The 72,089-nt window shown below is 35.0% G+C and overlaps 3 protein-coding genes and 1 non-coding gene across 4 annotated transcripts in view; 3 read left to right on the forward strand and 1 right to left on the reverse strand.

The window, feature by feature from the left end:
- Positions 1 to 18,163: 18,163 nt before the first annotated feature.
- Positions 18,164 to 30,825, forward strand: LOC145604896 (DNA repair protein recA homolog 1, chloroplastic-like). The gene is made up of 13 exons (XM_081660884.1): positions 18,164 to 18,414; positions 21,007 to 21,098; positions 21,372 to 21,447; positions 23,787 to 23,849; positions 23,993 to 24,122; positions 25,509 to 25,594; positions 25,695 to 25,820; positions 26,357 to 26,461; positions 26,558 to 26,614; positions 28,225 to 28,287; positions 28,376 to 28,452; positions 28,903 to 28,975; positions 30,273 to 30,825. Exons 1-13 carry the CDS (start codon positions 18,217 to 18,219, stop codon positions 30,378 to 30,380), a joined length of 1,254 nt encoding a protein of 417 aa, XP_081517010.1. The 5' UTR covers positions 18,164 to 18,216; the 3' UTR covers positions 30,381 to 30,825.
- Positions 30,826 to 31,879: 1,054 nt separating this feature from the next.
- On the forward strand, positions 31,880 to 35,036 carry LOC145604131 (protein FAR1-RELATED SEQUENCE 5-like). Its single transcript, XM_081660082.1, has 4 exons — positions 31,880 to 32,012; positions 32,518 to 33,369; positions 33,705 to 34,171; positions 34,290 to 35,036. Exons 1-4 carry the CDS (start codon positions 31,880 to 31,882, stop codon positions 35,034 to 35,036), a joined length of 2,199 nt encoding a protein of 732 aa, XP_081516208.1.
- Positions 35,037 to 47,012: 11,976 nt separating this feature from the next.
- On the forward strand, positions 47,013 to 47,119 carry LOC145606370 (small nucleolar RNA R71). The gene has a single exon (XR_014105267.1). It is a non-coding gene; the product is annotated as a small nucleolar RNA R71 (small nucleolar RNA).
- Positions 47,120 to 65,938: 18,819 nt separating this feature from the next.
- Positions 65,939 to 72,089, reverse strand: part of LOC145604886 (uncharacterized) — an 11,507-nt gene continuing 5,356 nt past the window's right edge. Inside the window, exons 4-9 of the mRNA XM_081660867.1 lie at positions 69,965 to 70,037; positions 69,700 to 69,879; positions 67,170 to 67,267; positions 66,925 to 67,013; positions 66,663 to 66,836; positions 65,939 to 66,402 (exon numbers count right to left, since the gene is read on the reverse strand). Of these exons, the coding sequence (XP_081516993.1) occupies positions 66,231 to 66,402; positions 66,663 to 66,836; positions 66,925 to 67,013; positions 67,170 to 67,267; positions 69,700 to 69,879; positions 69,965 to 70,037 (786 nt within the window). The 3' untranslated portion in view covers positions 65,939 to 66,230. The remainder of the gene's footprint in view (positions 66,403 to 66,662; positions 66,837 to 66,924; positions 67,014 to 67,169; positions 67,268 to 69,699; positions 69,880 to 69,964; positions 70,038 to 72,089) is intronic.

Below are 72,089 nucleotides of genomic sequence, written 5' to 3' on the forward strand. Positions count from 1 at the left end.
GGTGGGCCTTCGCGAGGTACTCCCTGGAGGTCACACGTTCTCCTCGAGCAGAGCTATGAGGAGGACCTGCTACCGTTGCTAGCGCCGGCTCCTGTCCCTTCAGAGGAGGCAGCGGTATGCTTTTATTCGTTCAGTTTATCTTTCTTAGGTAGCCCCCAAGTATCTTTCTAACTTTTACCTTTAGCAGGCTGGTCCTAGGGAGTTCATCCCTCCGAGGATGTCTATACGCTACCAGGGTACGTATGGACCGATCGAGGAGCTTATTCCGCCAGCTCCAGAGGGAGAGCAGTTTGTGGAGCGGTCTATTCCTCGTCACCAGACTCGAGTAAGTAGTTTTTCTTGTTATATACCATCCTTATGTTGGGCTTTATAATTGTTATTGACTTTGGCTATTTTGGCAGTTCTCTCGTGAGGTGGTGACGGCTATGGCCAGGTGCATTGACGCCTTTTGCAGCCAGCTTGTGAGGTTGCGGAACCGTGCTACCTGTCGTAGCAACGACGCTGAGGAGGTATTACTTTTACTTTTATTACTTTTGGCTTTATTTTCGTTGCATTTGCTAACTTTGATTTACTTTTGCAGGGGCAGCCTACTCCTTCTCCACGCACTCGATCGAGGCCCGAGCCTAGGAGGGAGACTACTAGGTCCGACTCGAGGCGTCGCCGGACTACTTCTGGGGGTCGAGGTGGTCGTTCTGAGGCCGCCGCTGTAGAGGATTCGGCGTCATCACCTGAGGACATTCCGACCGGACCGACTGTTCGAGGTGGGATGGGTGGTGGGACATACGAGTTCGGCTTGTCGTCGCAGCAGCCTTTGCAGCCCCAGCCTCTTTCCGTCGGGTTTCAGGGTGAGGTTAGATGGCCTGGTCCTGAGCTGCAGTTTGCGCCGCCTAGTGGTTCAGGGGGCGATGATGGACATACTCCACGGAGTAGGACATTTTTCGATACATTCGGCATCCTTCGCGACTTGCGACCTCCAGCGCCATAGTTGTACCTGTGTTTGTTTTATGTTTGACTTTTGTAGGACTTTGTCTATTGTATTTATATGACATGTGTACCAGACACTTGTATATATATATGCATTTTATTATTTATCGACATTCTATTTGCCTGATTTATTATTGTATAACAAATGTGTCGTGCATGTAAGTGTGTGAGAAAGTGTAATTTTTGCGCAAAATTTTTCCGTCATTTTTAATATTAATGGAGGGTACCGACTCTCTCCCCCAAAAAAAGAAAAAAGAAAATGAAGGCAAGTGTAAAAATACATTAGGCTTTAATAATAATAATAATAATAATAATAATAATAATAATAATAATAATAAGAGTAATAATAATAATAATAATAATAATAATAATAATAAGAGTAATAATAATAATAATAATAATATAATAATAATAAGGGTATGAGAAGAGGAATATAACAATAAGCCAAGTCAAAGTCGAAATCAAATACGTAAAAACACGGTTTCCTACGCGCAATAGGTGACGCTGCAAAGAAAACAATTGGCGCCGCGTAATTCATTCTGTCGCCACGCGACAGGATCTGTCGCCACGCGACAGGCTCTGTCGCCTGGCGACAGACGCGCTTTCCTGTTTCCTACAGGAATTGAAGTCTGTCGTGCAGAAAAAGTTATAAATAGCCCCCGAATCATCCGTTTACTGCATAATTTAACCAGCTTATTAAATAGTTAATTAACTAGTAATCATGCCTTTAGCTAAAAGAACCTTTTGTGGGTACATGGATGAATGGTATCGTCACTTGACTGCTAAAGATAAAAAAGCATTAGATCTTTCTCATATGGGGGGTATGTTTGGAGTCAAGGGGATGAGCCTTGATATTGACTTTATTTATTCTGCCATAGACTATTGGAATATTGATACTCATTGTTTTAGATTTTTTCATGATGAAATATGTCCTTTACCGGAAGAATTTGGGGCCATCATAGGTTATTATTCCACAGACCTTGCGGTAATGCCTAGAATCAATGAATATTACTATAAAGATTTCGAACACTTTTTTGATTTGAGGGGGACGGCTTTAAAACACATAGTGCATGGTTACATAGTTGATTTGACAGAATTTGCACATTATTTTTATGATAATCCCAATCCCGATTTCCGTGTCTATAAAAGAAGGGCTTTCCTTTATTGTTTATTTAACCAATTGCTCTTAGTGAGTGGCAAAGATAATGAGGGACAATCGATAATTATATCTGTTATAGAACAAGTTGAATCTGGGAGAAATCCAATGCCATTAATTGTTGGAGAGACTATGCTGTGGTTAGATGCACTAAGAAAGGATTCAAGGGCACCTTTAAGAGGTTCTCCAATTTCATTACAGGTATAAAATAATATTATTATTAATTTATCAAGAACTAAAGAATATTATTTTTACACTGTAATGTTAATTTAAATACATATTTGCAGATATGGCTCATGGAGAGGCTGAAGCTTATTAATCCTCCCGATGATATTCACACATATGTTCCAAATTGCATAGTCCGCCGAAAGAAACGATTTTTGAAAATCGGTCGCCATGAGTGGAGCAAGGTGTTCGCTGCCGGTGACTTTACCATAAACTGGATTGTTCCTTGGTGGAGGATTGAGGCGATGATTGGTTGTAGTAATCAAGCATATTGTCGTCTCCCGAGCTTGTCGAGACTAACCTTTTACTTTCCTTGTAGAGTCATTAGACAATATGGTCTCGCACAAACCATCCCTACAGGAGATCTTCGCCGTCCTTATGAATTTCCTGTGTCACAAGAGATTGAGCGCTTTGATGGATACTGGAGTGGTAGGCCCTTATGGGAGGTGATTACCCATAAGGAACCACCTTGCTTGTCAAATAAAGTGAAGCAATGGCTTGATGGAAGATTCCAAAAACCTCAAGTTACAATTGAAAAGACCAATGTGAAGTATCGTCTAGGCGACAAGAAGGTCCCTGCTAAAGAACGCCTAGGGAAAAGAATTGAGTTCAAGACTCCTATTATGCCTAGAAAGAAGAGTGCCAAGAAGAATCAAGGAAAAAGAAAAGTCGACTCTACTAAGAAGGAAGCTTGGGTAGAGAAGAAACATGGAGTCCTAGCGGAAGGAGAAACTATCTATACTAAAATAGAGTGTAGATCTTCTAACGGTTGTCTCCTAGCGAAGGTTATGGATCAAGAGGAAGAGAATGAGGACACAAATTGGAAAAGAATGAAAAGGAGAAAAAAGATTAGAACATTGCTTTCCTTTTGATTTATTAGACAAAGTTAATTTGTTTTAGTTAATTTTTCAGCTTTTATTTTATCAATAATGTCCTTTCTTTATTAATCAATAAAATTTCAGCTTTTATTTTAATTAACTTTCAATTAGAGCAATGAAAACAATTACAACATTTATTTTTCGGAGAATTAATTCGAGTACGAAAGTCGAATAAATTTCCAGAACATGCGAAACTGGTCTAGACACTCGCAGAAGACTGGCGCTGCTATCTGATGCACTGTCGCTGACGATTAGGCTCTGTCGCCTGGCGACAAAATTGTCGTCTGGCGACAGAGACTATCGTCTGGCGCCAGTTTTGAAATTTTGCAGACATGAGTTTTTTACTTCGGAGATACAGAATCTGAAGAGATTAAAGCGGCCGCACCCTGTCTGGGTTGCCGACGTATCCTTTGCTTAAGGAATCAGGCCAAACGTAGCTCTCTTGAGTATTTTACTCAAGTACTTATGGGTAGTATTTCTTAAGTTGGTCAAGGTTTGTCATGTTTGAAAAATCATTGCCATCCATATCAGTTAATTTAGCCGCGCCTCCTGACAGGATTGTTTTGACAATATATGGTCCGGACCAATTAGGCCGGAATTTGCCTCTTGGATCTAAGACATTTTTCCTTAATGCTTTTAATACCAAGTCCCCAACCTTGATATTTCTGGTCTTGACCTTTTTGTTGAAATGTCTAGCCATGCGGGTTTGATAACATTGAGTATGATGTAGAGCTTCTAGTCATTTTTCATCGAGTAGGATTAGCTCTTCATATCGTGCTCTAGTCCATTCGACTTCATCGAGTTTACTTTCTAACGCAATGCGCAGAGAAGGTATTTCTAACTCTACAGGTTGTACGGCATCCATTCCATATACCAAGTTAAATGGCGTATTTCCTGTTGATGTTCGGATTGACGTGCGATAACCCCACTGTGCGAAGTGAAGTTTGTTAGGCCAATCTTTATAATTTTCTGTCATTTTCTCAATGATCGTTTTCAAATTCTTATTAGCGGCCTCAACTGCTCCATTTGCTTGAGGTCTATACGGGGAAGAATGGTGATGTTGAATACCATACTTTTGTAGCAATTCTTCACATTCTGCTTGAAAATGAGTTCCATTGTCACTTATCATTTCATGTGGGACTCCGTATCGACAAATTATGTTTCTTTCGATAAAGAGTGCTACATGCTTGGCGGTGAGCTTAGCATATGATTGTGCTTCCACCCACTTTGTGAAGTAATCTATTGCGACCAAGATGTATTCATGGCCTCCTGTTCCGGGAGGTGTAATCTTTCCAATTATGTATATTCCCCATGTAGAGAAAGGCCATGGTGAAGTGTAGGTGTAGAGAAGAGATGGTGGGATATGTTGCAAATTTGCATAAATTTGACATTTTGGGCATCTTTTTACATATTGATGACAATCTTTATTCATGGTAGTCCAGTAATATCCTTCTCGCATTATCTTTTGGACTAGCATTTTGCCGTTCACATGTGTTCTGCATATACCCTCATGGATTACTCTCATAGCCCTTTGAGCATCTTTTTTATCTACACATAATAGAGCTCGTCCCTTAGGTACCCTTTTGTGTAGTTCATTTCCTATGAGTACAAACTGGGAAGCTAAGAGTCTTAATGCTCTTTTCGCTCTTTTGTCAGCATGAGGAGGATATTCTCCTTTGGTGACATAATTCAATATATCTACGAACCATGGTTCCTCCTCTGGTTCTTCTTCTTGAATTACTTCGTCGTCTTCTATGGCCTAAATGTATGCTGGTTTATGTCTTTTTTCTATGGTTAAAGGCATTTGCTCAATTTCCTTAGGTATTCTAACCATTGAGGCTAGCCTCGCCAAGGCATCGGCGAATTGGTTTTCCTCTCTAGGTAGGTAAGTGTATTCCACTTTTTCCAATTGATCGGTGAGAGTTTCCAGATATGTTTGGTAGGGAGCTAAACTTTCACTCCTAACCTTCCATCTTTTGGAGATTTGATTAATAATTAGGTATGAATCTCCGAATATCCGGAGTTTCTTTACACCTAGGGCTAAAGCGGTTTCGAGGCCTACCACGCATGCTTCATATTCAGCTGCGTTGTTGGTGACGTCAAAATCTAATTTGATGGATATAGGGACATGTTCTTCCTTAGGTGATACTAATAAGACTCCTACGCCGCACCCCTTTTGGTTTGAGGCTCCATCAAAATATAGAGTCCATGTATCATCCTCTGTCATCATTAAATTTTCGTCCGGGAATTCATTCTCTTCTAAGGGTGTTGAATCTTCTATTGGGAAATCTGCTAGAAAATCCGAGACCACTGATCCTTTAATTGCTTTTTGAGGCATAAACCTTATGTCAAATTGGGCCAAATTCACTATCCATCTTGAGATTCGTCCATTAAGTGTAGATCTTTCGAATAGGTATTTTAGGGGATCCATTCGTGAGACTACGTAAACGGTATGCACGAGCATGTAATGTCTCAATTTAGTTGTGGCCCACACCAACGCGAGGCACAGCTTTTCCAATGGTGTGTAGCGTGTTTCATACTCGAGCATTTTTTTACTTAAGTAGTAAATAGCCTTTTCTTTGCTTTCTACCTCTTGTGCGAGCATAGCTCCCATTGTTTCCTTTGTGACGGTTAAGTATAGTCTTAAGGGTATTCCGGGGAGTGCTGGGGCTAATACGGGAGGATTCGCAAGATAGGCTTTGATCTTCTCAAAGGCCTTTTGACACTCATCGTCCCATATGATTGGTACATTTTTCTTAAGCTTTTTGAATATTGGTTCGCATATCGTGGTTAACTTGGATATGAATCTACTTATGTATTGCAACCGGCCAATAAATCCTCGAATTTGCTTTTCGGTTTTGGGTGGTGGCATGGACATGATTGCTTTAATTTTGGTGGGATCTATCTCTATTCCTCAAGAGCTTATGACATAACCCAAGAGTTTCCCTGAGGTAACTCCAAAAGCACATTTAGAGGGGTTTAACCTCATGTTGTATTTTCTTAATCTTTCAAAGAATTTCTTTAAGGCTGTTGGATGTCCTTGGCGGTCTTTTGATTTTACAATCATGTCATCCACATAGACCTCCACTTCTTTATGCATCATATCATGAAGTAAGGCAGTTGCTGCTCGTTGGTAAGTAGCGCCCGCGTTTTTTAACCCGAATGGCATTACCGTATAGCAATAAGTACCCCAAGGTGTTATAAATGTTGTTTTCTCCATATCTTCTTCGGCCATGAGGATTTGATTGTATCCTGCGTATCCATCCATAAATGAGAGAAGTGCATGGTTTGTTGTGTTATCTACCAAAATATCGATGTGTGGCAAAGGGAAGTCGTCCTTTGGACTTGCCTTATTTGAATCTCGATAGTCGACACACATTCGAACTCTACCATCTTTTTTCGGAACCGGGACAACATTGGCGACCCATTCGGGGTATTTGGATACCCGGATAAAACCTGCAGTTATTTGTTTTTGTACTTCTTCTTTTATTTTAAGGGCCACGTCGGGTTTCATTCGACGTAACTTTTGTTTTACAGGTTTCATTCCTGGAATTAATGGTATAGTGTGTTGAGCTATTTCTCTATTAATGCCTGGCATATCTTCGTATGACAAAGCAAATACATCGATAAATTCTTTAAGTAGATTAATTAAATCGGTTCTTTCTTCTTTGTTTAGTGTCAGTCCGATTTTAACTTCTCTTTTAATGGTTGGATCTTTTGAGATATCAACTGTTTCTGTATCCTCAATTATTGGTGTCTTATTTCAAGTGTTTCCATTGCTTTAATTATTTCTTTGTCATTTTCATCATTAGTTAAGCAATGCTCGTTATCTTTAGATAAAGAAAAACAAGAGGAATAAGGGGAAGAAGACATATTATTGAACTCAGAAATCATTACATCAAATAAAGAGACGTCCGTCCGGACTTGATTGCTAACTATCCTAGGAGTAGAAAAAGAAGGTGAGGGTGCTACAACTAAAGACTTAGAAGACTCGACGAGGGAAGACTCTAACTCAGACTCTGACTCAGACGACTCTTCAAATATTGGTCCTTGCCCTGTAGTTATTGAAATTTTCATTCCATTTACAGTAACTATCTTCACTATCTTGCGCCATCCACGCTCTTGATCTTCTATTGGAGTGATAAGTTCGGAGGGATCGAAATTTTCGTTTTGGAGAACTGCTTGGATGAGTGAAGAATCATCTTCCGCATATCTTGATTCGTTCTTTTCCCTTCCAAAGAGGAGTCCCATGACATTAAAGTCGAAACAAGGGGGTGCCTTTTCCTTATATGTTGGTGCTGGGATCTCGTCTAGGAAACAACAATCCAAAAATATTTCGAATCCAGGCTGCCTTATACCATTTATAACAAAAGGTTCAGGAAATTCGTGGCAAGGGTAATCCTCTCCTTCTCTTATAAATTGCCCGTTTAAAGTGAGAGGATATTGATCCATGGGTATTTCCTTTTTTTGTATACGGGCATTTCTTCGGGCTTTTGATTTTTCCTGGGCTCGTTTAAGGTCTTCGAGGGTTGGTTCAAAACCAAGTCCGAAAGTATCCAATTTAGGGAGGCCAGGTAAGCCCATGTGTTTAGCTACTCCTTTCTTCTTTCCTAGAGTCATTCCAGGAAAGTGTCCTTGTTTTCTTAGGATAGCATTTGTTATCATGTTTGAGTGGAGGTCATAGCATTTGTTAGCATTTGTTTTCTTAGGAAAGTGTCCTTGTTTTCTTAGGAAAGTGTCCTCCTGATTGATGATATGCACAATAATATTTGTCTGTCCTTTTCAGTGATTCAAATGGTCTTGGTTCGAGAGGTTGAACTTTTCCGTTCTCGAAGAGCATTTTGAACATGTTTGTGTATGATGTCCCAATTGGAGTATATTTCCTATTGTTCTTTTTGGGAGTGTCAATTACTTGGAGGGAAAATGGTTTCTTTGGCTTAAGAGGAGGTTTATTTTTAAGCAACTCATTTTTCTCTTTTATGGCCTCGAAGGTTTGTGAGATTAATTCTTTCAATTCCGAAATTATTAATGTCAATGCCAATACTTCTTGCTTAGTTGCGGGTTCCTGACCATGGAATTCGAGAGCATCTTCGAAAATTTCTTCTTCAATGGTCTCGATAGGCTCTATGAGGCTAGATGGATCCTCTTGGTTTTCTTCGTCGGAAATAGCCAAAGAATCCGATAGCGGTGCAGTATTGATACTTGGCTTCTTACTTGCAGGAGGTAATGGGAGCTTGTTGCTATCAATCAAATCTTGAATGGCTTCCTTTAATCTCCAACAGTTCTCTGTAGGATGACCCCTACCTTGGTGATATTTGCAATGTTCATTTGGGTTCCAGCTAGCCGTTCTCCTTTCGACAGGTGGGTCCCCAAATGGTCCAATAGGAGTTATAAGACCTTTTGCATGTAAACGATCAAATGCGGTGTCATAACTCATACCAATAGGAGTATAATTCTTCCTAAATGGTTTCTTTTGTCCTTGATTATTATTCATTGCCAATACTTCATTAAGAGGAAAAGTGCTAACATTATTTGAGTGGGTAGATTTGGATGAAGAAGGATTGTCGTTCTTCTTATTTTTCTAGCCACTACTTGAGTTGTTATTAGCAATTTTCTGTTTAGCAAGGTCATCTTCAATGTTAATTCCAATGTCATATACCGCTTTGAAAGTATTTAAGTTGCTTTGATATTTGAGATGCTTAGAATATTTCTCTTGGAGGTTTTTAATGAACATCCTGACGGATTCCTTTTCACTAGGCACTTCAACCATTTTTGCAGTGGTTTCCCTCCATTTATTAAAGAAAGAAGTAAAACCCTCGTTTTCTTTTTGTTTCAGCATTTCTAATTCTCTATGATCGGTTTCAACTTGTATATTGCATTTATATCTTTCAATGAAAGCGCTCACAATAGATTCCCAACTAGAAGTCTTTTCTTTATCAAGTGAAAAGTACCACTGTTGACATACAGCTTCTAAGGATAGTGAAAATACATAATGAAATGCCTTTCTATCTATCCCCTTAATACTCATTACAGTTTCAAAAGCTCTTAAATGAAAATAGGGGTTATCCATGGCCTTGAACTTAGGGATGTCATTGGGATTGAACTTTTGTGGAAGAAGGTCTTTATCCACCGAGACCCCTTGGGAGCTAATCTCTTGAAATCTAAAGTCGCTGGACAATTTGCCCAAGCTTTCCTGGATTAGGTCCATTTGTTTTTGTTTTTCAGGATTACTTATTTGCAGCGATAGGTTTTGCAGCATTTCAGCCAAGTTGGCTACCTGTCCCTTGACTTCATTAAGTTCTTCTTGACTAGCCATTGCTTTCTTAGCTTTCCTTTTCCTACCGACTGCTTTGTCGAAAAGTAAAACTTGAACAAAAGTGTTGTCTTTGATTAAGCGCCCTTCCTTTCTTGACCACGCGCTGTAATTTAAACCATATTTGTTTTAATATTTGACTCTAATTGACTTGACTTTATGTTTAAAAGATTTAAAAGAAAAAGTGAAAAAAAAAAATGGGGTATATATTTTAAGGGTATTTTAAAAATTGGAGGATTAATATCCGACTTACCCCCCTAAAAAAAACGACGGAAAACACGCATTCAAGACTCTCTAGACATGGTCATGATGTGACAAACATGTTATGTGTGTGCTTTATGTGTATGTGAGTGACATGCTTTGACTACTAGTGTATGACCATGGGACTTTAAGTGTTTAAACTCAATTAAAGACTTAAACATGGTTTGAACCATTAACAAATTGATTAATCCGATTAGTAGACTGTTAATTAAACTCGTCGTGATGACTCGAGCAAAAGAACTGGACTGTCGCTAAAAACAACAGGACTGTCGCTACGGTTTAGAGCCTGTCGCCAGACAACAAAATTGTCGCCAGGCGACAGACACTAGACTGCAGCGCCACAGTCCAAATTCCTGCGCCATTGCTGGAACATTAATCTGGACTGTTTCCAGTAATTTTACTCTTAATGGACATGCCTAAAGTCGTACTAGGTCGAATCGATTAAATTATTAGCTTTTAATTAATTCAGAATTAATTAATTAATTAGACAAAGTCTTTTTAGTCATTAGTCAATTTATTTAGTCTTTAACACAAGTCAAACAAACGGTTAGCACATATAATAAATACAAGCAAGGGTGCACAAGTAGTTCACATAGTCACAAGATGAGTTTGCAACCTAACCATGGCTCTAGTTCTCTAAAGTTCGAGGATATGGGTTAAGTCAAAAAGGTCCATGGTTAAGAATCCATATGCATTGCACACAAGCCTACCAGGAGGGTTGGAGCGAATGGACAGGATTCCGCGAGTGCGAGATGAAATCGGACTCGACTCCATGGTTTGGTGGATTCACAAACATTACACGTACCTAAATCTGAACTTTGCACATGATCGTGGGATATTCCATTGGGCAGGTGAAGCAGGAACCCCCAGAGGGTTATTTCCATATGTAGAACACATATGGGTTCAGAAAAGTGAGAAAATGACTCAATCAATAAGCAAAATCGAGCCAACAACACTAGAAATGGTCAAAGCAAGAAGACAGACCCCTGGCTCGGTATTGGAAGAACTTGGCGCTAGACTACAGGGACTGTCGCCGCAAAAAAGCTTCTGTCGCCAGGCGACAGAAACTTTTTACGGGCGACAAGCCCTGTTTTCTAGACGCTAGTTCCTACATGCCTTGGCAAGTTTCTGTGTCCTTCGAATTTTCCAGATTTCGCATCATCTTTTCGATTCTAGTCATGAAAGATATTTCCCAAATTTCCTACGTGTAAAATTCCTATGGATTGACTCATGGGGTACTCCCATGAGGACCTTTTAATGCATATGACAATAATGTTAATCAAATCACGCACATGAAATACTTAGAATTTTTCAAGTCTCATCCGCTCATTCTAAATAATTGCCAAAATTAAATAAATTTTAGGAATATAAATAGAAATCCTCCCCAGTGGAGTCGCCAAAAACTGTAGGGAATATTTCAAGCATTACGATAACCCCAAACTTGAACCCCACTGTGATCATACACTAAAGTACGGTGGCGTTCCAAAGGAAAAGACAAAGAGCAAAAAGAGTCGCCAACAAGTTTTAGGAACTTGTAAACCCAAAAGACAATCCAAAAGGACCATCAACTACTCCATAAGGTCTTGAACCAAACAAGGTCCGGGGATGAGGGTACGAATCCAATCTACAAAAGAAAGGACCCGCCCTATAAAATAGGCCTCTACTTTGTTCTGCTCGTATTCATGCGCGCTTTTCGAATAACATACAAACATTATATTGAACCTAACCTGTTTAATCTATGTTGGTTGAATATTAATGCACAAATAAGACTATTATTGGCGATCACTTGAGTTAAAATCACATTAGCCTAAACCAAATTATTAATTATCTTATTAAGCGTGATTTCAAGTACGAATTCCCTTTAAACCTGCATAAAAGGCGTGATCAAGCAACAACAATAAATATATCAAGCAACATAATAATAAAGAAATAATGATAATGATAATAGCATGATAAGGCATAATAAAGCTTGAATATAATGATCCTAGGCATGATACTAACAATATTAATAACCAATCCTAGCATGTCACTAAACAATAAAGATCAAAGCTTCAAGCCTAACATGGTACTAACATGATATTAGAAAGAGCAAAGGCACCCTAAACATGATACTATAAAGCATAAAATAACATCCTAACATGATACTAGAAAGCATTAAAAGCATCCTAACATGATACTAGGAAGCATTAAACAATAATAAACATGCTTTCTACATTGAAAGAGAGTAATAAGATTACATACTTTGAAGCCTCGTACCTCTTTCTAATAACAAAATACACAAGTTAGTAAACTTCAATGAAAATAAATAAAGAATAATTAAAGAATTAAAATCAAATTAAATAAAGTTTTGACTAGTTTTGGACCAAACCCTCAGAAATTATCAACCTTGCACGTCTAGGGCGAAGGCAACTTCGAACTTGGCTAAGAGACTCTAAGTCTTGTGAATGCGGAATATTGTGTATTTTGTAAAAAGGTAGTTTAGAAAGAGAGAGAAAGAAAAGAATTAAGTAATTCTTGAGAGGGAATAGAGAGAATTGAGAAAGAGTTGATGATTGTGAATGAAAAATAATTGTGAATGATGTTGGTAGATGAAGATGATGGTGGATGATTTTTGAAAACAGGGATTCGGACGCTATTTATAATGAAAATAATCCGGAAAAACATAGAATTTGATAAGGAATAAAACTCCACGCTGTCGCCAGGAATTGACTCTGTCGCGCCGCGACAGGGTCTGTCGCGCCGCGACAGACTTGTCGTCTGGCGACAGCCTGTATTAGCGCGTTTTTCTTCACGCGGAACCCGATCTTTAATCAACTTGATCTACAGAATCCGTACAGAAGATAAAATATATTTTTAAGATAATAAAACCATATTTTATTCCAAATAAAAATCTTTTAAAAATAATTAATTATTAAATCTAACAATATTAGAATTAAAAGGAACTTTCTAGAAACTTCTAGAAAACTATAATTAATCCTAATAATTTTTGGAATAACAATTAATATTGGGCCCAGTTTAGTATTCTGGCCATAACTTCCTCAATATTCATCGGAATTGGGCTTATAATATATCGTTGGAAAGGTCTCTTCAAACCCCATCCATCTACACCATTATTGGACCCTTATCATGGACCAAAATAAACTGAAATGGACGTTTTCAAATAAACAAGGTCATTTTCAAAAACAGAGAGAGAAGAATTTAATTAAAACTAAACCGCAACACTTGACTTTGAAACCACTTTCACCTAATTCGATAATAACACAACGTGCAAGGAATTCATCACCGGGTTTGGTTTTGGGGAGACACAAATGGGTGTCTACACGGCCTCATTCTCTTCAATGAGCTTGTACTTCTCTTCCACAGCGCGCTCCTCGTATTTGGACCTGAGCTGCTCCTCCTGGTTGGCAAGTTTTCTCTGTAAGCTCTCGACTTGACGACGGAGACTGTCTGTGTCTCTGTCGATGTCCTATAGCTTGCCAAGCTCAGCCTTGGTCGTCTTTAGCTCACCCTTTAGCTCAGCCACCTTTTGCTGGGCCGCCTCCAAATCCTTCTTGACTTGCAAGTTGGCAGCCACCTGCGAAAACAGGATATCTCGAGTTAGCAACTAAGTTTTGTCAACATCATACTACGCTCGGTCAAGATTGGAAGCGGCCCTAAGGTTGGCAACTCTTACCTCCTTGGTCTTCTCGTTGAAGGGCTTTTTAAGCCCGTTCACTCGCAGCATAACCTGCATCCGGACAAGAAATAGAGGCCGTAAGTAAAACAAGCGGTCCAAATGAGATTCACAAGTTAAACTCTAAAGTGCTCACCTCGGCGAGAAGAGCAAGGATGGCATCTATGTTCATGCTACCAACCCGGAGCATTTCCTTGGCAATTTGCCGAAGGTTCGGAACTTGGGGGGCTTCTGCATAACAAAATAAGGTTGGGTGTAAATATATCACATCCGGCATGAAAAATGATAAAAAGTTTGGGTGTTCATATATGCACATCCGACCCAAGAGATAATTAATTTGGGTGTTAGTGGACACACATCCGGCATAAGTAAATTTGGACTTCAATGATTTTACAAGACCGTATGATAAGCTACACTTGGATAAAATAGCAAGATTTAGATTCAAGTACCTGAGATGACAACCAGGTCCTGGACCTGCTTGCCGCGGCGCTTGTTAGGAGAGCCTGCTCCAACAGCCGGCGAATCCTTGGAGGCCTTGGATTCGGACGCTTGCTTTAGAGCAGAGAGAGCAGCCGGCGATTTGCCGCCAGTGGAGGGATGAGACTCTGAGTTGCTGGCGACAGGCTTGTGAGCAACAGTCTTCCGGGACTGCTTGGTAGGAATCGGCCTCGTCTCATTCGCAGTCCGCTTGGGGGTTTATTAAGCCCTGCTGTACAAAAACGCATTGGTTAGTAAATATTGCGGTTATCTTAACAAAGAAAGCCGGATGTATGAGACTTACATGCTCGAGCTGCTCTTTCTTGAAAATCTGGCTCTTTTGTTGATCATTTGGTGGTAGGCAGAGGCGGCACCGCTTGGTTTTTTGCTGGGAGTAAGCTGAGACATTGCTTCTTCTGCAAAAAGGTCAAATGGGTGGTTAGAAAGCAATAATAAAAATCTTTATAAATGAAAACATACAAGATAAACCCTCATCCGGACACCCACCTCTTCCTTTTTCTAAACTGAGGCCACAGGCGACTAGATAGGTTGGATCCATGAGCCACTCATATTGAGGGATGTAACTGGTGAACTTGATTTCCTTCTCAGAACCCCCCCTTTACCGCATGAACCTCAACCTTAAACAAGCCAAGGTCTAGGATCTTGTCCCAACTCTCTTCGGGAACAGGCGGGAGAAAGGCCTTTTGGCCTAAGAGATAGGGGTTTTGATTCCAGAAATTGAACTTAGCGTTCCGACTGGTATCAGGAGAAGAGATTATGTACAATCTATTTCTCCAATCCTTCCACTTGGATTCCTTCCCAAGGGTCATCATGTATCCCTCATTGCTTGTAAGGGTATACCAGCCTGGACCAGCTGTCTTTGGAGCTTTGCTCAAATAGTTCATGGAGGCAAACGCCTCAAAGGTTGGCTCAACATTTTGCATTCTGCAGGCGGCCACATTCCCCAGAATGTTTGCCCGGGGAGTTTGGGATGAGTTGCCACACCCCTAAGCGGTACCCATCTAGGATCGCCTCAACGGCCGGATTCAAGAGAAACCGCAGGCCCGCCTGTATCACTGCAGCATAGCAACCGAAGGCAGAGTTTTTGTAGCTTTGATTAAGGGGCCAGACAACAGCATCCGTTAAAGTTGGAACTTTGACCTCATATCCGGCCCCCATCACGTATGTGTCCCTAAACTCATCCAGACCCTTTTGCATAATTTTCTGGGTGGAAAAGGAGGTGTGTGAAGTAAGGGGTGTATTCGTCTTGGAGGGAGGAGGACGCCTCACCTTGACCCCTTTCAGGGAAAGCGGACTCCTCATCAGATTCATCAGACAACTCTTGTTCAGTTTCAGAGCCGCCTGAGATAGAGTTAGAGTGGGAGGACCTTTGGTCAGATTCATACTCCCCCTCCGCCTGACCAGCCGGCATGCCCAAGATAGAGTCATCCGGAGTGCTTGGGGTACCAGGTTTGTCATAATACACTTCGCTCCTAGGCACCCTGCCTCACCCTCTTCAGATCTAGCCGTTCTTTTGGTTCTAGCCATGGTGTCCTGCACAGACACGGAGACGGACGGATTGGGGGACGGATGAAGAATGGGGCAAACGGCACCCCTAGTCCTAGATTCAGCCGTTCCAGGTGACTGGCTGACAGCTATCCTAGGCCGTGCCGTATGTGTTTGTGAAACCATTTTATGAAAGCAAGGGAATAACAAACACCAGGTGGAAATTTAAAACTTTAAGCAGAAGAGAGTCAGGTGGTTACCTTATGAAAGGTACGGTTGACTTGAGACGAGCCGGTTGATGCAGGCGGACTGTAGCAAATGGCAAAAAGCGCTATTTTCTGTGTAAATTCTCTCAAAGGTTCTCTCGAAATTTTTCGCAAATGCGTGAAAATGAGAGTCAACTTTGTTCTTATAGAGGGGTAATTCCAGGGCACCTCGGTAAACCTCCAGAGGGTGAACAGTAAAAAATTGTTTCACCATATGAGAATGTGACAAGTGTCACAGACGCCACGTGGCACGCCACGTCACATATGTGACAGGGGCAAATGTTTTGGGTAAAATTACCCCGCCACGTGGAACTATGAGAATTGGACACATGTCCAACCATCACTGGTCCGTATCCGGCCGGTAGTATGATGACACGTGGCGCCCCCACTGTCAGAAGAAGAAATTGCGGCCTTCAGGCCCAATTTCCCATAAAATCGTCATAAAGGCAGCCCACCAAATCTAGGTCACCTGGCCTAGATAAGGGCACAATTCCCCATGACCCTATAAATAGGGAGAGATTCCCCCTTTATGGGGACACATTCAATCATTTATTACCTCACACCTACTTTTCTCTTACATTAGAGAAAACACCTGATCTTGGGATCTGTAAAGATCTCATATTTATCTTTTTCCGCACTTCTTACTCACTCCAACACGTTCTAACTTGATCGTCGGAGGCGGAACTCCAACCAGCCGGAGTTTCTGTTGTTTTGTAGGTACAGATCGCGCCGGACCACTCTTCGAGTTGTAACTCTCCCGAGGGACTAAAAACACCCAAAACAATTTTAGTCTGGTAAATATATTTTTAATTCAGTAAAATTAATTTAAGTTCAATAAAAAAATTTGAAGTTAATAATAACATAAACATCTATTTACAAACAAAACTGCAAAGAATTCGAACGTCGCCCGGCCACAAAACTAGTACTGTATATCTATAGAGGCTATATATTAAAGTAGTCTTTTTTGGAGGGAATTTTGCCTCCTAAATTCTACTTTGTCTATTTTTCTTAAATTTTATTATATTATTAATTTTGCAAACTTTATTATTTAATATTTTATTGTTTTGATTAACTTTGAGTTACATTTTTCTAAAAACATTTAAATTTCAATTGCCATATTTTTAAAATGAGCATGGCTTTGGAAGCATCTTGTAAAGAGGGAATCCCCATTAATCTTAGCGAAAAACAAAAAATGTTTATCTCAAAGTTGGTACCTCACATAGTATTGACAGCTGTGCAAAAAGTAAAATTTTTGCAAAAAGCAAGTAGAAAGTAAGAACTGTGGTCCCAACTCTGAATTCAACGTCAGTTACCCTCCGTTTGTTGTTAAAAGTCGACACTCAACCATGGTTAGAATTTATTTTTCAATTTCCCCTCTTTCTATTTAGAGTTCATAGTTTTTGTCGACCAGTGTTTTCTTGGTGTTTCATCTATTCCGACGATTGAACGTGTAGTGGCTTGGTCATGTTGGGCGATTGGGTGATAGGTACGTCGTTCGATCTCGTAACTCTTGTACAATTATACACACCACCAGGTAAGAAACAATGTACACCCATGAGGCCATGAAGCAGTGTGAATATAATCAATCAATCTAACTACAATTCTCCACACCAAGCTATGTTAATCACTGCACCTACACAGCCAAATTCGATTTGAATGAAAAATTATTCAACAACAGCTTCGTACTCATCACCTTTAATTGACCTACAAATTAGGTAAAACCAGCATTGAAGTAATAATCCGGCAACAATATTGTAAATCCAGATTTTCAAATTCAACACTTGTAATTCCAAATCGACAAATATAGATTTAACGACTACTAAAATCAATGATTTTATACCTGTTCGGTAGCGTGTTCTTCGACATTTTTCAGTCGAATAATTTCAACCGTCCATAAAGGCCGATAACTGACACCATCTTAGAGAATAATTCCAACCTTCACACAACCGTCGCAACCAACTATGTAACTCTAGGCAAACTTAAACGCCGATGGGAGCGACAATCTAATGGTAATATGATACACAAGGAATTCAATTTTATTAACCAAGGGTTAACATGTACTCTCCTAACCAAGAGTTAACTCCAAGAGAATCACAAGCTTTATCTTTCCATTTCCAAGTGTACCCCCTCATTTAACTAACAAATTTTCACCGCTGCCCTTGGATAAACGAAACAAGTTTATCTCTGATATAAACTTGAATTTTCCCTCTTGTAAATCTCTTAAAGAGTACGTGGTAAAAAAACAATTACTTTTTGGATGGTTAAAAAAAAAATACGGAAGTAAAAATAAAATCTTATAATTAATGACAAAATTAGCCTTGATTAGAGGTAAAAACTAAAAAAAAAAAAAAAAAAAAAAAAAAAAAAAAATATAATTTTTATTCCTCAAAATCTCACCTTATGCCTCTGTGTAAGCTTGCTTGAAAATTTCCCATTGCTTGCTTCAACTTCCCTCCTCGGCTTACTTCCATCCTTCAATGGATTTGTTGAAGCTTCGACCAAATTTGCAATGTTTTCCTACAATATTAAACCCATCAACTCCTCATAAAACTCAATTCTATACCCAACGTTTTTCTGTACAATCGGCTGTCAAAAATTTCAGGGTTTTTTCTGAACTCAATGGCAAACTAAATGGTGCTCTTTCTGGTGATAATGACCCTCGTTTCATCGACCGTGTATGCGTCTTTTCCCTTCTACTTTTCTGCATTTCATTTGTTTGAATGTTGAATTCCTTGAGAAATTGTGGGAATTTTAATGGAAATTAAAAAAATTTCCATTCTTCATTGAGGGGCTATGTTTTATGCATAGAGTTATCTGTAAAGTTGTAATTTGTTGAATTAAATTGTGGGTTTTATGTCTTCGAGCTTAATAATATGAGTAACTTAATTTACTTGGATTTAAGCTAAAGACCACTTTTGGCTTATGGTGTGTGCTGTGAAATTAAAATGTGTTTTTGTTGTGCAAGTGATATAATTTGTGCCAGAATGAATATGACTATTTGTTATTGTTCTTAATGCATTGAATGTCGTGTGATGTTGGCAATCTTGACATATAGTTCCTAGCAATTATAATTTGTGCTAGAATGAATATCATTTTCCACTTTGATTTTGGTTTAAGGAAATGGAAAGAAAGAGAGGGGAACAAGTCAACAAGTTCCCTTTTTTGCATAAGAGGTCGGGGGAAAGAAGAGGAGGGAGAGGAAGGGAACCATTTCCCTTCCCTCTTCTATAACAAAAGTGAACTTCATCTTCCCCCTCCCCTTGCTTTCCTCCCCTCCTATCTTGCTATACAAACAAAGTGTTCATGTTGGTGGATATCGAGTTGAGGAAGTGTTTGGTATGGCCATTAAGCAACATTCTTTCCGGGATTGGACCTTAATGAATAGCTTTTTTTATTTTTTTATTTTTTATTTTTTTAATTTATTTATGTATTTTTTTAATTCATTCTGGTGATATATTTTCTAGCATTAGTGCATTACACTATGTTTGGATGACAATAGTAAGGGAAAGGGAGGGGAAGGAAAAGGAGGGAAGGGAAAGGGAAAGAGTTACCTTCCATTATCCTTCCAAATCTCTCCAACATTGGAGGGATTTGGTTTATTTAATTGGGAAGGAGAAAGGATCCCTTCCCTTTCCTTGCCTCATGTCTGATTCAAACAAGCTAAGAGACACGCGATGCATGCGTGTGCAATCTAAAAAAAAAAATATATCTATGAAGCTCGGTTTTTTTTTTTTTTTTTTTTCCAGAATGTTATCCACCTTATTTTAATAAAATAAAATAATTGGGTTTAATAATTGCTATATAACTACTATAAAACCATTAAAAAATATGTGTCTATGAGTTCATGAGATTAAATAATAGAGTATGAATTATCTCAAAAAAAAAAAAAAAAAAAAAGGATGGTACGGAGTAGTTTTTTTTGTAAAAAGTGGTAGTGTTTTTTAAATAAGAAAAGAAAAAGAAAATGAGAAGGGTATTTTGGGAAAGTGAAATTTATCGCCCAAAACCCCTTCCCACTTTATATATTTCTATAGATAAGGGAAATTATCTCTCACTTTCCCTTCCCTCCCTTACACTCCAAATATTGCTATCCAAACATAGTGTTAGCTTTTTGGTTGCTTAGTCTGAAGGTGGTCTATGATTGTATATTTGATGCCCCTCTTGTCTAGTGCGCGGTGTCAAGTTGATTATTGACTCAACAATTGTTCCAACCTTTCTGCCTTTTAGTAGGTCCATTGGTTGAATTATTATTGAATTGCATTAGATTACCATGGCCATTCGATTGCGGTGTGTACTTTTGTTAGAAAGCATAACTCCTTTCATCCCATTACTTCAGTTTTATTAGCTCAGACTTTTCATTTCAGTTAATTTTGTGTATAAGACACTTAACATAAGATAATGTAATTAGCAAGGAGATCTCTCTATGCACCTTCATGGTTTGACTTTTTATCAGTCATCTATTGTGTAGCCTTACTTTACAGTTGTTTAGTTTTAATTTGGTCTATGATTGCGTCTTATGTGTCTCTCTTGTCTCGTACACGGTGCCTAGTGAATCATCAAGCTTTTGTCAAAAGTTGTTATGGAAAATCCATGTATAAGTTTGTCCATTGGTTGAGTTTCCATTTAATTGCTGTTGTTTATCATGCTCATTCCTTGGTGTGTACTCTTGTTGAAGAACGCAACTCCTTACATCCCATTACTCAATTTTAAACTCTTACTAACATTTGGATGCTTCAAATTTTGCGTAAAACAGGAAAATTTATACTCTACTTAAACATTTATATCAAAGTATCCCCGCCATATTGTCCAGATTGGAAATTTTCTCTTAAAACTATCTTTTATCTTTTAGTTAAGAAATTCCCTTACTCTTGTATTCATTCTCCAGTTTGATGCTAGTGTCAATATCCAATCATATTACATTATTAGGTATTTTGTATCTATATCAAAAAGCTGTAAACCTCTTGTATATCCCTGAATTGCCCTTGTTTTGATTCCATTAACTACTTGTCAAATTAATTTACTCCATGAATTTTGCTTAGGTAGAGTTGGAAATATTATAGCAGTAATGCTCTCCGCTTATCTATTGGTTGAGGTCTACTAAACATGGTAGATAGGATGTGATGAATCTCTTGTGTAGATCTTGTTTATTATATTATATCATATGCATTTTCATATAACAAAATTATCAGTCATTTTACATAAGTATTACAGAATTATTATTGCTTTTTATACAATCTATAGTTACATAGCGTTGTGTTCTCTTTCAGCAAAAGGCATTAGAAGTGGCAATGAACGACATAAACAGTTCTTTTGGAAAAGGAAGTGTTACAAGATTGGGCAGTGCAGGTGGAGCTTTGGTGTATGTACACATATTTCTCTGTTTTATTTCCTACTTTCTATTACATTGTAAAATCATATTGGTGGCTCCATGGTTGTGTCTTGTCCTTTATTTAAGTGGATTGATGAGAGTAGGGAGTACAATCCATGGGATGTGAATATGGACACCTAAGAAGTCCGACTCAATACTTTCTTTAAGTGAAATTTAATTATGTTTTGTAATGTCCTTCATTATCCCCGATCTAGGTAGGAGATTGATTAATGTCGTTTCTTGTATTTTTTTTATTCTGTGCAGTGAAACCTTTCCAAGTGGGTGCTTGACATTGGACTTTGCTCTTGGTGGAGGCCTTCCAAAAGGGAGAATTGTAGAGGTGTTATATTCTTGCTTACTTATTTGAGCTCCTTAGAATTAATTTTTCAAGAGGAGCATCAGTGTATGAATTTTGTGTTTTCCAAAATTCATGCTATGATAGCTTTGTCCTATTTTTCCTTTCCTTTTTCCTATGTGAATTGGTTGTTAGTCAGTGTCCTTTTGTTTTAAGGCTGTGCCCATTTAAGCTTTTGTACTCTTCCTTAGGTGGAATGCTTAATAGATATACTAGTTTATTGGTACAGTATGGTTTTACTTTTGTTCATTTAGTGGTTATCTTTTGTGGCCTTTTGATTATGTTATGTTATTTATTTTATTTTTTTCTTGCTAGCTTACTGCTTCATGTCTTTTGAATCTCCTTGAGGTAGTGTTGAAATTATACATCAGAATGCAGATTCTTAAGATAAGGCTACTAATAATTATAAAGTATTGATCTTTTAACTTGTGCTTCATCGACAATATTATAAACTTTTCCATTGTTGAGCAACTCATAGAGCAATTTCATGCTAAGCTACACAACATCTATCCTTGCATACATAAATTGACATGACATGGACATATGATGGATATTTATGTCGGATTCTTCATTTTTATCATGGAATAGTTTTCCTGTAAAACATTTATTAGAGACAGGGGAAGGGATGTGGAACCTGCTCTTGAATGACAGTAATGGAAGGTGGAGGGAAGAAAGTAGTTATATAGGTAAGAGAAGGTAGCAAGGCTATCATTCACTGTGACGTTGTTAATGATGTGACTAATGTGAGGGGGAAATTGGTTGGCAACTAACTGTAATGGGTTAAAAACGTGTAGATTTGGTGGACAATGACTCCAATGAGAGACCCGGGGAAGGGATTGGAGAGAGCTACAACTTTTAGATCTAGAACTTGTGTTTCAGGTATAAGAAAATAAAAAATAAAAAGAATTACGTGGGGTGGGGAGTACGTAGTGGGATAATATCATTAGAGTTAGAATATTAAAACTTGGTCACGTTTGTCCTTACAATTAATTGCTTGTTACCTTTGGAGACTGTCGTTGCAATGTTTGAGGAAGATTTATCTGTCGATTATACAACAGTGGTATACACTTTATGGGGAGGGAAAAGAAGATACTTTGGCGAATAATACAAGAGTGTATTCAGTATCTTAAGAATGTAATGCCCAATTGCCCATATTATTCTAGAGTTGCAGTCCAACATGAATTATTATCAGACAAAGTAGTGCTGTTTGCGTCATGATGAACCAAGGCTTTGGCTTTCAATGATTACTCACTTGGAGAACTATAGAGTAATAGGGCTAATTTGAAAAATGTCCTTGTTTTCTTTGTGAGTACATCTTAGTACCTCTTAAATAAAGAATTTCTATATATTGTTAAAAAAAGACTTGGCCATATCCTATCCAATTTACTCATGTATATGCAGACCTGTCAAGAAAACTGTAATATTTCACAATAAAAAATAAAAATGCGAAATACTCCTAGCAATAAACATGTCCAGCTTTTCTTTTTGAGATGTCCAATAAAACTAACTTACTAAAATTAGTTTAAAATGACTAGTTCTATTTCATTAACTTTTGACAATGGCTTTACTTTTCTTTGAAAAATATTTTATTTCATTCATAACCTTAAAAATTTAATATAAAGTTTGATACTTTGGACATGATACATGAAAAGAGACAAGTCCCTTTGAACCTCTTTATAAACTCTTAAAAGTCCCCCTTTTCTTTAGTGGGATGGAGGGTGTAATATTTAATAAATGACTTTTCTTTAAGTTTGAGTCGAAATCTATTTTGTTACTAGATCTTGACGTATCAGACACTCAGGCACGTGCCTGTATCTAATACCTGTACCCAAGTTCAGGTAATTTGGTAACTAATTGGCAAAATTCTTTGTAGTTTTTTCTTCTAACATCGATGTTTGTTATGATGCAACTAATTGGATAAGAAAAGTTGATTGGGTCTTTTTACGTAGAAGGGTGATTTCCATGTAAAAATTTCAGTATCTTCAAACATAGGAAAAATCTTTTGATTTTGATTAAGTTCCTTATTCCTTTAAGATGTGTTTGCAGTCTGCCTCCCTGATTACAGACTGAAACCTTGTAATTGGGAAACTTCTTTGTAACTTATGCGAATCTCAGAAAGAACCTGCTTCTTTATTTCTTTTTCTGCTTTTTTACCATTATCTCTTTTTTTTTCATAGGAAAAATTTAGATTACCAAGAGTACTAAAAATATGTAGTTTTTATAGAGATCATGATTGCGGCAGGAAATGAAAATTGAAGAAACAGAGATAAATTTTGTTTTCATTTTTAAGTGAATACCTTTTAATATTTGTGGTTTGTTCCCAGGTATATGGACCTGAAAGTAGTGGGAAGACGACACTTGCTTTACATGCAATTGCAGAAATTCAGGTGGCTTATGAGTTTCTCATAATTTTCAATTCAAAATTTTAATTAATGGGTTAGAGCACATGTTACAAGCTATTCAGGATGTTGATTTTTTTTTTTAATTTTAATTTTTTTTTTTTTATTTTTTTTATTTTTGTATTATTCAGAAGCTGGGAGGAAATGCAATGCTTGTTGATGCAGAGCATGCATTTGATGCAGCATATTCTAAATCTTTGGGAGTTGATGTTGAAAATCTAATTGTTTGCCAGCCTGATAACGGGGAGATGGCATTAGAGAGTAAGATACTACATCCCAAAATACCATTTGTCACCTCTTACTCATTATTGTGTACCTTAGAGAAGCATTGTGTATGAATTTTGGTTGACAGGTCAAGTCCAGAAGCGCATTCAGCTTCTGCCTAAATCATTCATTAATATCTCTTTCTTAGTAAATTAGGAAGCAATTGCCTTAACTAGACACGACCAAGATTCTGGTAACCCTGATTTGCTACCTCCTCCAGTTCTTTAATTCCGCGTTTTATCTTTCCTAATGCTTATAGTAAAAGTGTAAAACACAAAAGATTGAACCTTGAAATCTTAATAATGGAGTTATAAATTCTAGGATTATAAATTTTAGTAGGTTTGACAAATTAACATGTCAGTGAATTTTCTTGTTATGAATATTAGTGTAGATTTTTAATGCTTCCATCTTCTCATCATACCTGTTATTTATTTTTGGAATGGTTGGTGCTTCTTTGGGATCTTATACTAAGGTTTATATTGTTGGCCTGCTCTACAATATATTAACTCAATATGTACTTATATGCATGTTCCTCAATTGGACATTCTCTCTTTAAAATGCAATTATATGATCTAAACAAATTAAGATGCCAACCCAACTCCATAAATTGTGATTAATGAAATTCTAAGTAGATGTAATAATTTACTTTTGTCATTTTTTGAGGTATCAATCCTAGTTTCTTGTGTATGCTATAGATGATGACTAAGTGGTTCAGTGAATGGCAATTAATTATGCACAATTGCATATCAAGTTTGTCAATTTAGATTAAAGAAGATAATTGAGCTACAAATGAGTGTGGCAGTAAGAAGCGTATGAGATATTAGCCCTTGGTGGTGCTGGTGCAAGGTTGGGGAGAAAATTTAGGACCTTTTGATGCTAGGCCACTCTATGTGTGGCCCAAAGACAAAAGGTGGTTACTTATTGGGCTGCATATTATTCGAAGATCACTTTGTGAGAAAGTACTTGCAACCCTTCCTTTTTGATCTTGTAACTCTATGGCCCGAAGATGTTGAATCCTTAAAGTTTTAATGATAACATATAAGGTAAAATAAAACAAGTTTGATTTATGCTAGTATAACTTTGTGATTACAGTAGTTGTATTTTCCTTTGAAATTATTTTCCATGGAGTCATTTCGCAAAAAATGTTTACCTTCCAACAAATGGAGCCTTAGGTTCTCTCAGATATTCAGGTTCGTGTTCTCTTCTAGGAAAAAATTTTGCTGTTAACTTTATGTTTTGTATGAATTTATCTAACTGTACAATGCTCTGTTTTCCATTGCTTTGAAAATTTAAGTCTTTGATGGTCCCTTAAGTGCTGAATGGAAGTAATTCTGTTTTGATTTTATATCTTTTGTAACATAATTGATCTTCTCTTTGCTGCAGTTGCAGATCGCATGTGCAGATCTGGTGCAATAGACCTGATTTGTATAGATTCTGTTTCAGCCCTTACTCCTCGAGCTGAAATAGAGGTATATTTTATTTCTTGCTCACCATCTTCATGTGGTTTTAAGTTTTTTACTGTAGAGTGCCAAATTTTCTGTATGACTTTTCATCTTTCTTGTTGTTTAGGGAGAGATTGGAATGCAGCAAATGGGTTTGCAGGCACGCCTTATGAGCCAAGCTTTACGTAAAATGTCTGGAAATGCATCAAAAGCAGGCTGTACTCTCATTTTTTTAAATCAGATACGACACAAGGTATTCGATAAGATTGGTTTTTGCCACTTTATATGGACATCTTATAGACCCTATACAATCTGTCAATTGGTGTTAAATTATGGAAAGAGACTGTCGATCTTGATAATTTGAGTTGTGTTGTTGTTGTGTGTGTGAATTTACAAAGTTACAATATATATGCAACGGAGTCAATAACCAATGGGTTACCAATAGCAAGGGAATGGAATAATTCAATTGATTGTATGATGAAATTGCAGCTTGGTTGTACCACTGCACTGTCCTCCACCAATATATCACTATGATGTAGTTCTGTTTTTAAAATAGTGTCTGATGGGAATAATCTCATTGTAATCACTGGATAAGGTTGCACCATTTGTCCCATGAGGCTATGAATCTATGATTAGGCCTGTCAAGGTTGGGTCATTTTGACCCCCTTATAGAACTTCTAAGCTGTAAAGGTGGGTGCACCTTACATGTGATTTATTATTATTATTATTATCTGTGTATACTGTTGTAGCCAAATATCAATTATGTTTTTTTGTTTTGAAAATTTTAAGATTGGCGTGTATTATGGAAATCCTGAAGTGACTAGTGGTGGAATTGCCTTGAAGTTCTTTGCATCACTTCGCCTTGAGATACGTTCTATTGGCAAAGTTAAATCTGTAAGAATTTTTCCTCTATATCTATTCACACATTCTACTAAATTATGTCTAATATGGAAAATACAAAGAGCCCTTCTTATAAAATTCCTCTTACAGGTCAAAGGAGATGAAGATATTGGGGTACGGGTCCGTGTTAGGGTGCAAAAGAGCAAGGTAAATTTCTCAAGTCCTTTAAATTTTCAGCCGTCTTTACATCTGATCATATAAACCAAAATTACTCTAAAGAGGGAATTCAAGCAGCAGAGAGGTTGCAGAGTAATCAACCAAAACATTTATGACTAGTTTTTTTTAAAGGAAATAGGTCTTCTATGACTTCAACTGAAAATCTGAAATTACAAAACACCTTGTGTACATCAAGCTGAAGGACGTCCACTGAGGAGCATTCCTTAGGCCACTCTAAAGAATTTTGGCAGTTAGGTTTGCCATTTAATATTCTTGATAAGAGGGGCCAGCAAGGGTGTGTGGAAGAGGCTGTGTTAAAACTTCTTTTCTTCATTTGTCTTGTTATTTGTTGTATTTTTTCTTTCTCCCCTCTCTAAGAGCAGCCTTTGTTAAGTGTGTAAAAGTTGCTGTTTCATGACGCTCTTGCCTTATACTAATTCCACGTTTTGGTTCCTGGGATCCCTTACCTCCCGAAGCACCTCATGTTTTCAAACCTAGAGCTAAAGCATTGGAACTTGGTTCTTGGCACTTGGTAGCTGTACTTCTTGATGGTATAAATCATGCGGCATACATTTTCCATGTATAGCGCGAACATATAATTTCGAAATAAGCCTCAGTAAGAACCTCCTAGCATCATGTGTTAAACCTGAACTGGCCTTAATATCTTTACTTCTAGTCCAGCAACTCCTGTAAAAAATTTGTCAGCAGAAGTAAAATCATCATATGGGTAAATAAAGGTAGAAATATGTAGTTGTTTCCAATAAAAATCAAACTTATCTTCTCAGAATTCTTGTCGTGCAAAACTGCTATATGTTGACACCTTGATATACAAACTCATTAGTATCATAGTGTAAGCAGTTATCCGTTCATTTTATTACTATTACCAGTCTTAAACCCATGCAATGCACTGGACAAAAAGAATAAAGAATAAATATACTTTTGTTGCATCGTCTTTTGTCTTCAAAATAACCTTAGTTTTATAGGTTGTATAATTTATGATTATTTGATCTTATTTGAAGCTGGAGCTCTTTCCAATGGTATGAAGATTATGAAATTTGGAATTATGTAGAAACACATTTACATATTATGATCATCTTTAATTTGTACTTTTATTTTTTTGTTATTTATTTTCTAATTTTTTTAAAAGTAATTGTGACATGGCAATCAATGTGACGCTTCCAATGTCCGGAAAAGGCCTCCTGCATAAGGATGTATATCTGATTTATTTGTTTCTAATTTTATAAAATTAAAATTCTCGAGTTAACTACATAGTATCTCTTGGTTTTTCCGTTCTCTATTCTTTATTCCAGCAAAATTATAGTAGAAAAGGAAAGGTAAGCTGCTTTATGAAGCTCTATAATATTGAAGATCCTTTTCAAGCAACTTCATCTCAGCTACTAATTTTACTTCATTTGCAAGTAATGTAATGCAAAAGGAAGAACTCTGCTCTGTATGTTCAAGTTGGGTAGTTGGGTATATCTATTACCTGGATGTCAATGAATTTAATTCTTCCAGATACATGTTTTAAAGTAGCTAAGATATATTTTCTGCAGGAAGATTTTGAACAAGTGATCTTCTGAACATTTGTGCATTTGTTACAGGTGTCAAGGCCATACAAACAAGCTGAGTTTGAGATTATATTTGGTGAGGGCGTGAGTAAGTTGGTTAGTATCACAATAATATTTCTCCCACTATTTTTATCATGCAAAGATATGTGCAAATTATTGTATTTTGACGATCTTGATTATGTAGGGTTGCATTTTGGATTGTGCCGAAATATTAGATGTTGTGGCAAAGAAGGGCTCATGGTATAGCTACAGGGATCAAAGGTGCAGCCACATTGCAATCTGAAGTTTATCTATTGCTCTTTAATTTAGCTCAACCTTTTGAGTAGTACAGTGATTAATTTTGACTGAACTCAAATCAAGCCAATTTATAGCCAAGTTAAAGTTACCTTCATTTACTATTGAGCTCATGACTGTAGATGTGCTGCAAGTGATTTCTGGTGATTAGCTAATTGAGGATAAAATTTTAAAAATTAATTGGTCCATCATTGTAGACTTTAGATTGATCAAATTTTGAAGAAGGCACAATGACTGTTTTACAAACATTTCTTACATTTCAATTATGTTAAACGTTACAAACCGTAAGCAGTTCAGTAGGCATGCTACATTTTACTGATAGAATTAACTTCTTGGAGGTTGTAGAAATGTAAATTGTCTTTATTATGGACAGTTTATGATTTGCTGACTACTTCATTACTGTTATTTTTGTAAAAGATTGGGACAAGGAAGAGACAGAGCTTTACAATTCTTGAGGGAGAACCCTCAGTTGTCTGATGAGATTGAGCAGGTTTGTTTCCTTGTACCATATTCACTACATATTGTCTGTGCTTCTTTTTTGCTTGTTCTCTGAAGTTGAGGAGGATATAAAACTTCTTGCTTGCCACTTTGTTAGATGAGGTCTTCACTAATTTTATTTTACTTTTTTTTTTTTTTCTATTTATTTATTATTATTTTTTTAATGTACGAAGCCAGGTTGCCTTCATTGTTAAATTGCAAATAAGCTAATAATATAATTTGTCATTCTCTAAAGTTCTGTCTATACCTGTATATAGTAGGTCAGCCACCTGGAGTCCTTATGACAGTGGATGTTAAGAATCCACGTCTGAAGAAAATTCAGATTAAGTTTTAGTTTGTCTTTTGGTTACTTGATGTTTTCATCCCTTAAGGGTATTTTGATATCACTGCTGGGATTTACATGCTTTCTTCAGCTCGATTACCTTTTGAGTATTATTTTCCCCTTTGGCAGATGATTAGATGAATATTTTCAAAATTTCCATCTACCATAGAGTAGTTCTTATAAATTTCTGCAACAATTTATGAAATCCTTACTTTGGATTAGGATTTTTTTTTTGTTGGTGTATTTCAATCTTTTTTTTTTTTTTTTCGTCAGTTTTTAAGAATTGACATGGGCTCTTAATATTTGATGTTTCACAATCCTGTTTCATTTCTGCAAAAACAGTAAATTATTGTCCTGTTGTTATTCTAGTTACCAGAATGTGTTGAGCGGTTGAGCCTTATGGCGCAGTGAGGTGCTAAGGATCCTTCTGTGTCTTTTTGGCCCTCAGTGCACTTCATTAAATAAGTATATAAAATTTTGGTGGAATAAAAAAGCTGTGCGTCTCTGCTATGCTTTGTTGAGATTGCCTTGCCTTTTCCCAAAAAAAATTGCTTCAACTCTATTACCTTGATGCCTCAGCACCTAGACGTGTCTTTTTATACACTATTTTTCTTCACTGCACTATAGTTGTAGATTATGTAGAATCACATCTGAGTATGTTAGGCATCTGAAGAGCCTTGTAACATTTGAACTCGTCAAATGTTTAAAAACCATTAGTTGCACCTACGTGATTGTTCTTGAAATCCCAGCTATTTGTGCTCTGTTTATAATATTGTTCATGAAGTTTCTGCCAACCATTTAGTCTTGTTTTCATTTTCACTTTTGCTAATCTGAAGCCTAAGATGCACCGTTGATCATTCTATTCTCTCTAAACAACACCCACAAAGTACATATAAGGATAATATCATATCTGCTTGGCGGTTTTTTTTTTTTGGACGATTGTGCATTATAATTTTGTAATTTGCAGGTTGTTCGGCCTTTGATGGCTGAGGGGATTGTTCAGGCAAGCCCTTTTAATGCAAGAAATGCAACCTTGCCACAGCAGGAGGAAGAATTTTTTGAAGAGTTGCAATGACACGAGATGAAGAACCATTTGGCATTCATTGACATCATACCCAAAGAAATTTTGAAACACAACAATTCTTCCTTAACTGCAGAATCCAAGAAGGTTAGACAATTAAATCCCATTCCTACTACAACGGTTGTTTAAGATCAAAGAATGGTCTTGGTTTGATTTTCTAGCTGTTTCACTGCATCCAATAGCGACTCAGTTCCCAAACCAAGACTTTAGCTGTCTAGCATCGTTGATCAGATATGAACTATACACAAGGATCAAAGAATATATTTGATGGATATATTGTAATTATATGTAGGGCGTGGTTGTAGTATTAGTGTACATGTCGGTTTTGCTGTGTAACATTAAAACTTAATGTTTTGTCTGAAGATTGAGATGAATCATTGCAATGTTTTCTGTATTTGGCAATGCGGCATTGATTTGAAAAGAAATGCAATGCTAGATTATGTTTCTGGCATCTTGATTGATGATGCCATAATTTGCATCCTCTTGCATTGTTCTATAGATTGGGATATTATGTTTGTAAAACAAAAAAAAAATGGTTAGGACGAGATTTTTGTGAATAATGGGAGCATGAGGAAAAGAAAAAGAAAAAAAAAAAAAACATTGGTGGAAACTGTGCCAGGTGGGAGGAATAGGTGACGGTGGTATTTTGGGCCATTGGGGGAAAGTATTCAACACACAGTAAACAAAAACTTTTACGTACAACCGATGTGCAGTAAAATACTGAACAACGGATTTTCGCATGTGTGAACAGTGTTTTTTTTTTTTCCCTTTTTCCAAAATAACGACATCTCCTTCATAACTCCTTCAGCAAGCAACAATGGAGGAGAGAGAAAACTCCAATTTTCCAGATTCAAAACTCAATCAAAACATTCAGAGAAGGTGAAGCAGAGAATTTCGTTGATGATCTCGATCCGTTTAATGATGATAACATTCAAAACTCAAAAGTTCCAGAAATTCAAATACAAGGTAAAAATCTAAACAAATACTAACCTATTGTTTGTTTTTGCTTAAATTTTTGATTTAATTTTCAATAATTAATGCAGATATTGAAAATCAAGGTGTTTCAAATACATTAGACGATGAAGATCAAGTTATTCCGAACACATTAGATGAAGAAGGACAACCAGTAGATGAAGACGAAGGTAAAATTCTATAAAAGTTACATATATTATGGCAAAAGTTACATTGACTATATTTATGAACAAGTATAGGTGAGTTGAAAAGCAGAAACATGCTAGTCTTTGCCCTACTTGATTTACCTAGTCGTGTAGTATATTGTCCTGATTTATTAGAAAGAATTATTTGGCTGTTTGTCGAAGGATATCGTGTTAAAACTGCTAAAAGTTGGCAAAATTTTATACTGTACTTTGTATAAGTTACATGAAGCGTAGTTTTATTGAAATGGGAAGAAGGTATGATAGACTTGCTAACGTAGCGAGTAAAAAGGGGATGGCTGTGTGAGTGTGTGCCTACATGTTGTGGGGGTAATTAAAATGGCTTTGGTTATACTTGGCATTAAAAGCTTAGATCAATCTATCGCTCCTCTAAGATTTATTGTGCTTTTTATGAGAAGAGCAGAAATAGAAGAGAGTGGGAGTAGAAATCTTATTGGAACAAAGTCAGGAGGTAGTTAACCAGAGTAATAAGGACATTTCCTTTTTTCTTCAGTAAAGGGTGGCTAACCTTGCAGCTTTGAAATAGAACCTATCGTACAAGTGAATGTATCGTGAGCAGGAGCAGGATTCTGTATAGGCTGAACAATATTGCTCCCTGATTTTGCAGTAATTTGAAGGCCTTATTAATTGTTATAAACATAGCAAGATGAAGAATCCTGTAATATACGAAGTACAATTTATCAAACAGTAAAAATTTAGCTTCTAGATGGTTAATTACGAAAGTTGGTAGTATATAAGAAATGTTACACCAATTTTTGAGTATGTACCCCTGTACTAAATAACTTATTCTTTATGCATATGCTTAAGTGCATAACCTATATTTATAACACTATGCTCCCATGTTCTCATGCCTCTAGCTAGGTACTTGTTTGTGATTTTGTTCATGCTGTAATTGTGATTTTGGTTACAATTGTTACTAGAAAATGCTAAATATCTCTTATTCTACTAATGCACAGATACAAATCCAAAACCAATAGATACCACTGGTTTAGATATGGAAGGATCATTAGTTGGAGTGGAAAGAGACACTTATCAAGAAATTTATGACTTGTACAGTCTACATGCTTCTACAGTGGGATTTTCAATAAGAAAGCATACAATAAGGTACCGCTTACACACACGTATAGTCACAGAGAAATACTATGTGTGTTCTGCGGAAGGAAAAAGACATACTGCTGCAAAGAAGACAAATATGGTTCTAATGGTCGATGAAGATAACAAGGATTTAAAACAAAGAAAACCACGACAAGTCTCCATTACAAGAACTAACTGCAAGGCAAGCCTAAGAGCAAAAATGAATGATGATGGAAAATTTAAGGTGGTGTCACATGTGTTACAGCATAATCATGAACTAACAAGAAAGCAGTGGCATTATTTGCATCGATCTGAGAGAGAAGTAACAATAGAAAAGGCAGAAGCAATTAAAACAATGAAATCTGCTGGACTTTCAACAATAGACACATATAATTACATGTGTACAGAAGCTAATGGAGAAGAAAACTTGGGGCATAGTGTTGTAGATCACCTCAATTTCTGCTCAAGACTAAGAATGGAACAAATAGAGGCCGGAGATGCTCAGACATTAGTGAACATTCTGATCGAAGAACAAAAAGAAGATCCTAACTTCTATTTTAGAGTGAAATTCGACACAGAAGGTAGAATTTCCAACATTTTTTGGAGAGATGCAATGATGTTAGAGGATTACAAAATATACGGAGATGTTCTTGTATTTGATACAACATACAGAACAAATCGGTATAACCTTACATGTGCTCCTTTTGTTGGAATAGATAACCATTGGAAAAATTGTATGTTTGCATGTGCATTCATAGGCAATGAAAAAACAGAGTCGTTTGTGTGGTTGCTTGAAACCTTTAAAAAATCCATGGAGAATAAAATTCCAACCTCCATATTCACTAACCAAGACCAGGCTATGGCTCTTGCAATTGAGCAGGTACTACTTTTTCTATTTGAATTATCATATTCACTGATTCCAGTCTCATTTTGAGTCATTTTTGTGTTCATAACTTTTATGAATATAAGTATCACTTATGTGAGTATAAATGTTACTTTTGTGAGTAAAAATATCACTGTTGTGAGAATAAGTGTTCAAGTTTAGTGACATATCACATTCTGAATGCAGGTATTACAAGGCATAGGCTATGCATATGGCACTTAGAACAAAATGCAATAACACGCTTTGGAGCCCTTAAAAGAGATAATGAGTTCAAAAAAATATTCAACAAATGCTTGAAGGGATGTGTGACAGAATCAGAATTTGAAGAAAGATGGAAAGAAATGATACAAAAATTTGATTTGGTTAATAATGCATGGTACCAAAGGGTGTATGATCTAAAGGAAAAGTGGTGTCCAGCACTCAGTAAAGATTTCTTCTCGGCAGGAATTCTTTCATCACAAAGAAGTGAAAGTACGAACCATGCAGTAGGATTCAGAGCTAATAAATCAACAACACTGACAGAATTCTATGGCATCTTTGTAAGAACCATAAAAAGATGGAGAAGTGATGAGAAGTATAATGAGTTTACCTGCAGCAAATCAATAGCCTTTACTTCATTGCCACTATCCAGAATGCTAAAGCATGCTGCACAGGTACTTCTATTCCTTTATTACATATATCTAAGACCTGAAAACAAACAACATAAGCAAATATAAAAATGATACATGCAAAAGAACATGACTGGTAGTAAGTTATTGCTCTAATGTACAGGTTTACACATTGTCTCTGTTTAGAGACTTCGAAGAGGAATTTGGATACTCAATGGCGACCACAGTCCAAATTCTAGGGAGAACTGAAAAAAACATTATTCTTTATGAAGTATCTCTAGAAGAAAAGCCATGGTCTTCCCAACAGGTAAGTTACATACATGAGAGCCAAACTATATGGTGCACTTGCAAGAATTTCGAAGCTTCTGGTTGGCTATGCTATCACTGCCTCAGAATTTTACATCTACATTCTATTACAAGAATTCCAGAGAAGTACATTAGCAAAAGATGGACAAAGCTTGCAAAGTCTGAAGTATGGAATAGAATGGAAGAAAAGGATCCAAAACTCCCATATACACCATGGAGACATACAATGATGAGAAAATATTATAACTTAATCTTAAAGAGTCAAGAAAATGAAAAGGCAAGAGCATTTATGGAGGAAAACTTCAAAAGCTGTATGAAAATGGTGGAAGACTTACTTGCGGCTGATGCTTTTACAGAGGAGGTTGCTGCAAGTGATGACAATTCTAATGTGGCAGAGAGTGCTCAGAGTAACAATAATACTACTGCTTCTTCATCAACAAGTACAACCATACCCACTATATTAGACCCTAAGAGAGCTGTAACAAAGGGGAGAAGCAAGAGAGCAAAAGGAGCACTTGAAAAAGGGAAGAAATCAAAGCAAAAACCATTACCAGATCCAAATTCAGAGTTTGGATCGAAGACACCTAATGTGCGACTTTTTTGAACTTGTAGTGAGTTTGGATGAAACACAATTGCAAACTTTTTTGTAGTGAGTTTATTTTTGTTTTATGCTACTATTGACTTTCATACAGAATATTTTGTAGTGAGTTTATTTTTGTGATATGGAATTGCTCATGAATTATGAACATTTATATAATGTTACACAGATACTTGAAAAAGTAATGCATATACTCGCAAAAGTGATGCATATACTGGCAAAAGTGATGAATTTACTAACAAAAGTGACACTAACACTTACAAAAGTGATGCATTTACAGAAAAGTAACACTAATACTCGCAAAAGTAACAATAATACTCACAAAAGTGATGCATCTGCTCACGAAAGTGATACTTTTTACTCACAAAAGAAATATGTCACTCACAAAAGTGATATTTATATTCACAAAAGTGACAATAATAATCACAAAAGTGTCCGTTTTTAAAACGAATAAAATGGTAATATATATATATATATATATATATATATATATGATAAACTTTTAATTTTCATTTAAATCAACAATATTTCTGAATGATGATATATGATACACTTATAAAATTATAATCAGAAATATAAATAAATAAAAATAAGAACAATATATTACCAACATTTAATCATATATATATATATATATATATATATATATATATATATATATATATATATATATATATATATATATATATATATATATATATATAATAAAATTTGTACAAACATTTTGAAAATATAAACACTAGTTTAAGTGTCAATATTTATCACTAGTTTCAACTTCCAAAAGTAGTTAACTAATGACAACTTCCAAAAGTAGTTAACTAATAACAACTTCCAAAATTAGCTAAAATTTAGAAGGAGTGTACTTTTGTGTAGCCTTTGTAGTCCGTTTTGCTTTCGGAGCAGTGTCAACGGCAGGAGCAGTTTCAGATTTCTTCTTTTTCTTCTCCGCTGCTGAAGCCTTCCTCCTTTCTTCAATTTCAGCAACATACGCAAGATCGCTCTTCTTCTCATTAAATTTTTCAACTTCTGCTAAGACTTCAGATCTTGATTCGTTCATGTCACACAACGCAAGTTTCGCACAAATCTTAGCACGTAAAAATTTCCTCCCAGCAACCTCACAACAAGAAAATAAAAGTCGCATTAATATGTATAAAACATTATCATAAACAATAACAAATGAATTAATTCAGATCAGTTTCAAGATCACTCACTGTTCTAAGTTCATCTACAGAAAACGATGTATCACCAACAAAATGCTCCATATGACACATCATAAACACACCACAGTCATTATTATCAACCTTACTCTTCCGCCACACTAAATCGGCAATTTTGAACTTGTAAAAAGGGACTTTTTCACTCTTTGGATGATTTCTTCGTGCAAGAAAATCACCAAATTCAGAACACTGAAAAAAAACAGAATATTGAAAACAACAAAAAAATCAGATTAAAATAGAAACATGCTTTAAAATAGACAATAACATACCAGATAAAAAGTCAAATTTTGAAAATATGTAATCGTCTCATCACTCCAAATGATATTATCAACATAATGAACCAATTCATTGCCATGATCAATCACAAACAGCACATAATGTTCATCAACAAGAACAGGAAAATAAACCTGAAAAAATAGAACAAAAGTAAGCATAAAGCACAACCATCAAACAATTAATATATATAAAAAAAAAATTAAGATATATACCAAGTCTGCACCAATAACATCAAAACCAGAATTTTCATATGTAACCCATTCATCCCAAATTTCGTGCAAATCGGAGACAGCAGAACTAGCAGAACTATCTTCGTTCCCCTCCGATACATGCAAAAAAGTAAACTAAAAGGAAAAAATAAATAAATGAAAAGTGTAAGAAAACAAATAACTCAAAACAGAAAGTTGCTTACACTTTGCCTCGCACCAAAAAAAAATCTGTGAGGACCACAAGTATCATAAAAACACGATTCATTTAGATAAATGCAATAGCAATCAACTACTGACCAACGAACCAAATTAGGATGCACCAAAGACACCATATCCTCTCTTGGAATGAGAAAATGCAATCCATAAGTAACAAGATTCTCACTGCAAGGTCAAACAATATTATTAATATCAAAAGAAAAAGAAAAAGAAAAAAAAAAGTTTCAAAAAATATGACATTTAAAAAAGAACTTACTTATTATTAAATAAGTGATCCACCAGACAATAATCAAGAGCTTCTAAATATAATCGAGGTAATTTTTCACTAAAAGCACGAGAATTACTTTTCATAAATGGCGTAACAAACACTACACTCTGACCACCAATTTCACCACAGTCCAAAGAACACAAACTTTTATTTGTTCTCATGACTGGACCACCTCTGCCACCACCATCTCCACCACCACCACCTCCACCTCCACCACCACCACCACCACCACCACCACCGCCACCATCTCCACCACCTCCACCATCTCCATCATCTTGTAGGGTAGACTTTGATGAAGTACTTGCATCAACTTTAAACAACTCGTCCACTGACTTCATTTTTATAAACTCATCAATTAAGCCATCAAGAAGCTTATGATAATACGGGTTAGACAAAAGTTGTGTTTGAGACAACTCAATAGAATCAGCATCCAAAGAAACAGAATGTTCAACAAAACGACTATGCACCAACCGTTGCAAAGTACTAAAACAATTGGAATTCACAAATGAAAACAGCTCCATGTTCCTTTTCATAAAAAGAAACGCCTCATGCAAATCCTACACGTTAATAAACAATTATATCAGAATAGAACAAAAAAAAATTAATTAAAAATTAAATGCTAAGTTTTGTTGAAGAATGGTGATTCATTCCTTAGAAAAAAGCAAAACAATGCTGAACCGAAAGGCATCAAGAAGACATATTGATAAGTCAACAAGACACTCTCAAATCGATAAGATGGTGAAATTCTTCGACACTGAGTTCGATCCAGCAGCTCAGACTGCACCAAAATGGAGCATCTATAAAGTTCCACACGATGACTACCATCTGGCAGAAATTGTCCTTACTGACCGATGCTTCATTCTTGAGCTATTTATACGATCTCATATCCGACAGTACATTAAAACTAAAATGCAAGATAGAGTTCTGCCAAAAAAAAAAAAAAAAAAAAAAAGAAAAAGAAAAAGAAAGAACATACATCAGTTACAGCACTTTTGATCTCAGAATCAGTTAATACTCCTTCAGGCAAGTTGAAAGTCACACATCTTCTACCATCATCAATAGGAGCTGCACCAACTTCACCCTTACTTAAGTTGTTAACATTTGAATCAACACCCTTAGCAGAAACTGGATAAGTCAATTTATTCAAAACCCCCTGACCAAATCCACCGGCCTTCAACTCCAAGGACACCCTGCTTCTCACTTTTTTATCTGTCCAGTGTTGGATAAGAGGAATAGTGGAGTTCTCTACTACACCTTGGAAATTCAAACGATGAAAATACATAATCTTAAGCAACAACAAACATCCACTAATACTATCTTTGGCCTCAGAATTTTTGTAACTAACAACAAAATTCATCAACTTTCTCAAAACAAATGAACACCAATCAAGATTTTTAATCTGATCAACATCATCCACAGCATTAACTAACCTAAAATTAACCGTCCTATTAGCGGTAGGAACAAGCATACTACTAAGAGCATGCATAACAAATAACCTCTTAAATTCATCACCTCCATTCACCAACTCCTTGATCCTAGTTTCTAATCTAGCCAAAGGTATCAACTCCTTAACACCAACATCAAAAGCAGCTCTCCATTTATTTTTCAACGCACTATCATCTTGAGATTGACCTTTGTAACTACCCTTCATTTCAGGAACCTCACGACCTTCTACCTTAGGCAAACCAAAAACATCACACACATCATCCTTAGTCACAACAAACTCCTTACCTTCAGCCACACAAAACATACAAGTATATCCATTAAAACTCTCAACAAGCCAAGGAAGTATACTTCCAACCATACTCTCCACACATAAAGATAACAAACCACCAAATCCAACCTCTTCTACATGTTTTTTTTGAGTCGGAGAAAGCCCACTTACAACCTTAACTAATGAAGAAGGTCTACAACGACAAGTAATTTTCCTATCAGGCCTGAAAAAACAAAAAAAAAAAAATTATTATAACATACTTATATACTGAAATTTAAATCATCATATAAAATTAAACATGAATTATGAACATTTATACAAATTTTTATACTTATTCTCACAAAAGTGACAATCATAATCACAAAAAATGATACTCATGACACTCATTAAAGGGATATAATACTAAAAAAAAGTGATTACTATAAAACTTCACAAAATGATACTTGCACTCACAAAAGTAACATTGATACATACAAAAGTGAAAGATATACTCACAAAAGTAACACTTAATATATTGACACAAAAATCACATAAAAACATAATTAATCAAAGTTACCTATACTCTTACAAAAGTCACAATTCCATTCACAAAAGTATAGCAAATATACAATATTCTAAAACATAAAATCTTACCCGTCATCCTCTTTTTCATGCCTCTTCCTTTTATTTCCCTTGGATGTACTTCCTTCACCTTTCAACTTCTTTTTTCCTCCTGCATCCATTTTATTTACTGTTTTCTCAGCTCTACTATAACGAAAACCTTTGATAGATCCTACCAATTAATAAAAAAAAAAAAAACATCACAACAGAAATTTTTTTAATCTGGCATAATACAATTAGTAAGACACACTAATGTGTATAGACACACAAAAATTAGGGAGAGTGCTTCAAAGAAAATAGCTATAAGTTAAGTAATGCTAATCCGGCTGAGAGAAAGGTTTCAGGTTAAATAATGGATGTGTCAGGGGATGTAGAGTGGGGAGAGATACCCAACATAAACTCTATAACAAAGAAGCCATATTATATGGATACACTTACTAATATTTCACTCTAAAGTCTGAGATGTGAACACAATAAGGGAGTTCATGGGCCATGACTCTTGAATCTGTGTTTCATCGCAATATATGCTACTCTTCACAATCTATACGAGTAGCTCAAAATGATTAAGGTTGTCTACTACCAAATCAGTAAATAGCCTACAAGATAGCTCAAAAGGCTAAATAGCTAGCAACACAGCAACATAAGAGTACTAACGAGTCCTCACATTTCAACATGATTCTTCAAGCCCTCACAATAAATGACTAATTGTACTACTATGAACATGCAGTTTTTCATTTGGACATTTTTACAAACACCTAGTAGGCAATTCTCAAAATAAACCTAATCTAAGCAAAAACAAGTGATTAAAACGCACAATCAAACAAACATAGCACAGACTGAACAAAAAAAAATGCGAAAAGGAGAACAAATACTAACCTAGAGCAACATTATCATCACCAGAAACCAAACTCTTCTTCTTCACCATTGCAAAAACTACAAAAAATCCAAAACAACGAAAACCTAAAAATCAAAACACTTAAAACTATATAAAATGAAATAAAATTGAGTAAACAAACCTGCAATCAGCAACATTCAACTTCAAAGTTAAGAAATTAAAGATCGAAGAGAGAGAAATTGAAGTAGCAACAACGAATTTCTGCAAATCGCCAAAAGCAAGAGAAGAAGAGAATTAGAAGAGAGAGAAAAAGATCAGAGAAAGAGAAGCAAAATGGAGAGGAAAGAGAAAATAAGAAAGTTTTTTTGTTCTTTTTTCTTTTACACGTGTGAGCCCAAATTGGGCAACCCAATTTGCACTTCCTTGTTGTGATTTTCAGTAAGTGAAAACCCGGTTTTATTAAAAGTTTGTCCACAGTAAATATAAGATGGCAAAAAGTACTACTACATGTCTACATGCATTATAATACATAAAAAGTACTATTAAGACAACTTATACTTTAATGGTACATTACACATGCATAATAGTACATAAAAAAAATGTACCATATTAAACTATTAAGAGAGAAACATAAAAAAAAAAAAAAAAAAAAAAAAAATCCCAAAATACCCTCCTATATGCATGCGAAAAAAATAGGCACTATGCGCCTAGATGCACTCGGTTAATTATATTTTGGAGTTAGTTCTCACCACATGGGGCATTGGTGTTTAAAATATAGGAGGGTAATCATGTAATTTCTCCACTATATTTTCAAGAGATTAATTTATTAGGGTCATGATTTTCAAAGTTGCGCCAAAAGGAAGAGAGAGGGACATGTAGAAGAGAGAGGAAGAAAAAGAAGAATAACAAATTAAAAACAATTACAGAATTGAGTCCAATTGACAAAGAAAAGAGAAAAACTATGACGGCGGAGAGATAGAGAATCACTTAGGTTTGACAGATAAATCTAAAGTATTATATATATATATATATATATATATATATATATATATATATAGCCAAGACGTTATTAATATGGTTTCAAATAAAAAATACATTATTGATATTATCGGGGATTTTCTAAATGATACCATTGAACTATTGGCTTTTCCAAATGGCATCCTTATTCTATCTTATTTATAATTAGTGCCATTCAATTTTTATTAGAATCAAAATAGTAAACTTGTTATTAAATGTTAAGTATAGGTTAGGTTAGTTTGTTTTTCCTCTAAAAAAAGAAAGGGTTAGGTTAGTTTGCTAGTATAATAAGATAAGGGTACCATTTGTAAAAAACCAAAAGTTTAAGTTTACCATTTGAAAAAGCCAATAATTCAATGGTAGCATTGGGAAAAGAACCAAGTGGAAGCAAAAGAAGGAAAGAAGTCAAGTGCATCCCAAGGGAAGGTTGCACATCCGTACAACAGAGTTCAGAAGCAACTACCAACTCTTCGTCTAGGTTGCACGTACGTGCCACACCTTGGCACATCCGTGCCAATGTGCTTCCTGGAAGGCAGGCACTAGCTACTACCTCCATTTTGCCCCTGCACGGACATGTCAGCTTATAGGTTATGAAATACATCGGTCCATATGAAATACTACAAAGAATAGGCAAAGTAGCTTATAGGTTAGCATTACCTATGGAGCTTAGTAAAGTACATGACGTATTTCATGTGTCCCAATTGAGAAGGTACATCCCCGATAAATCCCATGTGCTTGAACCCGAAACCATCGAGTTAGATCAAAGTTTAACCTATGAAGAGAGACCTGTCAAGATTCTTGACGGTAAAGTGCGTAGTACACGCAACAAGAATGTTAAGATTGTGAAAGTACTTTGGTCTAACCAAGAATATGAGGAAGCCACTTGGGAGGCAGAGGAGGAAATGAAAAAGAAATACCCAGAATTGTTTCAGGTTTGTAGAGTTACGGGGGCTTAACTCGTTTTCTTTAAGGGGGGTAGAATGCGGTAGAATTTCGCGCTTTTTCCCTATATTTCAGTTATTTTTGTGCTATTTGGACGAATTTGAACAAGTATTTTGAGTATTTATGCTCTCAAAGAGACATAAAAGAGTAAATGAGTGACAAAAAGTACAACAATATTATACATAATAAGGAAAAAGGTTTGAATTTCGTTCCCCAAGTTTCGGGACGAAACTTTATTTAAGGGGGGTAGACTGTAATACCCCGTATTTTTACACGTATTTTATTCAAAGTATGTATTTTATAAAGTATTTAAATAGTTGTAATTATTTTAATTAAAGTATTTTAATTAATATTATTATAAAAGGAAAGTTTATTTAATTATTTTAATTATAAAAGTTGGGGTTTTATTTTAAGAAAGTTTAATTTTAACAAGTTTTATTAGGGAAGGGTTTAGGAAAATCTAAAAGAGGAAAGTTTATGGAAGAGGGTTAGTAGAGAAGGAGTATAAATATCCCACTTGTGAGGCAAATCAACTTTGCCCAGAGTGGAGAAAACCCAAAGTAAACTTTTCTATCTCTCCTCCTTATTTTTCTTTCTTTTTCTTTTCCCCTTCCCCTTATTTTTTTCGGCTGCTCTCTTTTCCCCCACCGCTGCCAGCCACCGGCAGCTGGTGCCGCCGCCGGCAGCAGGTGGCCGTCGTTGCCAGCAGCCGGCAGCCGGTGGCTGCCATTTCCTCCTCCCCCTTTTTGTTCCCCTTTTTCGAACCATATATATATATATAAACTTAGCTTTCCTATTCTAATTTAATCTATGCTTAGATCTAATTGTAATTAATGAGTTTTGGAATTTAATTTGGATATTTGAATGTTGTAACTATGCTAATTAATTTTCAGCTGTGGTTTTAATTTAAAAAGCCTCAATTTTTGAAACCCTAGGTTCTTGATTTATGAATTCATGAAAGAATATGATGTATTAATGTTTAGATCTTCAATTAAAGTGTTTTAAGACTAAATTACAGCAAGTTTTAATTAAAAATAAAGTGCTGGAATTTTATGTAGAGCACTTAATATTATGTTTTTGAAGGGAATTTAAATTACCCATTAAGTGGGACTTATTTATGATGTTTTAAACATAATTTCAGCTTACTCTAATTATTTTAAGAGGGGTTTTAAAATAGTATATATTGCTGGAAATTTGTTTAGAGTGGATTTTAATAATCTATTATAATTTTAATGTGTAGGAGACTTCGAAGTGAGCAATTTTCACTAGTCGTGGCGATTTTAAGATCGTATTCAAGGTACGTTCGCGTACTTAGCATAGTTATGTTGATGTAGTAGCATGCTAAATGTGTTTGATTGATTATAAATAATATCATGCTAGGTTTGGAATGGAAATTTGTGATTTGGATGTTATCAGTGATTTAATTGAGAATCATGATTTATTTGTGATGAATTATTGAATAAAAATTTATAGTTTGGAATATTATTTATGAACAACATGTTTATTTATGGCATGATAGAGAGCACGTTTAATCAAACTAATTGTTTAATTATGTTTGAAATATTGAAAAGGAATTTTATTATGGTTCATATAATTTTTATTGATGCTTTAAGCATGAGGAAGGAGCTATATAAGTGTCTATGTACACAAGGAATAAAAAGTACGTTGGTGCCTTTGTGCACTTAAGGTGTTTTTAACACCGAGGGATAGGATTTTTGGTGTTTTATGCGTTTAAGGTGTCTTTGACACTGAGGTAGAATTAAAAAAGGTTCAACATTAAATATTATGTGGTCGTTAAATATTCAAGAATTAAATTGGTATGTTTGATTGATTGAATTATTATTGTTGATTGATTTATTATGCTTTGAGAGTCATCACCAAGTACAATAACATGTAAATAACGTAAAGTGAAAGAGATTACGCACCAAAACTTTTGGAACGTATATACCTTGAGTATGAAAAATGGGGGGAGTTATGGGGTTTTATATTTAACCATAACTTCTAATGGAGTACAGGACGTTGTACATTCCTTTTTATTTATTATTATGCGCAGGAATTCCGCCACATTTGAGTGGTTTTGTCGTTGGCACGGTTAGCTCCCGCGTCAGTTAACCTCAATTTATTTGGGGGAGGTATAGTTGGAAACCCGTTCGATGCGTAATCATCGCTAAATGGATTATTTAGTGTCTAGTTAAAGTGTCTTGTTGATTGTTGTGTGTGCTTGTAAACAGGTGCAATGAGGTAAGTGTGTGATGATAGGAGAAAGCATGTTAGTGTGTTTAATTACGCTTATGTACTCAGCTTTGCTGATTGTGTGTGTTGTGTGTGTTTGGCCATGTCTTTATCTTGGCCCTATGATGATCCATTTTTAATGGAGAGTAGTGGGGGCAAGTAGAGATACACTTTTCAGGTATTGAAGCATGTTCATGACAGGGCATGAGTGAAGAGTGAATCATGCTAGCTTCCATTAGGTTACGATGTGTTTTATGCTTTGATTATTGATGATGCTTATTTTATGGACTAACACAAAAGTTTGGTTTGATTCGGTTTTGAATAAGGGCCTTAAATGGTTCCAAGTTGTAGTGGATTTTATTTGACTTTGGTTTTGTTGGTTTTCAACCTTACTTTCGTTGGTTTGGCTTTTGAAATGACTTATTTAAATAGTCTTTAATTAATAAGTCTTCCACTGTGTATCTTTGATAGTTGCCTTAGCCGTTTTCACGGTGACGGTAATGTCTTAGATATTCCTAAAACGTATTTTAAAAAGGGTAAAGTGTGTATTTAAAGGAAAGGAATTTCTAGGGTGTTACACTGTTCACCTTGCTCCTCATCCTCATCATCAAAACCTAGCCCTTCACAATATAGAGCTTGTTCTATTCATCTACTTCTTCCTTCCATGTCTTCTTTCTACATGTAGAAGATGCAACACAAGATACCGCTACCAAGGGATCCTTAACAAGAGCTTGGGGCTCATTAGAACAATTATTTTTTACCACATCAATGATAAAACACTTCTCCTCTATCATGGGGCTTGTGGGGGCATTATTCAAGTTAAAAATAATATTATCATCCCCTACTGAAAGTGTCAATTTACCACCTTGTACATCTATAATTGCTCCCGCAGTATTAAGGAATGGTCTACCCAAAATAATATGAGTTTGCAAATCCTCATCCATGTCATGAACAACAAAGTCAACAGGTATATAAAATTTACCTACTGTAACAGGCACATCCTCTAAGACACCTAAAGGGTATTTAAAATATGATCGTCCATTTGCAGAGTAATATTAGTAGATTTTAATTCACCCATATTAAGCTTAGAACACACAGACAATGGCATAACACTAACACTAGCACCCAGATCACATAATGCACTATCAATCTTAAGATTGCCAATATGACAAAGGATAGAAAAACTACCCGGATTTTTTAGTTTAGGTGGAGAATTATTTTGTAGTATGGTACTACATTCTGCAGTGAAAGAGATAGTCTCTACCTCACCAATAGATCTTTTTTTAGTCAATATTTCTTTCATAAATTTTGCATATGCAGGAATCTGTGTAATTCACTCTGTAAAGGGAACTGTTACTTGCAAATCTTTCACCATCTCCAGGAACTTACCAAGCTGCTTATCCTCTTTAGTTTTCAAATGTCGATTGGGGAATGGTAGTTTGATAGTTGGTTGTTGAACTTAAGTTACAACCTTCCCTGGAGTTTTACCCTACAATGCAACATCAGAAATATTAGTACTATCATGTAGCCCTACAGGGCTAGGATTAATATCCTTTGGTATAAAGGAATCAGGATTAGCAATTTCTGTTAAAATAGGTTCATCATCTTTGGGCATAGGAGGCCCATCATAGTGTGAACCACTCCTGAGGGTAATTGCAAACGCCTGATCTATGGGTAGTACTGGTTGGGATGGTAAGGTTCCCTGCGAGTGGACCTGAATAGCAGCGGCTAATTGTGCAATTTGAATATCTATGACTTTATTGTGGGCTACAATTGAGTCAATTTGTGAGTCCCTACTCTCCATATGCTTTTGCATACTAGTTAACGTCGCTCTAATTTCTGATAAGGCTGGGTCAGAAGGTGGTGGAGGAGTTTGTGGTTGGTTTTTCTGGCCAGCATTGGGATGGTAATATTTCTGTTGTGGTGGTGGTCCTTGTTGTTGTGATTGTTGTGGAGGTGGAGGTGGGGAATTTTGCACATTAGTACTCCGGTAGGAAAGATAAGGATGGTTCTGATACCCAAGATTATAGGTATTGGAGTATGGGTTATTTTGCTTGATGGATTGAAAAGCATTAACCTGCTCTATGAAACTCCTACACTCATGTTCCCAATGACATACAATTCCTCAATTTTCACAGAAAGCATCATTAGCATTATTACCAATTGAAGAAACATTAGCTACATTAGAATTAGCAGTACTAAGGTTATCCAATTTTTGACAAATAGAAGTTAGTTGAGCTTGCAAAAAGCATACAGAATCAACGTGGTATTTTCCCTTGTTTGCAAAACCTCTAGGATTCCCATATTGGGAATTGTGGATTGCCATATCTTCGATAACCTGACCTGCATCATCAACATTAAGATTCATAAACCTCCCATTAGCTGCAGAATCCAAAATTGTTCTAGAGAAATTTCCAATCCCATTGTAGAAAGCTTGAATCAATTGCCACCGTGCTAGATTATGATGGGGGCACTCTCTCTGCAGATCTTTAAATCTTTCCCAAGCATCATAAAATGTTTCATCTGGCTCTTGGAAAAAATTTTGAATTGCACTTCTCAATAAAGTTGTTCTCTCTGTAGGGTAATATTTATTATAAAAATTTAAAACAAGAATCTCCTAGTTGGTAGTGCCAAGTGCAATTCTATTCAAACCATTAAACCACAATTTAGCTTTTCCACTTAAAGAGAAAGGAAAAAGAATTATCCCTGATTTGGTCTTGTGTGACCCCAGCTTGCCTTTTAGTGTTGCAATATTGACATTAGTCGGCAATATGAAGATTTGGGTCTTCACCCTTAGCTCCACTAAATTGCTTCCTTTCTATCATCGTGATGAACTGGGGTTTGATCTTGAACTATACTCCCTCGAATCTGGCATAGGAGAAAGGTGAGGAAATTGCGTCAAGGACGGCTGCGAATTGAATAATCGCTGAGCTTTTTAAGTGGTTCTCTTGTCATCTCTAATTCTAGTTCTGAAGAAGTTTCTGATGAAGTTTCTGAATCACTAGAATCAGATGGAGGGTCTCTAGGAATATCACCACGGGAACTCGCCGGTATTTTCCTGTACAAATTCTTTTGCCTATGGAAAGAGCGCTCGATCTCAGGATCGAATGGAATGTAACCTGATCTGGAATACCTGGTCATAAACAAAGAACTAGACGACAAATATGAGCACTGTCCCAAAGAACTTACGTTCTCTAGGACGAAAGAAAATAATTTAGACTACAAAGACAATCAGAAATAAAAATAAAACCGTTTCCCCGGCAACGGCGCCAAATTTTGACAGGCTGAAGTCGTATCACCTAATCAAAAGTAATTACCTAAGTCCTCTAACTAAAGTAGATAGGAAAGTAGGGTCGAATCCACAGAGAAACAAGTCTTTCTATTCCTAGTTAATTAATATAATCTAAATTATCAAGTAACCAATTTGTTATTATAAAAGGAATTATACTACGGGGATCAAGTTTAGGGAGAAAATCAATAATAAGGAAGACTAGGATCACAGGTTCACCAATAAATGATACTCCAGGGTAAAACATAATAATCAATCATCAACATTGCTTAATAACATGATTAACAGGCTCTCGCAATTTATTAATCAACATAGATCTAACAGGCTCTCGTAATTTACTAGATCTAAGTCCTTATTGAAAATAGCCTTTAATATTAAATTAACATCTGCTCGATTCATCAATTCAATATTGCTATACTTTTATAAACAAATCACATTTGCTCGATTCATAATTCGCTGTAAAGCGTCAAAACAATTCAATAAGAAATTAACATGCAATATTAGTAATCAATAATAGCCAATCATCAATGCAGCAATTAACCAGATCATAAAGGGCTTTCGCTACGTATAACAATCACAGATTTAATCTACCGGTATTAAATCTCATCTCTCGAATCTCGACTTAACCATTTATGAATTAACCTGCCTATTGAAACTAAGCCTAAATATCAATCTCGAATCTCGAATCAATATTGCTAAACTCATACGAATTAAATTTGGCTAAATCTAACCGCATAACATTAAATCAATCAATAGGAAGTTAATATCAAGCATTGACAATTAATAATAATAAATTATCCCTTCATATTATTTATGGATCCCCACAAACCCTAGAAAGAGAACTACTCACACATAATTAAATCTAAACTAATCAAAGCAATTAAACAAGTCATAGTAAAAGAAATAAAATAAATAAATGAGATTAAGGAAGAAGAAATTGTTACCAAAGTTAAAGGAATAAGAGATGGAATTAAACCAAGAGTTGTAGAAAGAGAAACTAATACTAAGAGTTTAAGAGGAGAGAGAAAGAGAGTAAAAGGTAAGGGAAGGGAGAAAAGAATACTAAACTCGCTTAACAAAAGCGTACTTATACTAACTAGAGAATCCTAAGCTTAAACAAACTTAAAACGACGCTTAAAACGTCCTCCAGAAACACGCGCCCGATCGGGCGCGAGATCGGGCGGACCATCGGGCCCTTCGGGCTACTTGGACTTCTCGTTTGGGCTTGTAACTTGGCCCAAACCAAATATCCTCTTTGGGGCTTTAATCATTCGGTCCAAAAGCCTTGTCTTCACATAAGTTGAGCCCTTAATCACCGGCTTAATGGCTCTAACCGATCTTGGGCTACAAAAGATGGTCGTGCTCCTCCAATACTCGTAGTTGCTCAATAAAACCCCGGGAAAATACTCCAAAAGTGCAATTCCCTACAAAACTTAACCAAAACTACTAAAACACTAGAAAACACATATTAGTATTAAAAGTGGCTCTAAGGAGCCAAAAGCACTACTAATTATGACCAAGGGACGGGGGTAAAATAATATATAAAATGGACATATCAGCGTGCGTACGGACGCACAAACTGTTTGGTGCAGGAGGCTTAGCTTGACTGATATGTTTTATCGACCCGTTGGCTGATATGTTTCATGTGTGGACTGATATATTTCATTTGTTAGTTGATATGGTTTTTGTGTTGGCTAATATATTCCTTTTGTTAGCTGATATTTTTTTTCCTTTTGTTAGCTGATATTAAACATCATTTGGGTTATATGTTTCTTTAGTTTGATGATGTGTTTATTTTGTTCGTTGATATGTATATTATAATTATTGGCTTATATGTTTCATTTTGTTGGCTTACATGTTGCTTTTCTTTACTGAATTAATCCTTTTGTTGGCTGATATGTTCCTTCTGTTGGCTTATTTGTAAATTTTGTTGGTTAATATATTTCTCTTGTTGGCTGATATATATGTATCTTTTGTTGGCTAATACGTTTATTAATGTCTAATACGTCTCTAATGTTGACTAATATCAGACATCAATTGGCTTGTATGTTACTTTTTATTGTCTTATATATGTCATTTATTGGCAAATATGTATACATACAAAGATAATCTTGAGATTAATCCACAATTCATCATACCATCATCATCATCACGGAACAAACAAAACAAATAAAGCCACTCCATATCATGTCATCATCATCATCGATCATACCATCATCATCAACACCTAAAACCACTTTGTCGCCAGGTGACAAAAGCTCTTTACAGGCGACGGTCTCTGTTTTCTAGATGCTAGTTCCTACATGGCGCAGCAGGTATCTATGTTCTTAGAATTTTCCAGATTTCGCAGTATTATTTCGATTCTAGTTGTGAAAGAAATTTCTCAAATTTCCTACGTGTAAAATCCTATGTTTTTGACTCGTTTCGGATGGTCTATCCAATGAGGACCTTTTTTATGCATATGACAATATTGTTAATCAAAATTACGCACATGAAATACTTAGAATTTTTCGAGTCTTATCCGCTCATTCTAAATCATTGCCAAAATAAATTTCAGGAATCAAAATTGGAATCCTCCCCAGTGGAGTCGCCAAAAAACTGTAGGGAATATTTCAAGCATTATGATCCCAAGCTTGAACCCCACTATGATCATACACTAAAGTATGGTGGCGTTCCAAAGGGAAGGAAAAGAAAGCAAAAGAGTCGCCAACAAGTTTTAGGAACTTGTAAACCCAAAACGATCCAGGAGATCATCAAGTCCATAAGGTCGGGAACCAAATAGGGTTCGGGGATGAGAGTACGAATCCAATCTACAAAAGAAAGGACCCGCCCTATAAAATAGGTCTCTACTTTGTTCTACTCGTATTCATGTGCGCTTTCTGACTAACATGCAAACATTAGATTTAGCCCTAAACCTGTTTATCTATGTTGGTTGAATATTAATGCACAAATAAAACTATTATTGGCGATCACTTGAATTAAAATCATATTAGCCTAAACCAAATTATTAATAATCTTATTAAACGTGATTTCAAGTACAAATTCCAACTTTAACAAGCATAAAAGGCGTGATCAAGCAATAATAATAATATATAATATCAAGCAACATAATAATAAGCATAATCAATAAAGCTTAAATATAATAGCAAGATCATAGGCATGATACTAACAAGATTAATAACAAATCCTAGTATGTCACTAAACATTAAAGATCAAAGATTTAAACCTAACATGGTACTAAGATGATATTAGAAATAATAAAAGGCACCCTAAATATGATTCTAGAAAGCAATAAAAACATCCTAACATGATGCTAGGAATTAATAAAACTAAACATGCTTTCTACATTGTGAAAGAAATAGGGAGTAAGCTAATATACTTACTTTGAAGCCTCATACCTCTTTCTAATAACAAAATACACAAGTTAGTAAACTTCAATGAAAATAATAAAGAATTAAAGGAATTTAATTAAAATCAAGTTAAATAAAGTTTTGACTAGATTTGGACCAAACCCTCAGAAAATATTAAACCTTGCACGTCTAGGGCGAAGGCAACTTCGAACTTGGCTAGATGATTCTAAGTCTTGTGTATGCGGAATATTGTTTGTAAAAAAGGTAGTTTAGAAAGAGAGAGAGAAAGAAAGCATATATTGCTCAAGAGAGAATAGAGAGAATTGGGTGATTGTGAATGAATAAAAACAGAGTTTCGGGACCCTATTTATAAGGAAAATAGTCCGGAAAAGTATAGAATTTGATAAGGAATAAAATTCCACGCTGTCGCCAGAAATACACGCTGTCGCGAGGCGACAGTGTCTGTAGCGAAGCGACAGACTTGTTGTTTGGCAACAGTCTGACTTGCACGCGCTTTTCCACGCGGAATCCGATCTTTAATCAAATTGATCTACGGAATCCGTAAAGAAGATAAAACGTATCCTTAAAAATAATAATATAATAATAAAATAATAATATTTTATTCCAAATAAAAATCCATCTTAAAATAATTATTAAATCTAATAATATTAGAATTAATAGGAACCTTCTAGAAACTTCTAGAAAGTTATAATTAATCCTAATAATTTTAGGAATAATAATCAACATGGGGCCTTCCTCTAGATCATTGGGCCGTATTTAAATAATGAACCGGGCCCAGTTTAGTATTTTGGCCATAATTTCCTCAATATTCATCGGAATTGGGCTTATAATATATCGTTGGAAAGGTCTTTTCGAGCCCCATCCAACTACACCATTATTGGACCTTTATTATGGACCAAACTAAACTGGTTTGGCTATTTTTAATAAATAGAGTTGTTTTCAAAAACAGAGAGAAGAGAATTTTAAATAAAACTAAACCGCAACACTTGACTTTCCACACTTTCACCACATTCGATTATGGTTCGACGTGAAAGGCATTCATCATTTGGTTTGGTTTTGGGGAGACACAAATGGGTGTCTACACACTTCATCTGCTATTTTCGAACTCTAACCCATAAATTGTAGAGCCCTCATGTTTGAAGCTCCACCACCAGCCAAGAGCCCAAGATCACCGACACACTGTCCATCGAACCCAAACACAAATCCTCACGCCACCCTTACCCCACCGATCCCACCATCCACCGAATCACCGTCCACCGAACCACACCCAAACCGCCACCACAAAACCGCACCACCAAAATCGCACCCAATTGTACCCCAATAGCCGCCAACAAATCGCCACCAAATCGCACCACCGAAATACACCACCAATTCGCAGGAGAAAGAAGGGAAGAGAAGAAGGAATGAAAAAGAGAAAGGAAGAGAAGAAGGAAAGCGAAAGAGAAGGAAAGAGAAGAAGGAGGAGATGAGCTGTGCGACAGCCGCACAAACTGTTGGGTGCGAGTGGACGCACCCAATAGTTTGCGTGAAATAAATTATCATGAAATTCATTTTTTAAAATATATTTTATTTTTAATGAAACAAAATTTATTGTCTCCACTTTTTTTTAATTGCACCATTTTATATGGCACAAGATTTAAGAAAAAGTGTAAAAGATAGAGTATGCCAAAAGTGCCTATATAAAACTAAGGCAAATGAGAGATAGAAAAGATAAGGTAATAATAGTTGTTATCATACGTAAACAAAGCTAAGTACGGAATTTTTTGTGTGAAACACAACCAAAAAGTGAAAATACCAAATAAGGAAATTGTGCAATTAACATAACATATAACTTCCTATAAAGAAATATGGTGCAATTAAATTAAAATGGAGGAAGTATTACTACTTTTACTAGACATTGTTAGAAAAAAGTTGCATGAGGAATTATTTCTAAACTCGCTTATTGTAGGAGTTTATAGGTACTATAATACGAAAAAACATGAATCATATTCATAAAACACCTAATCCCAAGATCACATGCAAAACACACAAGATGCATAATTGTACATTTGAAGCGTGAATTCCACGAAGCTATTCGGCAGGCAAATCAGGGAGTGAATGGAGCCCCAAGTGTTGCTCCTCTACTTAGTCCACGAAATTCAAACGAGCCGTCCACCAATATTAGATTGGTTGAGTGAAGGGGAAGAACCGCGATCACCACCTTTAGCGGACAACATCGACCACCACGAACCACCACACTGGCGCAGAGGAGAAGAGAGAGAGTTTGAGAGAAGCTGGTTTCGTGTTTGCTAATTAGGGTTCAACTTAACTGTAGAACTGTTCTGTAGAATTACCTAGGCACCTAGTCTACTCATAATCGTAATATAATTAGACTAGGCTAGGAAGCCCGAAACCTCTCCATACCCTTCATATGGCCGGCCATCATAGGGGATGAGGCCCATCATGGACCTCGTCCTCTCATGCTCGATCTTGGCCCTTTGTGTGACCTTATAAGATCCGTCCAATTGGGCTTTGACCTATTTTAATATCCCAAAGATCGTTAGTACCTCTAGCTATGATATAACGACGATCCAAATGAACGAACTTAATTATCTCCATAATTTGATCCATTTATATATCCAGTAGTTGCACATGACGAAGACATAAATCCTTCACTTATGTGTAAACGTTATTTGATAAATTAATAAGGAACTAGTTATTGGTCTGGATGATGCCTGAAACACTATAAATTCGTAAATTTGATATCAATTAAATTTTTAGTGTTCAACAATATTTAGAAATGAATATATATAATAATAAATTAAAGATTATTTCTATTCATTTATTTACATAATTGCTTGACTGCTAATAAATCTAGATAATTAGTATCCAAAGAATTAACAACCATTATTGTGATTATGACTTACAAGTGGTTGCTGTAGATTATTGTGCAATTACTTATAAGTTACATTTTATGGGAAAATTAAATATGAAAGTTACACATAGGAAGAGTTTTAAGATGATGAGTGGTGACACATAAAGTGATACATAGCGCTTATGTGGTGCCAAATCATATTGAAGGAATGGTGACACATGATGGTTGCATGTTATCTCTTTGAGTGTTAATAATGTTATAGATTTTTTTTTTTTTTTTGACGGGAATGTTATAGATTTAAATATTCTAGAATAATACATCAATTAAAAAAGCTAATAATAATAATGATAATAATAATAACGAAAGACACATTCGTAAAAAAATAAAAATAAAAAAAATGACTGACACCATTGACACATAAAATAATATTGAATGACACATTCGTCAAAAAAAAAAAAAAAAAAAAAAAAAGGAAAAAAAATTGAATGAATGACACATTGACACATAAAAATTAACCAACTAGTACATATGCGTGACTCACCAAGTTAGATATAGAAAGAAATTAGCTAATTATTTGCTTCCATATATAGGGTATGTTATGGGACATTTTGTACAACTGTTGACCGACGTTGACATTCAAGACCAAGATATACAAGACCGAGTCAAGATGGTTATGGATGCTTCCTAAAGTCATGGAGAGAATATCTACCACTAAGAAGAAGTCAATCAAAGTTGTTGCACGTATGTGTACTCCAAACCGTCTACATTCATTGAAAGACCGAGTAAAGATTAAATAACCGCTATTTCCTATTTTCATGGAGGGCATCCTCATCCTTCTCCAACCGTCTATTGTCTACATATGGAAATCTCTATAAATAGAGAACAAGTTCCTCCCATGAGGCATCATCCATTAGCTACTTACAAAACAACTATTTTGACCCACCTCCTGCAACCTCCGAAAATACCCATAAAACTCCTACAATAATTTCATCCATTCTCCACATCATCAATCCACTACAAATACTTCCTCCTTGCTACTATATTTTAAGCCTTTGTATAATCTTGCGAAGATATATTTCTACCCATAACAATGCACCTAATCAACCTCCTCGCCGTACTACGTTAGTCCAACACCCAATGTACATACATTTACTTATACATTGTTATGTCATCAAACGTAAAATACACATTGTACTTGTAATTATTGGCTTTATGCCCGTATTTTAGTGGATTGGTGGACTCATTGCCACCCGCGGTTTTTACCCACCTTTATTAGGGTTTTCCGCGTCACCATATTTGTGTCTCCCCTCTCTTTCTTTATTTTTTCCGTCATTTATTTTCCGCATCCAACATTCTTTATTTTAATTTAGTTGATCCGTAGCCCGTATCCCACATCAAATCCTACTTGACAAAATTTAGCATAAACAATTTGGCGCCCACCGTGGGGCTACAGCTAGATTGAAATATCAACCCTACGAAAGTTCTTTTCCAAACACATTCAAACACATTACCATCATCAAGATATATCTAATCCCGTAAAACGACTTCATAAGAATTATTGTCCGTGGTCTCGGCGACGAGAAGTGGTGATCAACGCCAACTTAACTCAATATGCTGCAACATGGGCGATTATCCTTGACGATCTTGAGACATCTGGTAATATTCTTTTTTGTGGTTTAATTTAACTAACTATTTTATGTCTCTTTAAGCTATGACAGATTATATCGTCCTCAAAAAGTAAACATCACACTTAAAGGGAAGGACGTCGTGGAAACCATTGCTTTAAGTCATGGGTCTCATGATGCCATAAAAATTCAGGGTTTGTCGTCATTCACAATATTATTTTTTGTTTAACTAACATTATTTTTAGGCTACGTCGTCGCTAAATAAAACAGTATTTAAGTTTCGACGAACGTCAATTCTAACGACGACAATCAGTTCCGACGACAGCTAGTGTCGACGACAACATCAGTCAGCTCCGACGACGAAAGCCAATTTCGATGACGACATCAGTCAGCTCCGACGACGAAAGCCAGTCTCGACACAATCATTTCCGACGACGACAGTCTGTTCCGACGACGACAATCAGCTCCGACGACGACAGCCAGTGTCGATGACGACGTCAATCAGTTTCGACGACACCAGTTAGTAACGTCGTCAGCACCCTAATATCATCAGTCGGTGACGACAACCTTAAGACAAATGTAACTCTAAACGACGATGCAAGTAAGCTTTTGCCTAAATGCAGAATTCAGATTTATTACTAAAGACTATTCGATTCTAAAAATAATTTCATTGACTTTTATTTATAACTCATGACATTAGCTTATGTAGCGCTTAAATTTTTATATTTTATCATGACTAATTTATGTCGTACCAAGCGTATTTTTAGATAAAGTAAGGTTACAGGTGGAGATTTATAACGTTAATTGATTGCAACATCGTCGGAGTATTGTCGTCGACAACAACAAAGTTGACGGTAACATTATATTTTGTGGCAAACTTCATTCCATATTGTTTGCATTTTTTCATGAAGTTTCCACAAGAGGGCAAGATAGTATGATCTGATTATCAATCTAATGCTTTGATTAAATTTTGTTATTTGATCCCTGATGCTTCAATACATCACGCTTTGGCTATTATGATTATTATTCCTTAGTTTTTGACGCTTTGAACATTGTACTTTGATTAACTGTCGATGCTTTGATAATGGTTCATTCTTAACGTAGTTATGAGTGTTTAACTATTTTTCGAATACATATAGTGGATAATGTTATTTGTTATTATTTCATGAATTATTAACAAACGAGTTGGTATATATGAGAATGCTCTTGTAGATAATTCACCAATCTAGAATGTGACATCGGGGGCTAAACCTGACTTAATCTTCCCGAGTGATCCAACATTGGGGGCTCGATTTAAATGACACCAATCCTTATCAAGTGTTTAGAGTGATGACGAACAGGTTACTCGACGCCAAGATTAAGCATAACGATTTCAATATTATGTATGAAAACATCATATACCTCAACGCCATGATAATGGTGACGTAATCAAAGTCCATGACGACACGTGTGAAGACGAAACCACAATTTCATGGCGATGACAATTAAGGGTCACACCAGCAAGTTGTAGCGACATTGACAAAAGATTGGAACATCAAATTATTATGATCAAGGGTCATGACGACATAAAAGTAAACTCTAACCCATTCAAATACCTTTGATTTAGTCATCTTGTATGTTCTTTATCATAATTGCTTTTTGTTGCCTACATATCTATGATATATGCTATTCATAAAAATAGCGATTATTTTAAATATTTCTTATATTTACGATAAGCCACTAACTAAGTCGTCAAAAGAATATCCATTGCTTTATCCAATATTTTGCAGAATACAGTGAACGACGATGTCAAAGGAATAAAGTTCATGACCTACAACACAAGTAAATGACGAAAGAAAACAATCGACGTCGGCTACACTGACATCCTTTGAAAGGGTGAGGAAAGCCGCCGTTCAAAAGAACGATCGAAGCAAAACGAAGCCCGGGAAAAATAGACCCTAGCGTCAGACGTCAAACACCCGGTACCTGAACTACCAGTTTAATCCTCAGTGTTCAGCGTCAGACGCCAGGGCGCAAGGGGTATTGACGTACAACGATGGCCATACAACGATAGTATAACTTTTTTCAAAGTTATTCTTCAAAGGTACATCGAAAGGATTGGTCGTAATGATCGATCATATTGACAAATGAAACACCGCAAAGCGCGCAAGTCCTAAAGTCCATATAGTGTCTTAAAACGTGTCATAAACATGTAGAGTATCGTCAGTGTTGATAAAAAATCGTTTTAGAAAAAATTCTTTTATTCATTTGCACGTCTTCAATATTTTATCTATGAAACATTTATTTTTAGTTCTCTAATTTAATTTAGTTTTGTCATGCGTCGGTAACATAGACACGTAATGTCCAATGTCGACAGCTCTAGAACTACATTAGAGTTTACCCTCTGATACAAAGTCATGCGATGATCATATTTGCTCACAAGTCTTTATTCTCAACGATGTTACAAAAGTTATCACATACGATAAATATTTTGTGCTTTAAAGTGCAAGACAAAGCGATCGAGTGTTATCTCCGAACAAAGACAACGTTTGAAATATTAATGGCCTTGACGCTTGAATTTATTATGACGAAAGCACCACTTGGTTGTGACACCAAGTTTGAACACTAAATACTTTCAATGACCCTAGCGTCGTACATTGCAAAAGAGTTCTCTCATTGGCCTTAATGCCAAAAATGAGTGAGTGCATTAAGAACATCTTCATCGATTACATTTGTATTACACATGTGGCCTTGCCGCCATACACCTCGTTGAAAAGAGTTTTCGTCACCCAAATGGGTTCAATAGCATATGTCATGACAAAGAGCTAACATGTCACCGTTCGTTTAATATTCGTGGTTATTGACAGGATGACGAGACCATACAATTGTCGCTTTACTCTCTAATTAAGCGACCTTAGCTTAAAGCAAAGTTACGATCATCAACAGGTCTGGTTTAATCTAATGTTTTTCATATTAATGAATTATATATTATCCTCTAACGATGTGTTGCAGATGCAGGATCAAAAGTAAGTATATAAATCGTTATCCATATTTCAAGTTTTTCTATCATCTAATTGCCCAAGTACTCAATCTATGTTACAACATTCGAGGTTTGGCATTATCGCCAATGTACACAAACATATTTGCTTTCTTGAATGGTCTTAGCACCCGAATTATCAGCTTTGGCCTTGTCGCCAGTTTATTATTTGTTGGCAATCTTCGACTAATGTTGTGACCATTGTCACAACCAACGTTCAACATCGACAAAGCCCTTTCCGACATCGACAACATCAGATTCCGTCCGTCGACGATATTAGCTTCCATCCGTCGACGATATCAGCTTTCATCCGTCGACGACATCTGCTTCCGTCCGTCGACGAAATCAGCCTCCGTCAGTCGACGATATCAGCTTCCTTTGGTGGACGACACCGAATTTCGTCTGTTGACGACCAGCTCCCGTTCGTCATCGATGACACTTGCTTCCAGAGTTGACATTAGCTTTCGACTCGACGAACAACGTCCAACAATGTCATCAACATCAACGTGGCAACTACTTAAGGTTACATATGAACAACGTGTATCATTAGAAAAAGACAATGACGAAGGCATGCAACAACACAAACATCAAAATGAAGACGAAGTCAAAATTAAAGTAAGTATAATTTTCCTAGTTTCGCCGTGCTCCAACTAAGAAAATGGGGGCTATTGTTATGGGACATTTTGTACAACTGTTGACCGACGTTGACATTCAAGACCAAGATATACAAGACCGAGTCAAGATGGTTATGGATGCTTCCTAAAGTCATGGAGAGAATATCTACCACTAAGAAGAAGTCAATCAAAGTTGTTGCACGTATGTGTACTCCAAACCGTCTACATTCATTGAAAGACCGAGTAAAGATTAAATAACCGCTATTTCCTATTTTCATGGAGGGCATCCTCATCCTTCTCCAACCGTCTATTGTCTACATATGGAAAGCTCTATAAATAGAGAACAAGTTCCTCCCATGAGGCATCATCCATTAGCTACTTACAAAACAACTATTTTGACCCACCTCCTGCCAACCTCCGAAAATACCCATAAAACTCCTACAATAATTTCATCCATTCTCCACATCATCAATCCACTACAAATACTTCCTCCTTGCTACTATATTTTAAGCCTTTGTATAATCTTGCAAAGATATATTTCTACCCATAACAATGCACCTAATCAACCTCCTCGCCGTACTACGTTAGTCCAACACCCAATGTACATACATTTACTTATACATTGTTATGTCATCAAACGTAAAATACACATTGTACTTGTAATTATTGGCTTTATGCCCGTATTATAGTGGATTGGTGGACTCATTGCCACCCGCGGTTTTTACCCACCTTTATTGGGGTTTTCCGCGTCACCATATTTGTGTCTCCCCTCTCTTTCTTTATTTTTTCCGTCATTTATTTTCCGCATCCAACATTCTTTATTTTAATTTAGTTGATCCGTAGCCCGTATCCCACATCAAATCCTACTTGACAAAATTTAGCATAAACAGGGTACTTTTGTGATATCTATCGTTCTATGAGAGGAAACAAATCATATATATCTCGCTTAACAATTATTTTAGAATATCACCCCTTATTAATTATGGACAATAATTATTTATAGGTTATTTATGTTTAATCATTGTAATATTTTCAAGCTTTGACATATTTCAATGTAATTTCCAAAAGGTAGTTTAAAATTCTTCCTTTATATATGATATGATGTTTATGAAAAAAATTAATTTTCTTGACGATTAGTAACAATTTTTTGAAGCCAATTTTTTCTCCGGAAAAAAAAAAAAAAAAAAAAAAAAAAAAAAAAAAAAAACCTAGTAGAGCGAGATGTGGAAATCCTTTTGGTTAAGTATAATTCTCATAATTATTGCTTCAGGTATTATCTTCAACTCTTCCATTCAAGAATCATATCTTTTTTTTGTTTAATATTTTTTTATGCGTTGTTCATAATACAATTTATAAACATGTCTTTGCTCCATAAACAACAATAACAAAAAAAAAAAAAAAAAAAAAAAAAAAAAAAATTATAAACATGTCACCAAAAACTACTTCGTGTTAGTTTAATGAAATACTTGAATTTTGCTCTGAAATTTTCCTCTTATATAAGTATACTCCCTTGTCTTTGTATTACTATAACTACAAGTATTAGACTATTAGTATAATGAAAGATTTGAGCTATTGAATATTATTAAAGATGGGAATTAAAAAAAAAACAAGTATTCATATTCAATTGTAAGAATTAATTTTTTTTTGTGAATTAATAAAAAAATATTATTTTGCAAAAAAAAAAAAAAAAAAAAAAAAAAAAAAAAAAACTCCGTAATAATTATCACTAGATGAAGCCCGTGCGATGCACGGTTTGTTTGATTATTTTTTATTTTTTTTGTATTTATGAGTTAAAATTTGTTATATATTTAGATAAAATTCCTAATATTAAAAGATAATATTTAATATTTAATTATTTTAAACATAAAAATCTTATTCGCCAATTTTGCTTACGTGGCATTTGAATTATTTAATTCTAAAAGAAATTAATAATCTCTTATGTAATTGGCTATTACTAATTAAGATTTATAATCCTACATGGCGCGCTAAGAAAATTAGATCCTACGTGGCTCTCTAAAAACTCGAAAAAAAAAACTCCCCTTTATATATATATATATTAGATTGTTAAGAAAAACAACAAAATTACCTAGTACATTTGTTATATATTTTCTACTCCGTAAAAAAAGTTATATTTTCGACGGAGTAGTCGTTTGTCTAATTATGAGAGTAAACCATGTAATTTATTGCATTAATGTATTACTCCGTATGGAAATCACAATTCAAATCATAGAATCTTACATAGTATGATTTAATTGTTCATATACTTCGTATGACCTTATGATTCGAATTACGATATTACCTAATTTTACGTAATTTTTTAAATAACAAAAACATTTTTTTTTTTTAGTGGACGAAAATATTATAAGTTTACAAACTTATTTAGTAAATAATATATAACAACTATATATTTTTTTTTACTCGTATTATTATTTTTTTTTTCGAAACATACTCGTATTAAGTTTTATACAAAACTCATTCAATCATATTTGACTATGATGTCTTGATTATGCATGTTAGCTTTCGATTCTGAAAGCCCCTTTTGATTAAAAATAGAATTTTGACTTTGATAAGGTTGATTGTAACGTTGATTGAATTTTGACTTTGATAATTTTGTATAGAGAAAGCAAGCATGAACATGATGATGGTGGAAGGAAAAGAATGTGTGGAATATTTCCCATGGATTACACCTGTTTGCGATCATGATAAAGTACTTGATGCTCCTTGTAGAGATGAGTGTTACAAGAGACATGGAGTTACTGCTTCTGTGCAATGTTTTATACCAATCGAACCACCCGTTATTTGGTGTGAGTGCGATTATCCATGTTAAAGTATGAATTTTGATCTTTATAATTTTATTATTTTAAAAGAAATTTGTTTTTTTTTTTTTTGTAATTTGTCTTTATTTAAGTATTTTATTTGCAAGTATGAATATCAATAAACTAATTTTAGTTGTTTTTGTACTATTTTATTCCTTTGTTTCTTTTTATTCTTTGTATATTATATGAGAAAAAGACAAGGCTAATTTTGTGTTAATTATGGCACGGTGACGAAGTGTCGACACCTATTTTTTGCTCACTAAACAAAACAAGAAACTATAGACACAAAATATGACTAATTTTTCTTATATAAATTACAAAAAAAAGGGTCAACTAAATATGTGAATAGTGTAAAATTTCAAATATTACGATTTAAAAAGAACAAAGGAAGTCAATTGAAGTCAAGTGGTCAACTAGCAACTATGTTTATTGGACAATTGGACCTACATATGAGTATATGATCAAATGAGTCTACAAATTACTCATCAGTTTTGCTCATTTGATCTTAACAAGCACAACTCAAATCTTAATTTCAAAGTTTAAAACCAAGTTTTCACCTTGGCAAAGTTATGAAGAACGCAAATAAATAAAAATAAAATATATTAACTCAAATGTGGTTCCGCAGCTGATTTTAGTAACAAAAATGCATGTAAAATCTACTCAATTACTCGTGTAATAAGAACCCAATTTTATATAAGAACCAATTAGTTTTGATCTAACCATCTAAAATGATTCTTTAGTAATGACATTTCTGTAATTTTGAGAAATTTGTATTTATGACATAGGTAAAATTTTAGAACATAAGCAGAAAAAATTTAGAACATAAGAAAAATAATTTTGAAGATAGCAAAAATTTAGAACATAAGGAATCAAAAATGTTAGAACATAAGAAAAATAATTTAGAACATAAATTGAAAAAATAATTTATACGATAAATAAAAATTAATAACTTAAGTTGAAAAAATAATTTAGAACATAGGATAAAATTTATAACATAAGCTGAAAAAATAATTTAGAACATAAGAACAAATTTAGAACATAATCTAAAAAACAACTTAGAACATTGAAATAATTTGGAACATAAGTAGAAAAATTTAGAATATAGGAAAAACTGTAGAACATAAGCTGAAAAAAAAAATTAAGATCATAATCTAAAACACAATTTAGAACATTGGAAAAAATTTAGAATATACGAAAAACTCTAGAATATAAGCAGAAAAAAGTTTAGAACATAAGGTGTTCTTATATAAGAAAGGGTTCTTACCCGATCATAATCTATATATATATATTTATATGTACACACACACACACACATTAGAAGTGAATAAAAAAATAAAGCTGCACTTGTCAATCTATAATAAGTCATCATGAGTTTATTATAAGGGTCTGTTCACATTTACTGAACTGAACTAATTGGAGCTGAGCTGAACTGAACTGATTGGAGCTGAATTGAATTGAGCTGAAATGAATATTTTATGAGAGAAGGTTATTAAGAGCTGGACTGAACTGAACTGATTGGAGCTGAACTGAACTGAACTAAAATTAAGTAAATGTGAACAAACCCTAAATATCAAACAATTACTTATAACGTTAGTGCGTCAACTATTTTTCTCTATAAAAAGATTACGTAAAGAAGGTTTACTCGGGACATTTTGCCCGGGACAATTTCTAGTTTCTGATTTAAAAATTTCTCGTCAATATTTTTTTTTTTTTTTGGCCAAGTTACCTTACTAAATATATTTAATTCATTATAATATCTTTCTACTTTACTATTATACACTCACGTAAGACATTATTCCAAATCCTCTATATCTTTTATATTCAGAAAAAAAAAAAAAGAAAAAAAAAATCAATGTAATGTAATCTTTCTTTTGCAAAATCAATCAAACTTTTTGCAACTACTCAGATAATAATATTTAAAATCTAATATATATATAAATAAAGTAGGCATTTTTGGAGAGCATTCGGCGCGCCACATAAGCAAAGGTATATTTTTGACCAATTAAAAATTAGAATTCTATTTTATTTTAGAATTAAAAAATTCACTTGCCACCTAAACAAAAGCGACGAATGAGATTTAAGAAATTTGCCACGTAGGTAAAAACAACGAATAATGATTTATGAGGATTTAATTTATTTAAAAAACTAAAATTTATCTCTTAAAAAAATCATCTTAAGATAATCTTTATAGTGTTTATGATAAGAAATAAAAATTATTATTTAATTGTAATTAAATTAAAATTTGTGATCCCTACCCCTATAAATTGACGCATTCTACGACACACACAAAATCTCATATCAATACAAAACCAAATCAAGCGAATTTTGTGTCCGTTTTAGGTCATCAATGGTTGCGTAATTCTTAATTAGTTTAATTTTTTAAATTCCATGTGTTAAATGTATATATTTGTGATTATTGCTTACATTGTGTTTATTTGGAAAACTTAATAATTATATGTTTACGTTTTGTTTACTGAATTTTGTTTTTACATGTAGATCTGATTAAATTAGAGAATTAAATTCAATCAAAAATGATTAAAAAATCAAAGTACGAAGAGGTATTATATCTTTATAAATCGTTTATAATTTTTAAATTTTTTATAGACCTTTTTTAGTTTTTATTAATTAATTTTATGATTAAAACAACTTTTTGTTATTTTGGTAGCATAATCAAGCCTTCAAATTAACTTAATTTTTATTTTTAATTACATTGCGTTCATGCCTCAATTAAAGCCAACTTTATACAATTTCGTCCAAAATAAATTGAAAGAAAAGTTTGTGCCATTAGATATTTTTCAATCGTTACAAATAAGAAGCAATATCGCACACATTGTTAGTGACAACAAAATAATGATTTAATTTTAAAAAATATTATTGTTCGGGCAATTGAGGATGATTATAAAGTTCAATGTATAGATTTAGATTTGATTTTGTACAATTAAAACTTTTTAGATCAATTTCACAACAATTTTTCACTTCCCGGTAGATATATATATTGATTTATTTTATAAGACTATAAAAATTAATTTTATATGAATTTTATTTTTGCTAACATGTTTTATTTATCCATTTTGATTATATGGAAGCGATATGGGTGTGTACGAAGGTGTTGATTCTATCTAAATAGAAGATAAATAGTATACATGATTTTATTATTTTTTAATATTTTTATCTTTTAAAAAACAACGAACAATGATTTAGGATTTTTATTATTTAAAAATAAAAAAAATACCTTTTCATATTAAAGATTTTATCCCAATATGTAATAGATAAAATATCACATTTACCAAAAAATTTTTGAAAGATATCGTATTAACAATTATTCATATTTTTAAATTCAACAGTGATATAATTAACAACCACAATAAAATACAAAACAACAATAAAAAAAAGTTGAATTATAAATTACATTAAAAAAAAAACTTTTGTAATAGGCAATAACACTTTAATTAAAATATTATGTGTTTTTTGTCTGAAATTATTAGATAGTAAAATAAATCAAATAATTAAAAAAAACATTAGAATCTATTCGAAAATATATTTTCTTGAGATTTATATATAAAAAAAACCGTGCATCGCACGGGCTTTCATCTAGTATATTTATCATATTAATATAAGATGTGTTCTCCACTTCTCCGTACATTATCATACAAGTACAAACCTTTTTTTATTTTTTTTGGAGGTGTACAATCTAAAATTTACCATATTGAAAAAAAAAATTATGGTTTATCATATGCTTTTTATAAATATAAAGAGAATAAAATTGTAAAACATTATTGAATTAGAAATTTTTGTAAATCTTTATTTATAAGTAAAATCATGCATTACACGGATTACACGGGACTTATGCTAGTCCCCCTATAATACAAACCCCTTTGTTGAATTAGGAGCTTTTTTTTTTTTTTTGGAATGACCAGTGTGGGTTGATGGTAGACTTTTAAGCTTAAAGTTGTTATACAAAAATGCCAAATGCCACCCGCTGTACAAGCTACAACCGGTTATATAAGCATGAGCTAAAATCACAGCAATAATAACTCCTTCAAAACACTGGCATAACAATTTACAGATACTTATATTACTTTTGAAATATTATATGCAGCTATGCATTGTCATAAACTTTGAAGCTGCAGCCAAGCCACTCTCAATAGCACCTTCGACGTTTGGACTGACGCAAAAGTCTCCACAAACAACTAATGGCTTATTCGTATCCCACAGGCACTTTTCTTCTCTGGCTATGCTCGCAGCTGGAAAGGCACTGCCCCTGTGGAAATTATAGAAGGGGTTACAACAATCTATTCACACTACAAATACCCAACATACCCTTACTTTTTCACACATATTCTTTAGTTTATGTTTACATCACATGGGCAATTTTGTATATTTTACCTCTCTCTTTTCCTTTTTCCCACTACCAAAATTATTGTGCCAACCTATATATGGTGCAATAATAATAAAATTAAAAAAAAAAAAAAAAAAAAAAACAGAGGAAGTAGAACTGTAGAAGGGATCATTCACACTTACCACCGATGAGCTTTCATGAAATAAGGCTGGGAAGTGCATAGTCCAGTCCTTTGAAATTCCTGCAGAAGTTCTTCAGCGACTCTTGCAAATGTTGCAGCAGAAGCCTTTTGAAGCCCAGTGTCTGCTATCACTTTCTTAGCGTATTCCTCAGTGGAATGCAAGACCCAACATTCACTTTGTATCAAGGAACCAAAAGACTATCAGGAAAGCTAATAGAGAGAGAATCACACAGACAGGTTGACATTATCTGACCAACACAAACCTAGCTGAAGAACGGCCTGGCTTACTGCTGTCACAAAAGGCAGAGCTCAAAAGTTCAGAGTTTTTAAATGAGAATCCTTTCACAGAAATCTGAAAAGAATAATTAAAAGTAAGACATGGTGATAAAATCAGACAAAAACATAACACAAGATGATGGGGCCAATAACAAGAACAATGACAAATTGAGAGCTTTAACAAGCACACACAACTTTCAAATGATATGTACAGGACATTTAGCAAACTCACAGTGGGTAAAGGCTCACTGAAAGCGAGCATCAGAACAAAATAAGATCTGAAGGGTATTTGTTCCATCTTTGATGCTATTTGTGGTGCCAGATTCATATCTGCACAGAAAATGAGAACCCAAAACTATTAATGACGTAATGACAAGGATGCCACCAACATTCCTAATGAGTGTCATTTATGGCACTCATTTGATCTCTTTTAGGATGATTGAATCAAAGAAGAGTAATCCTTACAATACTTGATCAAAGATCAATTGAAATGAAGAAATCTTGAATCATCAACAATTCACCACGAATTTCTCTCTCTACAAAACTAGAGTTTCTCTCACTAAAAATATGATCAAAAGTTCTCCAACTAAATCTAATTCTATTCTCTAATGATTCTCTCCCTAAAAATAGAAAGAAAGACTATATATAGCAAAGATACAAAGAAAAAGTCGAATAGATCGTCCATAAATGACACTCATCAAATTCCCCCAAGCTAAACTTTTGCTCGTCCTCGAGCAAAACAAAGCAAGAAAGAATAAGGATGAAAAACTTGTTAAAAAGGAAAAAGAAAGACTCAAGATGGGGATGTACACTAAGACTCACTGTCGTAGGAATCACGGTTGTTTTTAGCTACAACAAGCCCTTTAAACCCCAAAGTCGCCTATGAGGACGAGTGAGGTCTCGTAAGGGTGTCCTAAGAGTTTACCCACAACTCTCCACCAACATCAAAGAGGCAAAACCATGAAAAGAAAAGAAAAGGAAAAAGGAAAACAAAACCTTTGCAAAATGGACTTACAAAGAGACTATAATGCAAATGAATGAAAATCTTTCTCAAGTAATCAAGGTATGCACTTTTCAAGATATCTAAGGTTGATTGAAACATAGGGTATGCTAGGCATAGGAACTAGACATCACAATCCACGTTCATCCCAAACGATCTTACCGAGTTCTCCCCATTAGTCTCAAATCTCCCCTTGGTGAGCATCCCAATGATTCCTCGAAAGAACCGGAAAAAGAGATTTATTTAGGCTACTCGACAATCTTGACTATGCATCCCCTTTCCTTAGGCAATGACCCATGATTCCCTCCCCCGAATAGTGGCTCAACTTTCTAGGTCGAAAGGTCTTTCCCCAAGGTTGTAACGTAATGCATAAAGGGTGAAGGTAGGCTAAAATTTAAAATTTGGCGGTTTTCCTAAAAAGTGAAGCAAAAGGGTGATCAATCCTTAACAACACGATCAAGAAATCACCAAACAAAAACAACACCCCAAGCTTATTTGAAGCTATACTCATAAGAAATATATACAAAAAAGCGTAAACGCTTCTCCCCCAAGCTAAAATGAAGCATTATCCTCAATGCTTAGAAGGAGAAAAAAATACATCAAAATGTTTTTGAATTTTCACTTTTTCAATTTTTTATTTCTTTTTAAACTTGCAATGTCTTTGCCTTTTTCTAAATTCGGACGGCTTTTTCAACAATGCAACTTATTTGTCCATGTCTTTTATGACTTAGGATGGCTTTTACTCAAACACACTTGCCATTATTCACAAAGAGAACATAACACAACCTTGCATTCATAGAAACCAAACATTCCAACTTTTCCACCACAAACTCCATCAAGTATGATCAATTGCTTCACAAAAACCAAGCTAAGAAAGAAAATGAAACAAAAGGCCAAAGAACTAAAGATGTGGCTTGAAAAGAAGGTAATAGGCTCAAATGGTTGCAAGAAGGCAAATGTAAACCCAAAAATAAAGATGAAACAAACTATCCTAAAAATGAAAAATACCACCCCGAAAAAGGTGCCTTTGTCCTCCCTAGATAGCTCGGTCTCGGGTTTAAGAATCATACATCAAGCTTTATAGATTAGGTTTGCAAAGTCAAGGATCCACGCCGCTCATACAAAATAGGTTGAAGGCTTGAAAAACGATGAACCTCACATGGATGTAGCAAAAATTCACTAGTGGTGCCAAATCGACTATAGGGAGCAACTACCAAGCATGCCACAAACAAGTAGAATCCGGCTTCATGATCCTCCTAGTTCAAACCAACTACCCTAGCATACACCTATTCTAGAGTTAACCGAACATTTTCACACATGGGGCCTGACTGCTCAAGATTCATTACACATTTTCTTTTGCATCACTTAATGTTTTTTATAATTAGTTGCCATATTTATGGTTTGCTAATGACGACTGTTAGCGTTTTTCTTGGGGAGTAATTAAAAAGCTTTTAGAGTTTTCTTATATTATAAAAGAAACAATGGAGACTTTGGTTAATTAAGCCATTAGAAAGACTCCTTGTATATTCCTCTTGTTTTGTCCATTAAAGTGAAGGAAAGGTCCAAACTCCCCTGGACTAGATGGTATTGTGGCATTGACCAAACCACATAAATTCTTGTGTGTTTTATTTATCTTCTTCATTGCTTTCTCCACTTATATTAGTTTGTTGATTATTGTTTCATACAAATCAAAACAACACCGCCTATTTCATAAAAGTATGCTAAAAGTAATATCAAAATTAATAGGATAGAGCCAATATACCAAGAGGTGGAGGATGTCCAGTTAAGTTACTGAACCCAGAAGAAGCAAGAAGCTTGTCTGTGGCAACCAAACCACCAAAATGACCAAGAAACATTCCATCTACGCTAGTTAATGACCACAATTTCTGATTCATTAACCATTCTGTCTTTGCCACACCAACGCTAAATTTGCTTTCAATGCCTATATAAAGAGGTTGAGTTTGAGAATGAGAAAAGAAAAACAATAAAGTTAATATATATTCCATTATATAAATAAAACCCAATACCAGGCTCATTGCATAATGCTCTGCATATCGAATTCATGCCTGGAATGCCTACATATTTCTTGCCCAATGATTCCTGAATAGTTTGTTTAGAGCATTTATAAATCACTGGCATATTTTGGTTATAAAAAATATAAAAGATGATTGAAGTACACATAAAAGATTAAGAAGGTAAGAAAAAGGCAAATCTTATTATAAGATATAAGTAGTTTCCACCATGCCCCGAAATGCCAGCATCCTCTGGAAAAAAAAAAAAAGATACATGAAACCTGCATCCTTCCAAGACCCTAAGTCTCTTGATTTCTATGTTCTTGTTCCAATCACAGCACCTTATCATCACTGGCAAAAATCAGAGGTAGCTTGAAAGTAACTTCTAGCTTCAACAAATTGGAAAATAGGGCTGTGTATAAATCTATCCAGGTTTCTACTATCTGAAACATTGCATTTAAGTTCTACTTACAAGTATAGCCCAATTTTTGGTATTTTAATGTTCAATGATAATTTATCTTCCTGAATTGATTTAAATTTTTTAAGGATGCCTTGTTTGAGGAATCTCTTATTTACTACATAGCACAGACAGACACCATCAAAGTAACACACAAGTTATATAAATATGATTCACTGGCATTTTCTAAAACACAGTGTGTTACCCATTTCCATCAACCATGATGTATGACATATTTTTATGTAAATTAAAAAAGTTGCCACAGTATTAATTTCTGAGGTGCTTAACACTGCTTAATGGCCAAAAAAAACTTCCTAAAATTCAGTCTTTTGATCAAAGTGTACCTATACAGTGTTTGTGTGAAAGTAAGGTTGTAAGTTAATTAATCATGTGGGAATTTGTTTCACCAAAAAAAAAAAAAAAAAAAAAAAAAAAAAAAAAAAAAAAAAAAAAAAGAAAAAAACAAGGGTTTGATTTGAAAGCTTTCATCCTAGTATATAGCAACCCCCAGCATGAAAGTACATCCTCTTACTGCAGTAACTTTCATGTAATGGTCATGAACCACAGTTAAAGCACAGCAATCTAAAGATTGTTCAAGAGAAACAGCTTGCTCTTAACATTAAAGTTGATGCGTTGAAAGACAACATTTTAAGGTTGGTTTCACTCAAATTGACCAGTTGAAAGTTTTATGTTCTATTATGTTTCTGTTCCATCCTAGTATCTCTAAGTGTTACCAGATTTAATTGATTCTTTCAAATAAGGGAGACTGATGCGGGAGATGAATCAAAAGTAGAGACACAGTATGGGCCACAAATCTTCAGCCATTAAAAATTTGTGTGAGCTTGCCGAGCGTAATGCATAAAGCTAAAGGATCCAAGGATGGACCTAAGAAAGCTTCCTACAACAGCCTTGGTGTAAATGCTAGTTGATCAAATCACAATGGAGTGCTTTTTTGAAAAACAGATAAACAAATAAATAATAAAATTAAAAAAGACCAAATTTGTTTTTAAACACCATTAAAAAAAATTAAATTAACACGACATAGAATTAAAAACAAAAAAATTTGATTTCACCACCACTTAACGTATTCCGTCGTAGAATCCATTAATGGGGCTCATCTTTTCCATTTCCCGCCCCTTCACGATTCCTCCAACCTTCCTTAACACCTTCCTATCAACCTCCATCACGCACCACCTTCCTTTCATCACCTATTAAAATTTTAAAATGTCGGAAGAAAATTTACAAACTTTCATCACCTCTTTTGAACGTTTTGAAGTGTCGGCCAAAGTTTTGAAGTAGTTTGTCACTGTGTTGGATCCTCCAAATCCAAATATGTGCTGGAGTAACATAGGGAAGTCGTTTATCATGTGCCTTAAGAATTTATCCACTCACAGCTCTTTATATACCAATTTCCTCATAAAATTTCTCACAGTCTAATTTTATTATACTAGAGAAGTTGTGAGTTTGTGATTATAGAGAGAATTCCCGAGTGCACCTAGTACACCACTCTTTTGCAATTTTTGCATGAATGCCTCAATGCCATCGACAAATTGCTAAGTAAATTTAGAGCCCAATTTCACCTTTTCAATGACAGTATGAGTGTGTGATGAGTGACATTTATGTCACTCTTAGGGAGTAGTTTTAGAGTCTTTTTCGTGTTTATTTTCCCTTATTTTCCTTTTA

Source organism: Chenopodium album, chromosome 22 (assembly GCF_948465745.1).
Source record: "Chenopodium album chromosome 22, dcCheAlbu1.1, whole genome shotgun sequence".
NCBI lineage: Eukaryota > Viridiplantae > Streptophyta > Magnoliopsida > Caryophyllales > Amaranthaceae > Chenopodium > Chenopodium album.

Excerpts from the sequence above, each read along its gene's own strand:
- LOC145604131 (XM_081660082.1), top strand. The coding sequence starts at position 31,880 with ATGGCTTTGGTTATACTTGGCATTAAAAGCTTAGATCAATCTATCGCT. Across the intron at positions 33,370-33,704 it reads AGATAACCATTGGAAAAATT|GTATTACAAGGCATAGGCTA; the intron begins GTATGTTTGCAT and ends TTCTGAATGCAG. Across the intron at positions 34,172-34,289 it reads TGCTAAAGCATGCTGCACAG|GTTTACACATTGTCTCTGTT; the intron begins GTACTTCTATTC and ends TCTAATGTACAG.
- LOC145604896 (XM_081660884.1), top strand. The coding sequence starts at position 18,217 with ATGGATTTGTTGAAGCTTCGACCAAATTTGCAATGTTTTCCTACAATA. Across the intron at positions 25,821-26,356 it reads TAAATCAGATACGACACAAG|ATTGGCGTGTATTATGGAAA; the intron begins GTATTCGATAAG and ends GAAAATTTTAAG. Across the intron at positions 28,288-28,375 it reads GTGAGGGCGTGAGTAAGTTG|GGTTGCATTTTGGATTGTGC; the intron begins GTTAGTATCACA and ends TTGATTATGTAG.